At 37.1% G+C, this 72,089-nt stretch overlaps 1 protein-coding gene across 1 annotated transcript; it reads right to left on the minus strand.

Annotated features, from left to right (window-relative positions):
* Positions 1 to 6,059: 6,059 nt before the first annotated feature.
* On the minus strand, positions 6,060 to 58,132 carry NCK2 (NCK adaptor protein 2). Its single transcript, XM_033513220.1, has 4 exons — positions 58,061 to 58,132; positions 37,007 to 37,248; positions 16,689 to 17,410; positions 6,060 to 7,433 (listed from the first exon to the last, which is right to left on the minus strand). The coding sequence occupies exons 2-4, from the start codon at positions 37,230 to 37,232 to the stop codon at positions 7,239 to 7,241; spliced, it is 1,143 nt and encodes a 380-aa protein (XP_033369111.1). The 5' UTR covers positions 37,233 to 37,248; positions 58,061 to 58,132; the 3' UTR covers positions 6,060 to 7,238.
* Positions 58,133 to 72,089: the final 13,957 nt, after the last annotated feature.

Here is a 72,089-nt window from a genome sequence, read left to right on the forward strand (position 1 = left end):
TGACAATTATGCCAGACCACATGCAACTGCTCTAGGAAAAACACAAGAAAGATTTTTCATCCAAGTCATCATAAAAGTAAAATCATTGCAGTTAACAGTAAAAGAATAAAAATTCAAGCTAGATGACTGTGTGGTGCCCTACCCTCAAAGACTGAGAACCGTTATATGCACAGCTTGATTTCAGATATATTCCTGAAGGTGGCTGGGTTTGTTCTTCATGAAATTCTAAGACTATTGCAGAATTAACATCCTGCTAATGCTGAGGAAAGCAATCTCCTCCTTCCATAAGTAACCAAAGTAGTTCCTGGCGTTGCATTACATAATGAGCTCCTCCATTATTACAGCCTTAGAATTATTTGCAAGTTTTTACAGAGTATTTGATTTAAACCAGAAGGGTAACCTGTTCCTTCTTTTTTTTGTTTCTTTTCTAAAGAATGGCCAGACTTCATTCTGTTAGAACAAAGTGCTTCCCAGAACTACCATGTAGTAGGAAAGCACCTTTGGCTCTTATTTCCCCAACACCAGATAATGCAATTCATCATGAAGAGTATTATTTCCCAAGAAGCCAACACTGGATGGAAAGACCATTGTTCCAAATGATCCCCAAAGTTCCAGAACAGCATCCAAGGACTAGAAGACCTTCCAGAACTAACAAGACTGTAAAGACATGTATTTCTAAGGAAGAGAAACTGGAGAGGAAAAAAAAAAAAAAAAGACAAATCTGATGTTAATTTAGGGAAACAAACCTCCAAGACCACTGTTGAACAACATGGGATGTTGCCATGGAAGAGTACATGACTGGTAATCTAATGCTTATCACATGGCAAAGGGCTGAGTTGAGAATGATAACTTTTAAAACATGCTCAGGCTTCTAATTTTTACAGAAAAAGTAATAATAAAGAGCATCAGAAGGCTGACAATATAGCTATGGTTATATACCAGAAGTGCCAGCTAAAATGAAGATATAATTTCTCTTAAACCATTCTGAACTTTATAGCAGAATGATTACAGAGACAAGCCAGAGAAGTGGCACATCTGATCTCTGTTAGCACGAGAAACAACCCTGAGACTTATTAACACCAAACAGCAATAATGTCAGCATTCACTGCTGAATTAGTAAGGGCAAAGGACAAACATAACTAGGTTTAATGATTTCTCTGTGGCACACACCCATTCCTGGTGGGTTTTTCAAGACCTTGTTCTTCTCTTCACACTGCACTCTGTGCTTAGCCCAAGCTAGTCAAACAAGAGCCCTGACACTATGGAAATCTCTTCTAATATAATCACAGTCACCCTGTCTTTGGAGGAGACAGGCTGTAGCAGCACAAAGTCAGGCCAATGCCAGTGCAATACCAAGGAACATGAAGTAGCACCCCACTTTTTACTGGGACATAAACCTGCAAGGATTTTCATTAGGAAAGCTGTCATAAACATGAGTAGACTTAATTTTCCTGGGGCCTCAATATTCACATTCTCTCCTGCAGTGCCAATTCCTGTGAATTTACTTACGTATAAACACACTGTACACCAAAAAAGGGTTAAGTTTAACTTCTACAAATAGCTATGCATATTCAAATGAAAATAAACATCCTAATTCTCCAAAGAGAAACCATCAAGACACTTGGTTAATGATACCAGAGCCTGTTCTCTCTAACTGTCTCCTGGTATCCTTATCCACAATTCTTTATTGGCTGTATTATCATCATCATCATCTCTGGACTTTGTATTCCAAACATACCAGCTGCCCACAACTAAAGGGCTCCTTTGCATTACCAATTATAATTGCACTGAATGCACTACTGGTTCTGTGACATAAAAAGGAATTAAAAAAAAAAATCATCAAGCTTATTTCAACTTGAGAGAGTTGAACCCAGGTGAAAAACTAAGTCAGTAACCCACAGAACCCACTAATTAATTACCATTTAGATGTATGTATCCAATCTAATGGAGATCAAAATTAAAAAGAAAAAAAAAAGTAGCCCATTATTCACCACAGTTTCAATTACAGGTGGGAGAATAATTCCACTTAACACATTCCCTGTGGCCTGGCCCACACTCAAGAGATGTTTTTTGGGAAGAAGCTTAGAAGCAAAAATCTTGCTTGAACAATGGAGCAGGACACCTCATTTGAAGTCTTCCCTGAAAAATCAAAACAAAAAGCCCCACCAACAACAAAGAAGTCCCCAAAATCCCAGTTCTCCCTTTGTTAAGATGACTATTTTCTATAGTAAGACATTGAGGATCAAGAACTTTATCCATCCATTCTTTCAATAAAATGGACTAAACCAGCATTAATTTGTTAACCTTTGTATTACTTCATGCACTTGTGCCATATGATGTCAAGCTAAATTCCAAACTAAATCCATTTAAGTAAATAGAAAAGAACATTTCTTACCTTTTAGTCTCTCTTCACTGTGGACTCCCACTGCTGAAGATAATCTGTCAAGTTAGACAGACTTCTTTTTTCTTTCTTTTTGTTTAACCTCCCACTCTTAAACCATTTAATATTACCACATGGGAAAGCAAATGCAAGGAAAAACTTGTCTAATGTGTCAATGGCTACATGTCACTTCTATTAGTCAGCTTCTATATCAGCCTGGGTAGATAGTTCAAGTAACTACAGGGGAAACAGCCTATTTTCTAACAAGAAAAGACACACTAAGAATATGCCAGAAAAAAAATTACATTTTAAAATACAAAAAGAGTGCAGGGTTCCAGCAGCATGCAAGAGACCAGAAAATACTAGAGTTTTAAGTACATATATATATATATATATATAAAGATATTTTTCACATTAAGTCAGTTTAGGTCAAAAAACATTGTGTTGATTTCTCCAAAAAATTATAACTATATCCAACAACATGAACGCCCACCTAAAAAAGAGAAAAAGACAGCAAGCTATTGCTTTTGCAAGACACTGGCACAAGAATGTGTATTAGTCATTCTTATCACATACCAAAGCTGGTGCACATTTGGGATACAATTACAGTATACTTTCTAGAAGAGCATTGCACAACTGATTTACTTGTTAGTCAAAATAGTGAATGAATGGCAGCATTTCCTTGCATCCTTCCATTCATGTGGTATAGGCAATCTGTAATGCTCTTCAGGACTGTGCATGCTGTACACTCTTGCTGGCTTGCACTTTTCCACTTCATAAAAAAGGCACTGAATTTTGGATGTACTGAAAAGAAAGGAACAGGAAGGTTCACAGTTCCTAAAGCATTTTAAGAGATCAGTGTTACTTTAGCAATACAATTTTCACAGCTTATTATATTTTAACAAGTTTCCATTTAAAAATGAGTCATCGCATCCCACTGGAGTAAGAAAACAGAACCTATCAGATTCAGATGGTAGAGACCGTCCAAGTTTCATTTACCTCTAAAACACTGAATTAAACTATCTTAAGACCAAGAAAAAATGGAAGTAAAAATTATTTAGTAGCTTTTGCCAAGTAAATTGTCAGACCTAGTTCAAAGGACCTGTAATCCATTTTCCTAGTTTTTTATTTATAATTAAGGCAAAAATCTGAGTCATTTTATAGGTGAAATTGTATGATGGCATTCTGAAAGTACTTCAACTTTGTTTTAGAATAGAAGTTATTGTTCTAAGCGTGGAAGATCTCTATTTCCCCATAGTGAAACCATTAAACCAGACACCAAACTTGCCAGTACAAAAAAGCTGCAATAAAGGCTGGGAGGAACAGCTGTAAACTTTTAGGATTTAATATACATTTATGAGACATAAAGATCTGAATAGAGAACACTAAGCAGAACCATTCAAGTGTGGGACTTCAGAGTTTGTTCATGCAGTCAGTGACATTAAGTACCCAACTGCATGTCTTTATTGCCTCCTCTCTACTCAAAAGCAAAGAGTAAGCAAATCCTTTGCTTTTATAACACAGTATATCCATATGTGTTTACCTGGCATGTTCTCAGTGCACTCCTAGATTAATCCTTTACTAATTTGTCCCCACCTCATACGTGATAATAAAACAGGGTGATATAACAAACAGTCAAGATAACGTCAAGTGGGAGCTTGTCACCAAGCTCCCAGAGCTAAAATTTCTGCCACTGTGTGGAAAGTACAGCAACTGTTATGGATTCACAAGTCATTCACATTCCTCCACGGACACCAGCAAGACAAGAAAACATTAACAGCTGTATAGGAGTAGTACTTAAAAGTACAACTTATGCACCTGTATGAATCAGGTAGGATGGCAAAACCCAGACTAAACACCGTAACGAAAAATCACAACTTCTACTCCATCAGAAATTATTTGAGCCTTTAATGAATACTGTAAGCAATGAAATTCAGGTCACCATGACTCTGCTCATATTTAAATAAAAAATCCCACGCCCACTGCAAGCTTTAACAAAGAGGCTGTAAGTAGTCAAAAAATAAAGATGAGATTTTGTCAAATAATTGAAAGATGTGTATAAAAATAGGAAAATAAATCCATGTCTATTGCCCCTCTATGAAGCATTTAGTACTGAAGATTATTAATGCTTAAGCCAAGTCCAACAAACGAGACCAAAAGAGCAGGAAAAGGTGGAAAAATTAGTATGAACATACCTCAGTAATGATGGGAACAACTGAAGAGCTATTAATGAGCCTGTTGAACGGAAAGTATGCTGATAAAATACAGCATGGGAAAAACCAAAGTGAGACTTACTTGAGAAAAAAGAAATTACTTGAGCTAGTAATTTACAGGTCATAAACTAACTAACTGCTTCCAAAACAAAGTACTTTACAATTCACACCTCAAGACACAGAAGCTGTTTACAGAGGATGAGGTAACAGAAACAAGCAAAGAAAATTTGATAAATCCATTAAAATATAAAGCATGTCGTAAAACCTTCATTCAGATGTCTATCTGATTTAGTTCTAAGATACTAAGACTAGAAAGGACTTAGGAACTAAGAGAGCTTTCAAAAATGGACTCCAGAAAAAAGTGAAAAAAGATTGCAAGAGGCATATGAAGGCTTCTGAAACAGGAAACATAGGGAATATTTCAGGAAAAAAAGGAACACAGGGCATGAAACAGTAATTAGAGTAATCAGTTTACTAAAATGGTAAACCATTCCCATAAATAATTTTTGCAAATACTATCAGGAGACAATAGGACTGAAAAGCAATTCACTCAAACCTGAAAATGCTCATACAACATATAGCTGACTTTCTTAATGTTATTGCCATAGCCAGTACATGCTTAGATTCACCTAAAGAAAAAACTGGGTATTAGAAGGTAAATCCCTACATTCTCTGCAGAATTCACTCCCACTGTGGAGTCCTTCTGTAGGTAAGTTGTAAACAACTGGTACTTCTCACCAACTTCCTAAAGAAAACTTCTGTCTTCTTAGAAGACAGTCGTGGGTAGGTGCTCTTCAGGATAATGCATGATCATTTTGGATTGCTCCGAATCACTGCTTTCTTTTGTTAAGCTTTACCAAGCACAAGTATCACTGCCCAATTTTCAGTTAATGCACATACAGAAAAATACATATTTAAGTTCCAATGCAAGCTGTCAATTCAGAAAACCTTACAGAAATAAGATTTCAAGAGTGGTGGAAAAATAGTACATGCATAGAATTTCAGAAATTGTACTAGCCTCTTGGATCTGAGCAAGACTGCAGTTCATTTGCAAAGGTGCCAGTGCAGTCTCCTGGCAGTGGCATTATTTACCCCAAAGCAAATCAGACAGTGCTGGTATCTCCTTAACCTGCTCTAGAGTTATACACAGAGGTAGTTGCACTACTACTGGCTGAAACACAGAATAGGTAAGAAATGTGTTTTAATAGCAAAGAGGTACCAGGAAATAGGTCCATCTTGCAGTTTTCATTAAAGCTATGAATAAGCATCATAACTTAATTATCACAGAAACAAGAAACACAGAGCTCATTAGACACTGCCTCATATCAAAACTGTCCTCTGCCATCGCAGATGATTTCTTTTTAGGCCACACAAATTCCAAGACAAACAAATTCATTATTCACTCTATTTCACCTTGCTAAAGTAACACCAGGACTACCACCCAAGGATAAATCCAGTACTCCATCATGACGTAATACCTTTTTTATTACAATATCCAAAAAACTGAGTATGCAAGATTTTGAGATCTCATGATCCCTTCTTCAATCTCAGGAATGTGCCATCTAAAGACTGTATATTTAAACCATAAAGGAGTTTAAATGTAAAGAAAAGAGAAAAATGCATTTTCTTCATAAACATTCTGTGTGTCTCTTCCTACCAACCACGCCATCCTCTGTAAAACCCGAAGATTTCTTTCTGTAAAGCAAATATATATATAGTGTTGGTAGCCCATCCCACCCTGTCCCAAGATCAGTTTTTATTAATCTTCTGTATTAGTGTCAACAATCAGCTACAGATACATACTATTTTGAGAATTAAATACATAATTGTTTAATTCAAACAAGCAGAAGGGCAAGAGGAAAAAGCATTATGTGGATGGCACATTTGGTTGTAGATTACCAAAACATTCAGCCTTTACAATTCAATTATTCTTTCTCTAGTAATCAACTTTCAAATAAAATTTCTCTTTGTTGCAATTACAGACCAAAATACACTAGTTTTCTTTTACTACAATCTTACCATAGTAGTTTAAGAAGTACTATTACAAAATGCTTTTAATTAGTGTACTCTTTACAAAGAGTCAGAGAGGCAATGTAATAGCAGAGTACAGTGTAAAGAGTGCTTCTAGGAACTAGGAGGTTTTGTATTATCCTACTCGGTAAGCAATATAGCTACAGAACTCACAGCCACAACTGTTACGTCTACTCTCTCTCACTTAAGCAGCTGCAGCTTCAGTGCATTCAAACTGTGCCCGACGTCTCTGAACGGAGAGTTCTGCCTGCATGAGCAGTCTGAACAGATTAACACTGCTTTGAATTGAAAACGCCCCTCCTTGATCTGAGCTAACTATGTAAACGTACACAGGAGAGGGGCGTTTTGAACTCTGCCGGGAAGGTGAGTGCTAGCCACGGCCACCCAAGGGAAACTCTCAACCTGAAGAGTGGTGGTCAGAGGTTAACAGAACTGGAACACAAAAAAGAGGCAAACAAAAAAAAGAGGACCAACAGCAACTGACAGAGCAAACACTTTAGAAAGAGCCTATTCCTTAAGCCTGCTTCAGATATTGCTCTGCTCTATAAAAGTGAATTTAGGACCTAAGGCTTGTAAGTTATAAGAGGCCCAGGTGGCCAAGTCCATCTTCAACGTCACTGAAGTGCTTTCACAAGATATAGCTTTTCCCCGTGTTCACTGGTGAAGATGGGAGCCTTTTTGTAGTGTTCCACCAACTCATCCATAGTATTAAATCGTCGCTGCCCAATACAATAGACATTGTCCACGAGCTGCACCTTGAAATGTTTGTTCTTCCCCGATGCCTTTAGAGATACTGAGAAGTCACTGGGCTGTAGAGAAGAATTCAAAAAGAAAAAAAAAATTACATAAAAGTGAACAAAACGATGGTATAATTTTGCAGTTCAAGGAACAAACTGTGTCATAGAGTTGACAGTAATTTACATTAGTCTTTGTTCCACAGCTCGGTGCTTTAGCTTCTTAAGAAACCAAATAGCCTATTATTCAATAAATAATTGCCACTGTTATTAACGTGCACAGTTAAGTCAGTTAAGTGAACGCTCCCCAGATGCACAGTCTGAAGTTGCCAATTACATGACTAAATTGCAAATATTATCTTAGTTATTCAATCTAGAAGCACAAGAATGTCAAGGAGAAGGGAAGAATTTTTATCACACATGTCTTCCTCACTAGAGTGCCCTGGAGAAAACAATTACTGCAATGTAGCTTGGGTGAGATGAAGAAAATTCCCCATTTTGCTTTTTTTAAAACCGTGACCACTAGAGGGCCATTCTTGCTTTGCATTGCAAAAGACAAAAACATGCACCTTTTATCTTCATTACTACATGCATGGGGAATAATTTCTCCCATTGAGTACACTTCCTTTGTAAAAAAAGATAAAGCTATAGAAGAAAAACAGAGTACAAATCTCACCATCACACCACTACCCACAAAAGACAGAATTTATGCACTAATTAAGTTACTCAGGACATAACAATTTCTAACGATATATCTCTTCATCCTGGCAATCAGTTGCTTTAACAAGGAGAGTGCTGTCATCCAAACAGGCAGAACGAGACCAATCCACTTTCTTCACCACATGCACCATAGGAGGGTAGAACGGACACAGTGTCCCTTGCTTCCAGCTGAGCTCTGTCTCCAGCCACCTACAGCTGCCAGCCGGCCACAGAGATGGTGTAAAAGCCTGGGCAATAAGGATTTAATGTGCTGCTATGCCTCAAATATCAACGACCATTCAAGTAGGCAAATTAGAAAAGGATGTGGCTGGAAAGGGAGGATGTGCAGAGGTAGGGCAGCACCTTTCTTAGGCCAATTTTCCTGTTCTGATCCATGGAGATCACACAACACAAAACAGTACAGACATGGGAATGGGGTCAAGGAGCTGACAAGTCCAGTAGAGGGGGATCAAGACCACCAAAAGACCCTCAAAGCTCCCCCCATTTCCATAAAGGTCCAGAAGAGTACACATGCTGATTAATTTACATGAAGAGTAAGAAACCTACTCCCAGGGAGGGGAAACTTACCTATAACCGGGTAGCCCCACAAAGTGTTGGTGATGCGCCCCCCCAGGCCCTGGATACCCTGTTGGCTGGATTGATTCTGGATCCAGGACTGGATCTCCTGCTCTCTTCAGTCTGATCTACCTTTCACTTTCTCTTTCTTCCCTCTTTTCTTTTATTGTTCCCCTTATTGTTAGAGAGTAGGGGCAAAACATGGATTTTTATGCCAAATGTGTAGTTTGCTAATAAAACTTCATGAGCTTTGATGAATCTTGGGTGCTCCCTTCCATGTAGGAGTGGGATATGACAGATGGGAGCATGGGTTTGCCCTCTGAGAGGTGTATGGAAGTGCCATCAGCCAGCAGGAAACTGAATAGTAAAAAGCACACACTGAAGTTTGTAACAAGCACTTAATGGAGTTAAGTAATGCTTATGCTACTCTGGAGCTACTGCTGCAGTGTCTCAGCCCACTGAAGGCATGGCTTTAAGCACAAACTGCTGAAGGCATATGCCAGGCTTTTGACACAACCTTACTGTGTCCCTTGGTCCTCTCCCCACCACACTGCTGCTTTGGCTGGGCCAGCACTGCAAACCTGTGCTTGCCCAGGCTAAACAAAACCCACCTGGGTCACAGCCATGGCACAGCAGAGGACTAAGTGGATGGGTCAGGAGCCCTCACATGTTACTCCTGCCACCAGACTTCAGGTCACAAAACTACACCGAGTCCTCTATACTGCATTTTGCAAGGGACCAAACACACACTGAGTATATACCCAAATAAGCTGGAGGACAGCATTTTCTCAGACATGCTGTCTTTATTCCTGCAATAAAATGAGTCTCTGCCCACACAACCCTCACATCCTGCCTATCCCAAATATCTCATCTCTTGCATCTCCTCCTCACCTGTTTTAGAACTAATGCTTTCTCTGTCTTCCCTCTGACTCCATGTACCCTGCCACAGCACACAAAGCTCCTGCCACGCCTGCTGATCTGGCTCTGTCCAGTTCCTCAGACTCGAGGCTCAGCTTTGGGCAGCAGCTCTTCTCCCTTTGTACTGCTAAAGGCAGCAGCAATCTCCCCACACCCTTGGCCTAACCCTCTTCTACCTCAAGCCACTACATTCCAGATCGACAAGCATCACTTCTTTAAAAATATATTTTATGTAACACCCGTAGGATAATTACTTGTTCCATGTATAATCCAGGGTCACTGGGCCTTGACCGGGTCAGTGCAGGTTCCATCAGGAAGGCTTCCTCTGGCATTGAGCAGCCACTGGCTCAAAATACACAGAACACTCTCTATGACTGCCAAGAGGGGACTGGGAAGGGTGGAAGAAGGTGATGGAAAGAAATGTGCATAACAGCATATTTTTGGGATTTCCAGTTCCCCGCCCAAGATATATTTTGGCCAGTAAGGTTGTGTCAAAAGCTCTGCCATCCCTCCCTAAATTCAAGTATGAAAACTGCTATTTTAAGGTAACTATCTCTGGTATTAAGCCCCTGCCTCAGCAGCATCATAAAGAAGGCTGCACAGATCTCACACTGATACTGGCTTATTTTCAGCATCAACCCCACTGGGTTAAAGCTAACCTGGCTGTACAGACACTTTGCTGTGATTAAAGCCCTGAATGCATTGTGGACAAACCCTCCAGCAGCCATACCCACACAGGCCTGGGACCTGCTTCTAGTGGAATCTCCAAAGTTCCAAGCAGCAGCCATTAAACAGTAACAAAGCACAGGCCTGCACAAAGCTCTCCAGAAGCTCTGGGACCCTTTGTGCTCATGGAAGAGAAATTTAGGGCATGGGCTCTGATCGCTGTGCCCTGAACACAGGCAGGTCTGTGCGGTCTCACCAAGGACAGACTGAGGCAGCAAGTACAGATTAGCCAGTTAGGATACAAAAAACAATATCAAATCTTGCTGACTAAGTTCTGCTCCTTCCATGGGTGATGCATACACCAAACAAAAACCAGTAACCAAAAGGCCCTCAATTAAAACAGAAGAACTTACAAATGGGAAGTTCATAATTTGAACTAAACATTAGTTTTTGTTTGTCTTAGGAACAGGAAACAATGTTGTTATGGCAAAAGTTTAAAAATAAGTGAAATAATCACTTTGCTCTCAAAGAAGTTATATTTTCTGACAAAGCAGTTGTTTTTAAGCATGTCAAAATTATGAGTTTTCAAAGCTCCTTGTATCTGTTAAGAATCACTATTTCTAGGCCATAAAAGGATGTGCTAATGACAGCTGGACCTCTGACATACTGTCCTATGACCCAGGCACTGGCCAGATTTCTATCTTTGTGAGGTGACCCACACAATACATCAAATACTCTTCCTGCCAGTTTAATTATAACCTTAATGAATGAACAATTCTCATGAACTATTGTCTGTTCTCCACGGCCCTGGAGCCTGCTAGTTAGATTGATACATAAGTAGAAGACATTATCATATTTTCTGCAGAATATGTTATGAAGTTTATTCTTTTCATTATCTGATTTAATTAAAAAAAATATAAAAAGCGGAAAGGCTGATCTAACTCTTTCAAGAGTCATCATCCGGTGCAAAGACATGCAAGAGCTCAAACAGCTGTTGCAAAAATCCTGAAACCCTTTGTTGGCCTCAGAGTAGTAATTTCTATAGGACTCAAGAATGAACAGCAAAAGCAATTTGACTTATTTTTGTTATTATTTTGCTTCATTCCTGCCCTAACAAATGCAAATTCATTAAAAATACCATTTTAAAAAAAATCTAAATAAACTATTGCTCTTAACACTACCATTTCAAAGTATGCTGGTTCAATGCAATTTGAATTGGTTCCCTGCTGTCCTCCTTGGATTTGCTCCAAGTCTGTTTATTTTATTTACTGTTAAAGCTATTTTGTTCTAACTGCTGGCCAATTTTTCTCTCTTCTCCCTCTTAAATTAATTGCTACATTTGGATGTTTACACACTAACTTCTCCAGGAATAAAAGACTCACATACCAAATAAAGGCATATCAGAAGAAAACTTTAATTCCTTAAGTCTATAGAAGAGTTGATGATTCTGCAACAGAGTTACAAAGCACAGCTTTGTGGCAGGGAAACTATGAATATTTCTGCACCATCATAATTAGAAAGACCAAAGCCTGAAAAGCCTAACCTGAAGTTAAATCAATTCCTAAACCAGAAAATTGAAGATTAACTCTAATTAGATCTAATCTATACCTACAGTCCAGGTGTAGCAGTACTTTGACTTATTTTCAATTCTTTTATTTTAACACCTGCTTATATCTAGAGATGATCATAAACTAGCTGGTACCTACAGCATGTGGAAAACAAAAGGTAGGAAGTTGTTTCTTTTTCTTTGGTGAGGAACTGAATGATCTTTTAAAAAAACACAATTGAAAACTACCACAAAAACAAGTGATAAAGCAATATAAGGAAAAACAAGTGAAGCAGGAAAAACAGAGTTCCCACCTCACGCTCAATTTGAGAATGAAATTATAATTTTATCATTTATAAATGGCAAGGTTGTGAAAAAGCTCCCTCTGAAAGTCTTTTACTGATCTTATAACTTAAAAATTTTCCCTTTCAATCCAATTCCATTTCCCAATGCCCTTTCCCCAAGAAACATATTCCCATGCACTCATTCTTCAAACTATTCAAACCCTTTCAACTCCCATCAGTGAGCCTGTCATGGGGCTCCCTAACTCCTTCCACTTCCTTACTCCAAGTTTTCCCTCACTTCTCTTAACCACCCAGCCAAAATCTCAAAGTCATAGCTCAAAGATCTAAGATCAGGCTGGAAAGAACCATCTGGGAGAATTATTCCTTTTTCTACTCCTTCTGTTTCATTTGGATATAACGAAATACCATTCTCCTCCCTATGTAATGTTCATGTTCCAAAATAAATATTACGCAGGTCAGAAATGTGAATTGGTTTTATCAATCTTCAGCTATAGCTCTAATAAGGTTTCTGTTCTTACATTTAAAACAAGCCACTAGGATATTTCCTTATGCCTGTTTTCAAAGAAAAACTTTCTCCTCATGTCTGCTGTACTTATCGATCACTGCATGTCACAGAACATGACCAATGTTCACTTTTTAAACAGTTGCCACATTTCACTGCTTCTATCCAACAGTTGCAGGATTAAAACCCCAGGAAAACATGGGACACCTTGAATGCTACAGAATTAGCGCCTCAAAAAACATCCAAACCTCTCAACCTCTGCCTCCTCCTTCTATTGTCATTATTGCAAGACAAAAAACAGAGAAGCTAAGTATGATCTCAAAAAACTGACAAATCCAGTTGCACCTACAATCCTATCATTTTAATATACCTAAAATCATCAGTATCATCTTAAAACTATATCCTGCAACTTGTTTAGGACGGGTTATTTTAATTGGAACGCTGTGACGCTACCAGCAGAAGGTAGCCATTGCTTCCTAAAGAATAACTGCTCCTGAAATCATCCAAAAATTTGCAAAGCTCACTCATAGTCTGAGAAAAATAACACCTTCTCTGCTTCATGAGAAGACCTCATAGGACTACAAAGCACTGGTGTTTGCCTGATCACCAGTTTCACACCCACCTGCAAAGGACTGCAAGGGGCCCACAAGTTCTGACAGAGCTCCCTTTGAAGTTTAAGGGTGTCTGCAGCAAAGGCTCTGCTCAGAAGCTGGAGGTGACACACTACTGCTTCCTGTTAGCTACAGTACTAGCGAGCATTCCTGTCTTCTGGTGCGAATCTGAACAAAACAACCTTCTCTCACCCAAATTTGCTTCTGTGCTCAGTGAAATCTGAGATCTTCAAAGCATGAAAATCACCCACCCAACCAAGACCACCAGTATCAGCCAAGACCTGTTTGTCTTGGGTTAGGAACTACACAAAGAGAGCAAAAATCTGACCACTGAAGAGCCTGCAATCCAAAAAGTGGCTCTACAGAGACTGCATAGGTTAAATCTGCACTTTTTTGTTCATTGTTATGTTACTTAAATGAGACAAATGTCAGGTTTCATTAACCTAGCAGCCTGCAACAGAAAGAACAACTAGTTAGCAGTATTTCTAACTAGGCACATGCCCAGTTCTTTCAGATCTCCTAAACTAAGGTGACATTACCAAGGTATAACACAGTTGGCAAAAAATTTATCAGTAGGTAACTGTGCCTGTTACATAAACTATGGGCTTAAATGGTTCAAACAAGTTTATGGTTCTAATAATAGTAATTCGTAATTAATGAAGATAATCAGGCTCCTAGCTACCTTACAGAGTTCACCTCAGGTTATTCTGCTCTCTGGTAGCATCCTGTAGATCTAAGTGTTACTGAGAAGAATATTTTTGGCTCAAGGAATTGAGCTGTGAGACAAACATCTGGTAAGTTAAACCTAGAGAAATATTGTAAAATCTTGCAACTACTAACACTTGAAATGCAAAAACATGACAGTCTCATCAAGTGAATACAGAGTAATACAAACTTTCATCTATCCAAGGAGAGCTTTTCATAGCTCAGTGACAAGAGCAAAATTGAAATCTATGGAAAACTTTTATGCAGACCAATTTTTGTAACTATGGTGATGGAAAGCTACAGGAAACTCTAAAACAGGTCAAAAATTAGGCACAAGATTAGCAGCATGATTCACAGTTTTATCTATGGGCCTTTCTAGAAAGGAATAACCCCTGCATCTGCAGCTTTAATAGGTGAGTTAGCAACTCAGTGTCATGGGAAGTGCTGGTCTGGTGGCCAGATGAACAAATAAGAGAGCTGACAACTTGGCTCTGCTCAGCCTGTTCTCTAATCAAAACCATCTGCTCAGATTGTGAAGACACTCCTGGTGACTTTTAGCCACAGCATGAACAACCTCTGTAGTCACATGTGTGAAATACAGCAACTATGAAATTTATGAGTTATTGCTAAACTCTTTCTTTATTCCATACAAAGTAAGTTTGAAATAGATTTTTACGATCCTTTTCTCAATGTTATGAAATATACCCATTCACTTATTATATCACTTGTGGCACTCCAGGGAAAAAACTAGCAATGCCCCAGTGTATTATAATTCACATACATGAACACACTATATGATGGAATGATACATAAAGATTAGGGTAGATGAAAGTTTGAGATGCAGTAAATTATTTCTTTAAACCTAATAAAAAGTAAAACTCTCATGCAGTACTAATACCAGAGAGGCATTTACTTGCATGACTACAGTTTCTCATTGCTAAATACGGGGTTTGCAAGACCAGATAAAGAGTACAAAAAGAAGGAAAAAAGGTAAGTTCCTCAATTCAGTGCTTTTTCTTTTTCCTGCAGGTGTGCAAAAACTTGCTGTGATATGAACTGAATAAATTTTCTGTTATCCCACTAAGTATTAGATGCCAGAAATAGTTGGAAGACCACATTTTGAATGAGTCTTTTTGTACTCCAAAGAAATTATTTCTTCAGTAACAATGCAGGCAAAAAGTTTGAAACTGCTTTGAATACAGGGATTTAATGTTATGATGTCACATTAAATTAAAAGGTTACTGTGTTCTTTCAAGGTAGTTCATTTACTCCAGAGATAGAGGCAGATTCTTAAGAGCAAAAAAACCCCAAGCCATAGCACATAAAGTGTTCACTGTGACATATCATGCACTAAGAAATGGGTAAGCTTTTTCATATTTTAAGTAATGTATTAATTTTCAAACTCTCCTTCTGGCACTTTCCCATGAGATGAAACAAAGTTGATAGCTACAGTGTCAGGATAAATCACAATGCAGCCTCTAGATCTGAAAGTGAGCTTCTACCTGCTGGACAGACATTCAAAGAATCCACCACATCCAGTATGCCCCTATCAGACACGATGTTGATAGAAAAAGAATGTTGGGGAAAAAAGGGAACTACTGTAATTTTATGACTACCATAATCCTCCAGTGGCTTTCTACATTTTAGTAGACTGTGTGTCCCATATCACTCTTTTCTTCTGTTGACTAAACAAACTTGATTCTTCTCAGCCTCTGTAAATCAGTTATGACTTCTAAATCCCAATTTTTTCTTCCTATCTTTTTCTAATTTATTTTTATTTAATCTTTTTTTTTTTTTTCCTGTTCTCCTGTGGTTTATTTGCATCTGCCTTTGTTTAGTGATTACAGTTAAGGTGAAATAGGAATTCAATGACACAGAGCTTCAAATAAAGGGTAGTTTGATAGCTATCCATGTTTTTTGCAGAGCAAATTCATCAAGGAGAGGTACCTGAAATTTAATCAGACAATACTATTTTCAGATAAAAATATCTGGGACTGTTATGAAATTGTACTCTGTCAATTTTGTCAGTGTTATTATGTATGATACAAGGTTAAAATTTGTCAGCTTTTCAAAATCACAGTCAAAGGATAATTAAATTTTAGTGTTTTAACTGCAAATTCTCTGGCCTCAGCAGACATGAAAGTCCTTTCAGCTGAATTTTAAATCTTAACTTTCAGAATTATATGAACCATAATCAGCATTACTCAGATCCCTCTGATGTCATCAAGGCTCATTTTACAAGGCATATGAGCTTCTGACTTGACCCTCTCTGGTGTATGTAACAATCTTAACAACTAGATACAATAATAACTTTATTTTATTATAACCTAAATGATCTAAGTAGATAAAAAATACATTAAAATGGGATTGTAACTAATAAAGAAACTATGTAATTATTCAATTAAAAGCAGAACAGAAATGACCAATGCAAAGATTCTATTTGAAAATAGCTTTTAGTGACCAAATTTTCAACCAACTAGAATTATTTTCTCTTTTAGTGCTTTAAATTAGAGGATTGCATGAGAAACACCTAGAAAGCCAATTGGAAATCTGAAATATTTACTTGAATGTCCACTAATTTAAAAAACCCCTGGATAATACAGACCACAGCTGCTAAATTTCAGTGTAAATGTCACTGCATTTCACTGACAGACCAATTCTCACAAGCAGGGAGGGTACTGGTTGGTAATGCTGAAGCCCTGCTCGCTTCTTTAAGGGTGAAAAGACAGGGAATGTGTTAAGTGCCGTGCTTGCTAACCCATGCATGGGGGGTTACAAAGCAGCAGGCTGAGCACCACTTACCGAAGATTCACTATCTCTAACAAGGAAATCTCCTTCCACTCCCCTTTCGTTCAGGGCACATTCTGCTTGGTGCCGGGTAACGTTCCCGTAATACCACTCTCTTCCAGCAAATCGTCCGGTAGAAGATGGTCCCGTGTAGCTTATCTGAGGCGGATAGGAAGTGTTCACGGAAGGACCATCACTAATGATTACTACATAGTTTTTAGGAACAAGACCGATTTGACCTCTGGAATTTTTACATTTCCACCATTCTGGGTCATTTTCTGGCTTTTCAATGACTTCCATCGTTTCCCCTTTTTCAAAATTGAGCTCTTCTTCTGTGACCGAGCTGAATGGGTACAGTGTCTGAACGATGTGGAGTACTTTGGTGCCCTGGCCGTTACTCATGGAAGCGCCTTTCCTTAGGCTGAGGAAGCTGGGTGAATCTGCAGTTGCCTCCTCAACCTCCTCTACCACATAGTTCGAAGGGAACCAGCCGATCTGCCCATTGTAGCTACCTCTCCACCAGCCATCGCTGCACTTCTCCATGACAATCACTCGGGACCCTTTAACGAGGGACAGTTCATCCTCCCTCTCGGCAACGTAGGCAAATTTCACGTAGGCGGGAATGTTGAGATCATAAATCCGGTCGGCGCTGCTGCCGTTGGAAGGGTATTCTGCGTCTGTGCTGGGAGTGGGGGAGGCGTCTCTTGCGCTCGTCTTTCTCTTCGTTTTCCCCAAGCCTGTTAAAGACAGAAACGTAAAGTGGTCACTTGGAATGCTTGTCCCCAGACTGCAGAAGCTGGATGTAGTGACATGCTGTACCCTCACTTCAACAACACTGCTAAATGGAGATCTCTTCTGTAACACTACATAGTCAGTAAATAGCAACACCTTTAAGAGATCCTCGTTAACATCCAGCTGATGCACCATTAGGTAAAGAGCAATTTGTGTTATAATGACTTCTATTCTCTTCTCAGAAGTAGCAGAGTTTAAACACACTTAAACACAGTGATTTCTTCACTAGAACAGCTAATCACTGAAACCCATTCTGAGCTTGCTGCTATATATCTTTAAATTCCAGCCAAATGACCATGCCTTTTAATTTTACAGATGACTTCAATTAGGCTCAAACAAAAAGTGAAAGAAAACTTACAAAAATTAACGAGCACAGAAATAAAAGCTAAAGTTTCTCTGCAGATTGTATTGCTCCCTTTGCTCTGGCAGTACCCAGGCAGGCACAGCTGCAATCCCTTCCAACTGCAACCCTCCTTCCGAAATGCACACCTCTTTCTACTACATTTTATCATGTACTGTAACAACAAAAACCTGATGATGAGGAAGACCATTTGCATGTTCCCGTATAATCTGTAAATTCTGATGTCCTGTCATGGTTTTAATTATAGTGTAAATACAATGTACAGGAGAAACAACAGTAACATTGAACACATTGCCTTTTATTTTTTTTATTTTTTTTAAATTAGAGAAACCATACTAATGTCTGTTTAAATACAGAAAACCTGCAAAACACATTTGGAGTACTTTTCAAGCTTTTGCAGCAAGCCTCACTTAAGCTTATATATAAACAAAATAATAAATTAAGTGAACAAGCAGCCTCTCTTGTGAAATTCACTTATAAAATTTCTGAAAAACAAACAACCAAGCAACACCCAAAATATCATGCAAGAGACAGAAAGCAAAACCATCACAGAAATAGGAGCATTTGTACTTTTCTCCATACTCCTAGAGCCTGGGTGGCAGGTGAGAGATTTAGTTGAGACACAAGAGCACACATGCTGATTATGGAATATTTAATGGAAGGAAAATAATAAAAGTACTTTTTCTTTGAATAATCTGAAATAAGAAGATACATGCTATTGTGTTTTTAACAATTCAGGCCTATTCAATCCAGCCACTCCACTGCCAAAAAGTGAGTTTTAATATATTTAGATATGTATGTACTTGCATGCACAATGGACATCTTCAGATGCCTTCAGTATCTTCAAAGCTGTTTGACCACCACAAGACTTCATGCTTATGTCACAGTTGTCTGTACAGCACAGACTAATAATGCACACATAATCACGCAGGGATCGCTGTCTAGAAGGGTTAAATACACCAACTAATACATGATCTTATGGTCTCAGAAGATGAGAGAAAATTCTGATGATCCTAAGTTGTCTCCTGACCTTCCCCAGTAGGGCCTGATTTCCTGCTGGAGCCTGCTACATCCTAATGTAACTCTAACTACATCACTTCAGCCAAGAGTAAGTGGCTGCACTTTCAAGCAAAATGAGGGAGGCAGCTTATTGTGCTAGGGGAGACAATCACAGGAAAAGAGTGTACAAGCAAGTACTAATCAGAAGCTGGTCAGGCTCTGATCTCTGCCAAGCCTGGAAATTTTCATCAGTTTAGTGATAATTTTTAACCAAAAAGACAAGGATGTTTCAGAACTAATGAGCATTAAATTACAGTGATATAAACAAACACAACTTAAGGGTCGCTCTGTTAAGAAAAGGGGGAAATTACTTGTTATAAATTCATTGAAAACAAGCAACTGTATTTCAATAGATTCACTCCACATAAAGCCTTCCACTGAGACTGAAGCTTCCAGATTAAAAACTTAGGCTTTTATCAGCTCACTAACGAAGATACACAGTTCACTTCTTGGAATCACAGCAAAAGAACTAATGAAAAAAGTGATAGATGGTAAAGTAGTTGGCACAAGTAGCTGAAATGCAGAGTACAGAGATAACTGTGAGAAATGGAGATGTAGTGTGACAAGAAAATGCCATAAACTTAAGTATCTAGAGAAAAAAAACTGCTGACAAACAGGCAAACCCCCAAAATTTCTCAAAAATCCCCTATGAAATCTCATTAAAGTATCTAAACATTTAGGAAAAACTTATTATTCAAGCACTTTCTTTCATTTTGGATTTCAAAAATCCCCTCTTTTTTCACAGACATTCCAACTGTGCATCTGACATTTCAAATGTTGCTTCCTATCATGCCCATTAAACATAATAAATTTGGGAAACATATAAACATTACAAATTCAGGAAAATAAAAAAAAAATATAGTAAAGTTTCTAACTTCTATCAGTAAAGACTACTGGAGTTCTTCAGTTTAAGCTTAACATTTCATGTCAACAAACTTTTAAGGCTGACAGCATGGTAATGATTAACCTTTTGCAATGGCAGCAATGTGCACCAAAGACTTTCCAGTTGGTTTGACCAAAGGAACAAACTATGCAGAGACCCATCTGCAGTCAAGCACAGCGAAGGGCATGCACATTATCTAAGAATCATTTTTTATGTGAGGTTGCAACATTCATAACTGTGTCCATGACTGAAAAGGAAACAAGTTGTTCCAGGAGCAGAATGAAGGAAATCTGTTCCTGTTTTTCTCTGTTCCTGCTGAGCTATTCCTCCTCTTCCTCCCACATCTCCTGCAGGATCCACAGTAAGTCCCCAGGTCCTTCTCATGTCTCTAGCCCCTCAATGCCATCTCCAAAATGCCTTCAAAGCATACTCCATCTCCCCTGGTGCTGCCCTCTTCCCTGCCTTTGTTGGGCTGGCCAGTGAAGCACAGTGCCTGGTGCCCCACTGCCTTTCAGTCCTGCCTGGACTGAGCAAAGAACTGGGGTTGCTCTGGCTTCTCATCCAGTGAGGGACACCAGCAATGACTCTCCCAGGCACAGGCTTGGAGAAAACTAGTTAGTGTATCTCTGCCAGTCTGTCAAGTTTGCCTAAAATTGGCTGAGTTATCAAGGATGGACAGATGGACGGACTATGACAGCTGACTGTGACAGCATGACTAGTGAAAGCTTCATTTCCTTAGGAAAGACTAAAAATACAGTTTAGTGGGATGGCTTGTCGCAGCTAAGCAAGAATAAAATTAGAATAATTATAAACTTTGTATATGCATGTGTAACAAAAACCACAACTCCATTAAAAAAAAGAAAAATATAATCTGCATGAGTCATCTCTAGAAGAGTAAACACTACAGTTCTACTAACAGAAATGTTCACTTACTACTATTTGTAAGGGGATCACTATTCTTATGTCCAAATGGAATGAAACCCACATGAAGGATTTAATGGAAAACAAAACATTCAAGCACTATGGGAGTCACATGTAGAAAAGTTGAATATCCTTGCAATTGCAGTCACAGTTTTGGCATGTTTCATTGTCTTTGTTCTAATGAAAATCTATCTACTAATAGAAAAAAATCTATCTACCTATCTACTACAACTGTGCTTTTCTTATTTTGACTCATTGGTTACAGTTCATCTGTAACCTGTGGAAGCCATAATCCTTTGTAAAACAAATAGTTGTCATAAGGAGTAATCTAAAGCAAGAGGTTAACTTTCAAGTGAGAAGAAAATTGTGGAAGGAAAAGCAACATTGCAAAGCAGCAGAAAGCCTGTTACTGCAATTCATAGGAAGTAACACTATTCACAATCGACAAGTAACCCACAGTAAATTACTTCATTTTCATTCTTACAAATACATTGTCAAGTGATGAGAGTTCGTATAATTCTTAGGATACATTAATGAGACAACAACAACAACAACAAAAAATAATAATAAAAAAATCAACTGGCTAGCAGCATTTCCAGAGAAGTGACCCACTGCAAATCCTCCTTCTCTCTGCAGCAAAAGAAATCCTCTGGCCCCAGTTAGTGCTAGGAAACTCAGAAACGTGCCTGTCGCGTCATTATGTGCTGTCTTCCTTTCCTAGCTCAGCTGTGGCTCTAAAGAATAGCTTGTTTTCTGAGCAGCAGGCTGAAGACCAGTTTCCTGTGAATTTGCTTCCTGTCACTTAAGTTTGCATTGTGCAAGCACCCCTTTATTACCAGCTTGTCCCTGAGACAGCCCTTCCACTGTACCTATAAGGTCCTCAAGTTTGCATCTCCAATTCCCTCTCCCCACAGCATTTCCAGCCTTCCCACCTCACATCCAAAGGAAATGCCTCAAAGCTCAAAGTGGTGGAATTTCCCTCTGGTCGACCTCCTCTGGCCTGATGCTGGGACAGTGTCTCCTGCCATGCTGGCCACACTCCTGGGCCAAAGCTTGGCTGCCTGTCAGCACAGAAGCCCCCACTGCCCAGCCATCTCCTACTAAAATCAAAAGGATTTCTCTCTCTCTCTGCTGCTTTCACTGATGGCACTGAAACAAGGCTGCAGAGCTACAACCTCTATGAAAATTGGTTCACAGGATAAACAAGTTTAACTATATTTAAAACATGATCTTAAAACGTATCTTATCAAACACATACAGAACACTTGCATATAAAGGGGTTTTTTTGCCGCTAGTATAAGTTTGTATTCCATTTGCTAATGATGGTTTAACATTCCATACTACCTTTACTAGAAAAAGGCTATTTACAAAACAGACAACTGATTTTACGAAGTTTTAGTTGACAAGTCTTTCCATGTTCCTGCAAGCTGGTATCCTTATCTGAAACTGATGAGTGACCACATTTTGTATTTTAACTGCATTTGATCATCCCCAGAGATGAAAGAATATCTCCACAGGCTTATCCAGACTCACAGTTATTAAGTTCTGCTTAAGAATAACATGAACCAAACATTAAAGGTATTTGCAGTCAAATTCTCTAGCATTCCCTTCCCAACACTGCTACTTAAATTTGTAAAATCTCGTAGCTTAACTTTAGACTAAATACAGTTGCATTTCTTTTTTAAAGGAATTTTAAGTAGATTTGATACCTTTTCTCAAGTTGATTTGATATTCCTGTCTTTTGTATTTCTCCCTCTTCCATAAAAAAAAAAAATATTCAGTACCAAATAAGTTTCTGAGAAATTGTTGGCAAGTCATCAGTGTCATCTGAATTGTCCCAACCCACCTCTTCTCTCATTTTAATACATAATTTTAATATACAAATGATGAGCAAAGATATTTTTTGCAGCTTACCTGCACATCAGAATCACAGGACAAAAAAATCCAAAAGCCCTTTCAGAAAAACGTTGCAATACAAGAAAACTATTGCTTTGAGAAATCCTAAGAGCAATACTAAATGTCCAAAACATCTGAATTCATCAATTCAGAACTCAGTGAAAAAAACCAAATACTACTGAATACAACAGATACAACTCCTTCAGAATCCTCCAGTAGCTTCTTATTCAAATATCAAGAACAATTAAGGAAGGACACTCTCCTCCAAAAGTGACCTATAAACTATAAAATACACTGCAAAACCAACAACTGTGTCTCAATACAACCAAGTTTTGAAAACTACTTCCTCTTTCAGGGACTAGAGTTCTATTAAATGGTGTTCTTCAAATATCCTGTATCAATGCTGGAGAAGCCAGTTTTAAGTCTAAATAGGCAGCTGGAAATATAAAAATGGATGCTGCTGAGTAAAGCTGTTAGTTCTCTCCATGGCAATTAGAAAGCCAACTATTTGCACATTTTCATTTACTGCCATATTTACATATCTTAATAGATTTTTTATCACAAAAAGTCAGAACTAATTTTCCTATAATGTATTCAAACCTTTATGTCTAAAATTAGGTTTTGATCAGTTATATATTACTACAAAGCTGTAAATTGGCAAAAAAGTAAGTTAAGAGTCATCAAAGAGCTACCTTGAATTAATAGTTCATCAAATACCAACAGGTACTCTCTTTCATAGTCTATTTACAAGTACAACAAGCTTTTTTCTCAATTAAAAAAACTAGAATACCAAAACACAGAAACTGATCCTAGAGCTGAAAGGACACATGTGCACCCATAACTCACACACACACAGTTAAAATCATGGGTTTTAAACTTCACATGAATATTTTGTGTTTGTGTGTGTGTGTGTGTATATATATATATATATACACACAAAAATGTATATATGGGAAAAATAATTAAGAAAATGGGAAACATTAACTACCCAGAAACTCAACTTTTTAAAATATTACTGACCATTATCCTCTGAATAAAACAAACAAACAAAAGAAACAAAAAACACCCAAAAAACCCAAAAAAACCCCAAACCAAACAAGCAAAATACCCCAAAAACAACAACAAAAAACCCAAACAAACAAGCAAAAGATACCGCCACAACAAAAAATACCCCAAAACAACAAAGCAATCACTTATTAAATTTTTCATACTAATTTTAATGCATTTTAATTTAGGCACCCTCTCTCTAGAGTAAAATGCTTTTAACAGTACCACTTGCTTTATGGCTACAAAAAACCCAAAGAAAGCCATAACGTCACAAAAACTGCACAAAGAACATGAGTACAGTACAATTTTAATGGAAATATTTTCATTTTAACAATTTTTTTTTATAGCAATGGGTTTAGTTCTTTAAGAATAACCCAATTACAATTCAAACTGAAAAAAAGCACTCCAGAGTGCTGAGAAATTTAACCTTGTTATAGTATTTTAAGACGACTTCCATTAAAGAGTTGAAGGATTCAAGATAAACAAGTTTGAGGCTGATAAATCTGAGGAAGACAAACAAATGTAGAAGAACTCCCAATACAAATGCCCAGAGGAAAAAAAAAAAATATATATTGCTGCTAGTTTCAGAGTTATATAGAAGTTAAGAAATAAATTTCAGCTGAAATTGAGATATTTTAGTTCCCGTAAACATTAAATCAAATTTTACAACTCTCCTTGTTTTAAAAATATTCAAAGACAAGGCAGCCAGAAATTTTCATTCAATTTAGTAATCAAGTGTTTTCTATTAGATGGAACAGGATCAAGCAAATTTCTCAAAATTAGTTTTTATTTACAAGTCATATTTTGACATTTTAGTCAATTTTAAGATACTTAAAATGATTTTTCTTGTGTATTCTAACAAAAAGTTATTAATCTTTGAATATTATGACAATGAATTATATTGTATATTAATGTATACATTTCATAAAAGTGCAAAGTGTTTAGTGTTTGTTTTTAAATAAACTAAAAAATTTATTATGAAAGAAGTAATTAACTGTTCAGGAAAACTCTTCAGAAAAAAAATCCACCATTATGCAATGTAAATTAAGTAATTCATTCACTCAGTACAAAGCTAAACACAACTTCTTGTCAACTGGAATATTCAGACATTCATGTAGTTTTTTTTTATTTATTATTACTTTTATAATTTCAAATTAACTTGTCTTTGCTTCTTTATTACAAAGGAATTCAGCAATCAAAGTTTCTTCTGTTACACAGAAAGAAAAAAATCAAACATTTCTGCACATTTTCGGACTGCAACCTCCCACTCCTTCTCCCCTTCCACCTACACGTACAGTTTCCAAGAAAATGTTCAAAGGCTAAGATCCATATGGGATAGTCAGTGTTTTAGAAGCAACATATCCATCAACAGCACTCTTTAAAGGACACTGCTATAAATTCCAGAAATCTTCAGCTGCACTTGTGATACAGAAATGAAGCTTTACAGCTCAATTAATGACTTTTCGTATCTCCTCTAAGAAGCTCAATATCAAAAAAAAAGCCACACTAGAACAAATCAGAAAATGGAAACTCTTCTCTAAATGTCAAAGTGAAACTGTGACATTTCAACAACCAGGCTGCTTTATCACTGCTTTTCAAATACAGGAAAAATCAGTGTCCAAGTTTTCCATGCATCAAACACTATTTGGTCTGGAAGCTTCTGTAAAGAAATCAACTTAACAAATACATTAAAACCAACTACTGCATTAATGCTTGTAATTTACACTGTGCTACACATGCCTATTTGTAATTAGGAAAGGTACACTCAAATTCCAGTATCAGGTACTCAGTTTTCTTTACCTGGATCATTTTAGAGCAAAAGGTTAAAATTATAAAGATTCAATTATAGGGACATATGTGGACAGAGACAAATGCACTGCCTGGATACTTCCATAAACTGCCTCATGTACGTTCTCACCCCAGTGGTAAAATGATATAGAAGACTCACTAGCCAAATTTAAATGTTCTTGGGATTTTAAATCCTCAATACAACAGGAAAACACCTGTCTTGTTCTCAGAAGACATATAAAATGAATGGGGTTTCTCAAGACCTACCATTCCAAATTCTCTCTACATACTTAAATTGAAGCTTGCTTGCTTTAAATATGTGGTCTCTGGTTTCAAACACAAATAAAAACATTTTCACCTAATTTGTAATCTTATAAATTATGCTATCTTGCTTTTGAAAGATGTCCTGATAAGAGAATATAACCCGATAAGAGAATATACCTTAAATCTAAGGCAGCCCTGTATTCTAAGAACATATCTATAGTGTGGGGAGAAGGCACAGGAGCCATGTAGGACTTTTCATTGCTTTCTGTTCCCTTGATGTAGAGAGGAAAGCTACACTGGTTTGCCTCTCCTTCACAAGCACTAACAGAGGACATTGGCAAAAAACTCACTAATATGTGTGAGATGCTCTAAATTGTCTACCTCAATGCATACTCCTGTCCCTCAAGAAGTACATCATAGTTTGTGTACCCTCTTCCCTTCCAGCACTTGGTGGAAAGATGATTTATATTTAGATACCTCACATTTGTATGAAGTAAAAGGAGTGCACAGGACAGCTCAGGATACAAATTTGACTTCCTAACACTAACCCACGCAATTAAAAAGAAATTAGAGAAAATAAAATACAGCAAGTCCAAAATAGACTACCCTCAATGCAAGATGACAACCCTCCAATTTAAAGACCCTTCCAAATAAATGAGATGAAATTATTCTATTTTAAACACACGTAAGTATAGTTCTAACTTTGTCATTTCACTTCTTGTATGCTCAAATTTACTCTCAATTCTGTATCTGAAAAGCAAAGATGCAATAGATATTACAGATAGAGATTGAAATTTGGATCACCAAACCCAAACCTGAAGAGCGAAACTACAAAGCAGCAGTTATACAGCCCCTCAACTCTAAGAAATGCTTTGGAAGACAATGATCCAAATACTGACTAAAGGGCAGTACCTCAGCATCAGAAAGCTCAAGACAGTCCCTCCTGAAGTACAACAGATCTACCCTTTGAGCTTACTGTGTTTTACTCCAGCTGACCCATACCAATTCCAAGCATGATGAAACACCTTAGTAATTCTACCATAACGTCAGAATGCCCATGTTATACCATACTAATGTTTTCCAACATTAAATAAATGTTACAAGAAAATACAAGATGTTGACTACATTTTCTCTTTAGAAACCTCAAAAATCCTTAGAAGACTGTCATTGATACTGCAGTTTTTTGCAGTTTGCAAACTCCTTTTAAGAAGGGGAAAGCAAACTAAATACCATCTTTTCTGTACCAACTTCCTCTCTGAATTTCAATGCACATAGCTTCATTAATCAAGAGCTCTCAGGTTATTTGTAATTACATACACAAAGACAGGCCTCTCTGTCTCTGAAGGGGAAGTAACAGGATGAAATGGCTCACTTAACAAAACAGCCCATCTCCTCTGAGGTTTAGTCCTCACAGCCAAAACATAAAACCCAGGAACTCACACACAAACCAGAATTTCTTCTGCAGATTTACACTCAATAACTATAGAGTAATAGTAAAGTAATACAATTATCTCCTGTTCTGAAGAACAATTTCCTGAATGAACAATTAAAAAAATATCTTATAGGTTGGTTAGTAAACTGGTAGAGCCCTATACAAAATAATGATGTTTCCGCCACATCAAAATACATTTTTCCTTTTTTCTTTCACTTTCCATTTCCTTTAATTTTTAAAACCCCAAAGACTACAAACAGGAGTGATGGCAATGATTGCATACAATTTAGATTCAATCCTAAGTCTTAAATCAATTTCTAGTGCAAAATACAGCTACAAATAGTCATCTAATAGAAAGATCACCCTTAAATGTCCACCTGTCCAAGCTGACCAGCAATTAAGAGAGGTGTCCATCCAAATGAACTTGCTGAGCCCACAAAACAAACTTGTCAGTAAACAATCACATTCACCACTCTCAAAAAAAGCCATCTGTGCTGGAACCTTTCCCCTTAAAACAACAGAGGTGGGCATTCTCTCCAACACTGCAGCTTTGTCCTTTACATCTACATACACTCCATGCATTATGGACAGACTCCACAAAACAAAACACTTTTGAGACTCAGAAAATGGAATGAAACCTTTCCTTACACATTCTAAGACAAAGCCCAGTTTCTTTTGATGCGAACGCTAGTTTACAAATTCTGTTTGCATGGAGTGAGAATGTGTCACAGAATAGCCACCTGTTGTTCAGGTCTTCAGAAAACCTGAGAAACAGAAAGCAACAGAACCCAAGTGGAAACACGTAGAAAAAAAGAAACAAATTATTACTTAAAAATTTTTAATATCTAAAAATATTAAATCTCAAGATAGCCCAAGGCCACAGAAAAAAAAAAAAAAAAGGGACAGATCCATCCTGTAATAAGTGAAATAATTACTTAAGGCTGCATATTGAAGGAAATAGCCACATCTGAAGGAAAAGAATTCTAAGGTGGGAGAAAGAACAGCCACTGCCACCTATGTATTGAAAAACTTCTTGTCCTTGGAGTCACTGTAATTGGAAAATGGTGTCCCTCAGAGTACATACAGAGGCTACTGATTTTTCCCTTAGTTTGGTTTTTAAAACGGTGACCCAGCTCCACACACCAAACAAGGTACACAATCCCTTTAACACCTCAGCTACTGTCACCTGTTTCTTCTCTCTGCTACCACCTTCATGTGCTAGGACATGAAGCCAAAGGGGAGGACAGTATGCACAGCACACGAACACATGTACCCATATAAACACGTGCTTATGGAGAAAGCCCAGCCCAGGCAGATAGGTGCAATGCAATGACCCACACTGCAGCCCCAGTTCTGCTGCCCCAGCCATCTTCAGTTCTCCCAGGAACCTCCAGTACTAGACAGTGTGTGGAAAAAAAAGTACTCTATTTTCACTGGTTCAGAAGAAGAGACGTAATTAGAAGAATGCTTAAAATATTTTATTCCATGTAAAAAAATGAAACATCAAAAGAGTTGAGGGTTCAGATACAAACTTTTAATGCTAAGAAAGTAAAAGTTTGCCTCCATAGCTGGAACAGGGCGTAGGAAGAGCTACTGGCAATGGAGCGACTCTCTTTAATACTGAGATGTGAAACTACCTTGGGAGCTAATTTTTGGGTTTGCTTTAAGGCCAAACATTACAGGCTGAAACCTAACTGGCTCAGAGAGGGGCAAAACCAAGGGTCCTCTAAGGTGACAATTGAGGGAAATAATACCAAAGACATCAGTACACACAGCCACACTGTGTTAAGGTACTCCTTTTATCTTTCACATATAATTATGAATAAAATAAAGGCTTGTTCTTTGATCTGTAAATATCAATGTATCTCCAAGCACACACAGACATTCTGCATGGGAAAGGGAAAAAAAGTACACCTATTAGATAAATCTTCTAATACAATGAACAAATTCATTTACTCAGTATAGATTAAAAATAGGAAGATTTCTTTGTGCCTTCAGCCTTGCAACATTTTACTGCATCCGTCACAGTGGAAAAAATCTGCTGAAAGTTAGCACACATCATGGCTTCCATTATATATTTCTTCTAAATTCTTAAAGCAGCACATCCTTTAAATTATCTACCCCAATAAAGCTAAAACTTCAACAGAATACAATATACACAATTTTAAACTGAAAAAAGCAAACTTCTGAACTATTTCAAGCTAGCACTGCAACAAGCTTCAAGGTTCAGCATTCATTGTTGCTTTTGGCTTTTCATTTTGGAGCAGATAAAGGGCCTGGTGCATACATCCAGCAGAGAAACTCTTATCAAGCAATAAAAGAAGCATTATTCTGCACCATTTTTTAGAAAATCAGATTTTAATTCTACCAAGCAAAGACTTGGACTCCTTTAATATTACTTTCAGTGGACATAGTTGATAAGCACATTAAAATTATTTAAATGTTTGCAGGTGTACAACAGTTCCAAAACCACAAATTCATGAGTTTGTTTTGCATTCTAGATAAATATTTTAGTGTTTTATAGTAACACTAATTAGTCAAAATGAATATATTTTTTACAATTATGTATCTAATTGATAGTGAGAATGCAGATCCCTGTCACCAGTACGTTCTTCTGTCATTTTCCATATGCAAAAATACTGCTATTGAGTATGTCTCCATCATCTTCAAAGATCATTAATGAAGTGAAAATGGCTTCTTTAACTAAGTCTAGGTTTTAATGATGATTGTGAGGCAGGTATATTTCCAGAAAGCAGCAAAGCATTTCAGTTACATATTCTACAAATCATCTGCCACCACTCCAGTGGCATCAGCACTGCCAACACCTAACTCCACACGTTCTAGATGGAAATGGAAGAAATCTCTTCCCTGTGTTTGAAATCATTGTGAACATCTTCCATTTCTCCTTTCTCAGCAATCTATGTAACCACAATCATCTATTATTACTGTGAACACGGAGGAAATGCAGTTGTTCCAGCTTATTTTTCCCCCGAAACTAAAGACACCACACCTAAAAGGAGTTCCATCACTTCTCTCACTACCACAAAACCATGTTCTCCTCAGTCTCATCACTGGCCAAGTCACCACCGTTGCCACACTACCTCACAAACAAACATGCTTACTTTAAGCAATGCAACTACCAAGCAGGATGAAGCACAGCAGAGAAAAAGAGCTTCTGCAGAACAAATTCAACCATGAAATGAGCTATTCTAGGATTCTAGGAAATTGAGCAAGAATTTGTGCTGTATATAAACACTTCCACTACTTCCTCTCCTTAAATTTGAACTTAAAATTCCTGTGTGCCAACTCCTTTAAAGAGATGACTTACCCTTATCCAATCCCCCAAGAGGCACGACAGACATGCCACTACTGTTATGCCCACATTTTCTGACAAGCTTGAAAGCTTCAAAGCAACAATAAGTGACACAGAAAAAATACTTTTATTTTCACTGACTTCCTATACAAGGGTTGATTTTATCACTAATTTCAGCTAGAGATGTTTGGCTAAACAAAAACTTCATATAATTCCTTCTTAGGATTTTTTATATGTGATAAATTATTTGAAAAATAGCTATATACTTCAAGAAGTTAGTTATTTTTTAAAATCAACTTTATTAAATGCTGGCCATTGAGTGGAAATACTAGCATTTCTTACAGGTCTGTGAAAAGGAGGGTCAAAAACACTGGAAGCTTGAAGTTCTAAAGAGATTAAAAAATAGCTTCTGTTTGTCTTGCTGCTTTTATTAACATAAGCTGTTAAGGTTTAAGAGGCTGTGCTATACAGCAATATACAGTGATACCATTTTTATTTCCACCATTCTTTCATTCTGTAACAAATTTTATACCCTTATGATGTCCAGAGAAGACTACAATTGGAAATAACTAATTATAAACTAACAGAAATATTACCAAAATGGTACTTGGTTCTATTACGAATTTAATGTGTTTTCTGTGATCTTGCAAATGTGGCTCAGGTCACTGGTAAACAAGAAAATTCATCAAAGAAAGAGTACTGAAGGCTCAGTTCAGTGCTCTGACTGTGCCAAAAATTCTGTGCATACTTCTTATGATTACACTTTTAAAAATTAGTGTGGAAGAACAGGAAAATATTCAGCTAAAACCCATGTTAGAGTCATGTAACTAACTAAGTAAAATACTTTAGTCTTTTAAAAGACTAAAGACTTTAGTAATCAAATTTCAATACTTGAAAGAAGATTTAGAAGCAACCTGATGAATGCCAAAATACCACCTTATACCACTAAATCTGCCACACATATCACATCACAACTACCAAATTCGGATCACTAAGATATTTTTAAAAAGAAAACTTCCTCAAAAGCAAGCCAAACAAGTAAAAAAAGAAAATAAAGGCCAATAACACACACACATACTAGAACTTAGGTTGATAATTTAACTGGAGAATGAGATTTCATAACCATGTTATACAGAACTATGATGGTAATTGTTTAAATCTCAATTGAAATATTTATATGTGAAAAGGAAGTACACCAAACCTCTTAACCAACAGTAAAGAGGAACAGTTTTCTATTGCTAAATAAACCATTGCATTAAAGAATGACCAATTCCTCATTTCTGCTTCTTACTAGGCAGTGACTCTGCAAAGAAAAAAGGGCTAACTTCCCTGTCAATTTCCAAATGAGCACTGAAAATGTGATACTAAGTAGCTCTCAAATAGGAAAATATGAAGTTATAAATTTGAAAAAAACCCAGCATTTTCATAAAAATAACTGGGGAGAGGAGAGAGATATATACTGTTGATTCCTGGAACCATCAGTCTATATGGAGTTCAGGGACTGCTGCAGATCTACTGACTGACCCAAGCAGACACGCACCACAGGGTTGACAAACACAGGAAATACTCCTGGAAGCCCATAACTCTTCTGAAATAACCTGCTAGGAACACTGATGCAAGCAAGAACTGGTTTCACTACATTACATCTCACTTGGCAATTCTTACTTTCCAAATCTGGCATATTGAGTGAATTAAAACTAAAAAGTTACTGAAAAGTTGTGCAGACCTCCAGCAGCTTAATAAAGTAGCCATATAAAAAGTCTCTCATGCAACTCAGACTGTTTCTCTTGCTCCTAGAGATTTTCAAACACTTCTCCTGTATTCTTGGTGTCCAATCTCCTTTTCAACATACATTTTATTAATTGCAGGGCAGGGCATCTGTTCAAAAACCCACACCAAGAGCAGAGTAGAAATGTCTTCAAGGTTTCTTACATAGCTGTTCACTGAAGGGAAGAAGACCTGTAAGAAAAGCCTACATGCAGTGCTGGTTGTGAGGCAAAGGCAGTAACATTCAGAAAATCATGGATTCCCATGAAAATGGCACCCTGCTGCTGGATCACATGCCTCAGTCACTCATGGCATGCTGCTGCCTGGGGAGTTATGCTGCTGCCAGGAAAATGACTTGCAAAGGGATGGAAAAAATGTAGAAGTTTTATTTTGAGTACACAAACAACTGACTTCTCAATTATTTTGGCTTCCTTCAGATAAGGTTTCTGTTGGGCATGACAGAGATGAGCCAGCAGGCATAGATCATCTTTGCTGCAGAAGGGGAAACCCGTGGAGTTGCACTCAGAGGCAGCTCTGGGGGTGGTGCTGGCAAACACCCACTCCAACCAAATGGAAATGGGAATTCCTTTCCGCCCCCCAGCACATGGGAAGAATTATATTACAGAAAATTACAGTTTAAAAGATGCATGCTGGAGGTCTCTTGCTTAGTAAGACTTATTCAAAATGTATGGAGAATACCCTCTCCATAAAAGAAATACTGTAAAAGGAAAGTATTTTAAACTTCATTATAATGAATGAAGATGAAATTTTAATCACAGGTATGGAAGCTGGCTTTTGCCTTAAAAATAGTGATAATTATCAGATTTCATTCAATATGAGCAAACAAAAGATAGCAATTTGAAAATGGCCAAATTACCATTAACTTTTTACCTGCAGTACCACTCAGTTAAGACAAAAAAGGGAATGAGAAGATGAATCATTCAAAATACTCAATAGGTGGCCTGTACACTATATTTCCATAATTAAAACTAGGCCATTGTAGCTGAGTATTCATTAGACCTCACTCAAGAAAGAGATTTAAGACACAAGTAGTATATATTAAACAGAAAAATTAAAAAAACAGACATCCATCAATTACAAGAATTACAAGACTCAAAGTTTCTTCAAGTAATTTAAGGAACACTAAAAGTTATGGAAAATTCCCTGATGTTAGGACTAAAAGAAGATAGAAGAGGATAGAGCAAGCCCTTGAAAAGGCAAAGACAAAGTGAATGGTGTAGAAAAGGCTATTGTTTTGTAAAAAGACATAGGATGATTCTAAAGTATCTCTTCAGAAATTATTTGGGGTCATTTGAGATTTTGGGTGAGCTGTTTTTCAGTCTACAAGGAGCTGATTTAATGAACATATGCTAAGCAAGCGTTAATCAGCATTTAATAAGCACCCAACACATTTAGGAGAGCTGCCTCTCAACGCACTTTATTTGATTTTTTTTTTCCAAAAAAATGCTGAAATAAAATGGAAATTCAAGAAGCCTTTAAGACATTGCTAAAAATGAGCTGATATTTTAAAACATCAAGCTGCCTATTCTAGGTACCCATATGTCCATTAACCTTCCATCAACCCCGAGCGAAAAACAGTAAAGCTGACAGGACTCTATTAATAAAATATTCAAGGGCTGAGATATAATTAATGACAGTCAACAGTTCTGGGAAAATTAGTTTTTAGCATCAAACAGGCATGACTTAATTTTCTGATGAGATTATAAGTTTTCCTGATAAAAGCCCACTTCCAAAAGATAGCAAACTTTCATGGTGTACTTTGGTTTTTGTGTACAAGGCACCAACATAACCGGTGGCATAAAGTTTCATTGGAACACAGATTGCCAAAGATGAACAACTATTAGTTGATGCACCTTCAACAGCAAGCGAGGGGAACTATTAATTAAATAGTTACAGCTCCTATGGGGTCTGCCGCAATTTGAACTATGGCTGACACTTTTCATATTTATTGAATATAAAAACATAAATCAAGCACCAGTAATTACTGCCAATAAGCACAAGAGTGGCAGATAGCTACAGGTAATCACATAGACAAACCATGACATCATTTTCATGATAATAATTCTTTCAGATGAATTATTTTTTAACACAAGAAATTCAATCTATTAAGAAAGAGGCAGGGAAAAGTGCATTTCCATGGGAACAACCATTTACTTGAGCGACACAAGTATGAAAGGGGGGTGTGGGTATGTCACTGGAAACAGCTATGAGTCTGCTGTTTCCCTCCTGAGATTTCACAAGATTCATGATTTATTATTGACAGACTATTAAGTGACACTTTGTTGGGCTTTTTTTTAAGTTCAGTACCTGATATTTTGGCAGTAGCTTCAAGATCAAATTTGGAAACAGATTTGGTTTAAGGACTAAATACTCATGACCACCATTCCCAACTGTGCTGGGTTAGGGTGCATTTTAATGAGAATTTTCTTGTGATCCTTAGAGAGGGAGGCGTGATGATACATTAGACATATTTGTATAAAAAGAACTTAAGAACTTGCTTCACTGGTGAAGCAAAACTTTCAAAAGCTGTTTCACTAGATGAAGCATCAGTCTTGCAATTTGCAAGCCTTTGTTTAAAAAGGAGTGGATTTTTGATGGCCTCTCAAAACAATGGATCCTCTAAGAAGGACACATGCTCTGCTTGCTCTGAATGGGAAATTACTGTACAGTAAGACAGGAAAGGCTTAAAGACTATAGTTCAGGACTCTGATTCAGGAAAGGTTAAAAACAGTTGTATGGATACGTGGTGCACAGCACATACATGTTTCATTATGGTAAGGAGTTCACAGCAACTGAACTATTAAAAAAGAATACTCTTAAGCACCAGCTCATTTGGGTGGATGTTAAGAAACTTCTGAATCCATTTGAGGTAGATATGCCTTAGGCTGTTTCTCACTGTCACAGAATGTATGAGCTTAGAAGAGCATGAGAGGTACTTAACACTCTGGATGCTCACCAGGTAAGTGTGGTCACAGCACACAAAAAGCCAGACTCCATCATTAGGCACTTTCTGCCTCAGCTGAACAAACACCCAGAGAAAACCATTAGAAAGGGAACAGGGAATGGATAACTTGTCATAACAGTGCTTCAGAACTTAGAAACCCATGCAGGTGTGAGCAAAGGGCTGAGGCTTGGAAGATGTGACACCTAAGGATGGCTCAGCCATGAAAAAAGCCAGGTGTTTTTTCTCACACCTTTTCATCATTCACCACCAGAATGAAGGGAAGCACCCTGAACCATGAAGCTTTGTTAAGAAAAAAAAAAAACCCAAAAACAAACAAACAAACAAACCACCACCAAAAACACAGCACCCAAAAAAATAAGCACACATACATAGGCTAGGACACATTCCTTCACTTAAATAGATTTCAGTTGGACATAAATAAAAATGTGTTTACATCAAGCAAGTACTGCCTACATTTTACATGAACACTTGAAATATTATTACAAAAGGACTGCAATCCTTTCCCAAAGTAACTTTCAATCAAAATGCATACATTATATTTATGTTTTAAACAACCTAAATCTATATAAAAGGATCTTAATGGCACAACTGGGACCTTGATTTTAACCACACAAATATTTGAAAAGGCATAATCGCATTTCCTGGCACTGTAATCAGTATATTCCAAGACTATCTGTAGAAAGGACTCGGGTACTAAACATTCCCATGTTAAATTTTATGATAACCTTGTTTGCCTGCCACCCGTCCTCCAGTCCCCAGTTTCCACGTACTTTATGTCAGCTCAGCAGTGGAACACATGGTAATAAAGGAGTGACTAAGAAACCTGTTAGAAACAACATTGGCCATTGGCACCAGCTAATTCCACATAAGATATAGCCATGTTATTTTTAAGTGAACCTTTTAACTTTCTAATAAATCCAATCCTTAATCCTAATTTTTCTATTGAAGAGTCATTTTGTACAGCAGTCTGAAAAAGAATCAATTTTCTCTATGAAAGACTTCATAAAACAGGCAAAAAACCCCACAAAACACTTAATGTGCCTGTTTCTGTTTTATTCATAACATCCTAAAATATCACTAGTAGGTTTTCCTGGCATAAAACAACAATTTATCACTATGTTTTAAGCTTTTCTAGCTGTATGCAAAGCCATTCTTAATCAGTCTTTAAAAATCAAACAGAAAAAGATCCCAGTATTTCACCTGAATTTCAAATAGACTTTAAAATACACAAAAAATTTTTCAAAGCTAGATTATTTTATATGTATGAGATACTGTTGTGAAGACTTTATGTACAAATATAAAATAGAATACATATTTAAGAACTTGAAATTTGACAAAGTATCTCAGACCACAGAAACTTAACCCCTGGATCTGTACATAGCCACAGTGTAAAATCCCATTCATGAAGTGATTTAGCTTTGGCTGGGATACCTATACGGAATAATCCAGTTTACATCCTTCATCTTTAAAGTGATAGGACTTGGCATGAAAGGAGAGGATTCAGCAGTTGATATGTGTATGAAATCCACAGCTCTTCAGCCACTGAAAATACACAACCTTTGACAAACTGGAACAAAAGTATCATCTTTTTCTTCTGGATGTGATGCAAGAAAACACATTACAGATTTTTACACATGATTCTCCACCCACACCCACTCTCTGTCTCTCCCTCCCTCAATCATCTATCCATCATGTCACCTCACACTAAGAATAAAGACAATCCAAACACGTTAAAAAACAAGCATGCTAAAGATATTTATATCCATATTACATTCCCAGCTCATCAAGTCTACTAAATTTATTCCAAAATACAAAAGGACTTACCCAATGTGTCTTTTAGATTTTTAACCAGAGAACCTTTCTTCAAGCTGTTTTTTCGCTCCACATAATTTGATGGCACATATCCCGTTTTGTTGGCCGCGTTTCTTACCCTCCACCATGTTTTAGAATCATCTAATAGCCAAAGACGCTCATTTTTCTTGATGTCAAGTTCTTGGTCCTGCTGTGCAGTGTAATCCCACTTTGCAATAACAATAACTTCTTCTGTCATCTTTCATGGAGTCCTTCTGCAACACAATATTAAAACATTATCCTCAGTAAATTATATAATTCTTACAATTCAGAAAATTCTAACTCACTTTATCCTTTGAATTCTTCTAAAATAAGCAAGAAAAAGGTTAAGGCAAAATGCGGATGTCATATAGGGAAAGCCCTCTTTAAAAAATAAGGGCAGTCATAATGATTTTGCTTGGGTTTTCAGCCACAAAAATAAAGCAACATCTTGACAGTAAATACTAGTCATAATGTGTTACATTCACTATCTCAATGTATAAAAAATATTATATGGATATATATTAACAGAAGCTTATTTATAAAATCTGTTTAATTTTTTGATATAACATTATAAAAGTATCCCACATGTGGCATTCCAAGTTTTGATCTGAGAAAAAATGTAAAATAGCAGCATTCCAAACATGTATCTTCCTTCTGTACTAGTTCCGCATCATCATACTAATATCACATATATAAGTTTTCTGCATTTAAACAAAGTTGTCCATCTTTATTTAGTAGAAAGTTAAGAAATAATTCAAGTAGTAATGCAACCCAGCAGTGAAATTTGCCATCAATAACAGGGTACTGTCTTTAGCAAGCCTTTGTTCACCGTTTCGTGCAGGCAGCACAAAACTGCCTTTAAGAGTCTTCACTCCCGCTTTGTTCCCAGGAAGATCCCAGCTCAGCACAGTCCTGCACCAGGCATTAGTCAGCAGGGTAGAAAAGAGGACCCACTGGCTTTCATTTTTTCCCTACCTGAAATACATCCAGAGTTCCATTAAGACTGAATGAGATGTCTTTCTCTCACTTACGTGTAAGAACAATGATCTTTTTCAAAGCTATTTGTCAGCTGCACAAAGACAGCCGCATGCCTCCACGTTTTCCTACGCATCCCAGCAATTACCAGGAACAATGTGAAGCAGCACAATAGTGTGCAAGGAAAAGTCCAATGCTAGTACCAATGACATTCAAATATGTTATAATGCCAACTGAGACACGTTGATTTTACCTTCTAAATTCTGAGCAGTCACCTAAAATATGCTAGTTACTGCCATGGGGGGTGGGGGAGAGGGAAGTGGAGGAGGACAGAAGGAGTAGGAGGTGAAAACATATCTGAAAATCAATGTATCAGATTTTGGTTTTTTTTATATAAAAGGTGTAGATTTCATTTAAACTACATATTAGTAGAAAAAGTGTAAAAATACTTCAAACTATTAAAGCCCAAAAAATTCTGTAATATTTGACTTTGTTGCCTAGGTCTTGGAAGTCCACAACCCTATCTTCTCCGACACCTAGTAGTTTATGTGACAGAAAGGTAATCAGAAACCAAACTTCATACAGAAATTCTGTTCAGCACGTCAGTTTTATCACCTATATTCCAAAAGGGTTCCTTCTGCAGTCTGTAAATACACACAAAACCACAACACACTTCCCCCTTTAGCTACAGTACAAACTGTGAAAACTGCATGCCAGACAACTCAGCTTATCTATTCTAGGAAAAAGAAGTGCTTTCATTATTTAATCTATAATCATAAAACATAATAGTGGACCCTACTATAAATTAATGGTCTCCTCTTATCATGAATTTTGTTTCTAGGAGAACATAATATAGGCCTGAGCTATGGTTGCTAAACTATTTGACACCAAAGCTCTGGCAAGCACCAGCAAAATCACCCCTCATGACCAAGGCAGGATATGATTTTTGAAAATCTGAAGCTGAGTTGAACAGGTTTAAGTACTCATTTTCCAATCAAAAACCAGAAAGAACCTAACAACAATTAAAACATTATTCAAATTTGCGTTTGCATGGCTGAGGTCCCCAAGACGAATTTAAAAAGGAGCCACGATGCCTCAAATAACTGAGAAGCACAGCTTTAACAGGCTGTGACTTATGCAGCGGAACTGACAGCTTTACAAGAAATAAATCAGTAACCATTCAACCATTTTTTCCCCCCTAAAATAATAATCCCATCTGACAATGACAGAGAAGAGTCTGAACTTTGGACCTCAGTCTCCAATAAACTGCCCTGCTTTCTGACCGACATAAAATGGACAGAGAGCCTACAGGTCGATAAGCTGATGTAGCCACAGGGGACTGCAATCAAACAAGTTCTGAAAGCTGGTGCTGTCAATATAATCTATCTCTCCAATTTAGGTTGGTTTATTTTATCTCAGCAATTGTAAAATGGTCAATTCTTACTATTCCTGGGGACATGGAGAACGTGAAGAAATAGGACATCATCAATGCAGCTGGTTGATTTTGCCACTACATAGGCTCCCCATCTGAAAAAGGCTGTTTTCACAATATAGGCATGTTAAAATGACCAGTATTACAGCATATTAATAATTTTAAAAAACCCACATTAGGAATAGTATTTGAGTAATGACTGGTGGAAAGCTATAAAACTCTTCCTATACCTCAGAAGAAAAAAAGGATTTGAACTGACCTCTGTTGTAAGAGTCATCAAGTCTTTCTCCACAGTGTTGGGCAAGGACAGAAGCACAGGAAGAAACTATTTACCAGGACTGACATCATCAGCTGTAGTCCTCTCAAACTCACCAGAACAGGGTGCTCAAACCTACTTGATTTCGTAAATTCCCATTAGTGCAGACATGCAAAACTGTCACTATGCCTGAGAAATGATGTCATTTCATAAGCGGACCCCTTGCATGATGCAATTTTGGCAGAAATATTCAGATATAGAGAAGCCAAGCTTCCTGAGCACCATATTCACACACAACCCCTTTCAGTAAAGTAGTCCAGGTTTTACTAAATGTTTAGTGGCACAAGCTTTCCTTCCCAAGTGGAGACAGGATTTAGTGTCAAAATGCATAATGTAATTGCAGCTAAACATTTGTCCATTTAAAGTTGTGTACAATTCAGTTGTGTTGGGATATTTTTTTCGGTTTTAGGTTTATTCTTTTGGGGGGAGCAAATTTTGTTTTGTGTTTTGGGGTTGTTTGACTGTTTTGTTTTGTTTTTTTTTTTAATGTGGGGAAATACATTAAAGTTCTTAAAATTATTTTCTTATGATTACATCATTAGACTATCTCCATCAAGGACAATATGGCTCTTCCTGTGGCATCTGCAGAGTTAAGATTTCCTAGTATGTAAATCAAGCCACATTTGTTTCCCAGAAGGAGGGTTGTAGAAGTAATAGTTTTGAAATGCTTCTCCAACACAGCCATGTGTCAAATAAAAGATTATAAGCAGACAACATAACGAGATTTGGGGGAAAACAAAAAGAAAACACAATAACACAACCTCCCAAAGCATCTGAGAGTACTTGAAAAACTTGACATGGACTGAAAGCATGAGATTTCTTTAATATACTGCTTACATACTGCAAAATAAAAGATACCACAGTTCCCAAAGATTTTAATGGCAACGTAAGTTTCCTTCACATCAGGAAAATGAGAATCCATTACTGCTAAAAGTGTACAACTTTCTGGAAAGTTCCTTCTCAAAAAGCTCAAAAGTTCTAGCACTGAAATACTGAGTTCTCTTCTCCTACCTGACAGAATAACATTCCACACATTAAAAAGCACCAGTGAAAAGCTTTGAAACACTTCTGCAAGGAGCTGTAACCATCTTTCCTCCATACAGTCCATTCAATGAAACAGTCTATCCTCCATACAATATTGTTTCACATGACCCTGGCTTTCACCTTACCATATCAAATTGTCATTTGTTTTACTTCCATGGCAATCCAACCCCCAAACTTAAAAACCAAAAACAACCAGAAATGAAGACACCACATTAAATGAGAGTAAATAGAACTCCACAATGCAGACCTTCAAATGGTAATTCTTATAATACCGATACACAACTCCTTTTAATCCAGCAATGCCTTCACTGCTATCAGTCTTAAAAAAACTAATTTATTTTACCGACATTGTATTTTTGCTGAAATGTTAAAACTAATATAGTTTAGACTGAGCTCATGTATTTTCAACCAGTTTATTACTTCCCTTCAGCTTAGGTTCTGACAGGAAAGGAAGTCCTGTCTTCAGTGGAAGCTGCCCTACTGCAGAAACACACATGAAAATTTTTCTACACAAAATTGTCCTTGAGACAGAGGGCAAAAACTGAAATATTGCCCAGCCAAGAAGGCAATGAACAAAAACTCAGCCAAAGTCAAGATAGTTACAGCTGTACTGAAAGTCTGCTCAGACAAGTGAGGAACATCAACTAACCATATGGCAGAAAAAATGCAGACATTGGTGGAATATCTAGTACTGTATGACTTTAGGAGATCCAAGTCTAGAAAGAGAAAGGTTATGTTCAAAACTATCAACAATCCAACAATTTAGCAGTGACAGGAAAAAACATTAAACAAAGAAACACTTATGCCATTTTTAAGACGTGCTTAAAACTGAACTATGTAAGCAATATTTGAGATGATGGAAACTTAAACATAGAGGAACTTAAGAGAATTGGCTCCAACAAGCTTGTAAATCTACTAGTGATTCTCCATGTGAAAGATTTATTCAGTTGTTGTCATCTGAAATAGCCAAGTAAAGAACTGTTACGCAGATCCCATTCTCTTTTTATCAGGCTGGGATTTCAATACTCACCCTCTCTCCCTCCCCATATTATAATATTTCTCTAATATTATACTAATATATAATATATATATATTATATATTAGTATAATATTAGAGAAATATATTATATTATATTATATATATATATATATATATATATATGTATATATGTATATATATATATATTATATATATATATATATAACTAATATATTTCTCCCATAAATGACAAATAGCAAAGGACTCTTCATCAGCATGGCACCTGAACTGTATCTTCTCCTGTAGACTGACAAAAGTTAAGACTATGACTAATGCCCTGGTCCAGTGGGTAGAAAAGCAGCATCTTTTCTTGCCCTCCAGAGCAAGGTTCACAGTTATGGGCAGGGTTAGTTAGGACAATGCAAAGATGCAGTAAGAAAGGAAGCAGTTGCTTTCCTTGTTCACAATTTGTTTTGTAAAAATGAACATGACTGAAAAATGACTGACAGTAATGCTTGAAATTTAATCCCTCACCAAGGGAACAAGCAAAAATTCTAATAATAGGCAGTGCCAATTGATATAATAGGCTGTTCTGGAATTGGATGTCTTCCTAAGACACACAAAGAAAGGGACAGAATTGATACAGAGGCTTTTACATGACACTGATGTACATAAAATACCTAACTGCTATACAATATTAAGTAAAATGTAATTACTATATGATATTTAGTTAATTACATGGGAAGAACAGAAAACTAACTAATGATGTATCATGGTTTTGTCTAAGATTTGAAGGCTGAATAACCTCTCCTCCTGCCCCCAAACTCTGAAAAATCAGAATGTTTTGAACCATGCAGCATTTGTTGCTGACAGGCTGGCTATCTGATGCCCACCCAGTTAATCTTTCATAAACTATGGCAAATAGGTAATATTTGGTCCTCTAAGGTAATATAGTTGCAGAAAATAAATTAAAAAAAAAAAAAATCTGTGTTCATACAGACCTGTTTCATAGTACCTGGATGTGCTTACTGTATTCTGCAATTAATAACTTCTATTAGATCACTTCATCTGAAGTACACTCTAAATCTGAAGCTTTCTTGTTTATGATGATGCCATCTCTGGTTAGCTTGCCTACAGTTTCAGGAAATTTGATGTTTTGTTTTTACCTACAGTTTTTTCCTTTATCGCATGTGTGGGTGTGTGGTTAGTTTTCTTACACCAGCCTAGATGAATAGTTTTGACATATAGAAAGATTTCAAAAAAAAACATCTTTACATTTGAAATTGTTTCATTCAGTTCTTGAGGACAAGTAAAACACTAACACAAAGACAGAACTCAGAAGGCACTAAAAAGAACCAGTAATGTGAATTCAAATAAACATTTGTGAAAAAAGAATACATCTTTTGGATATACTTTCAGCTATTTCCAGTGGAACATGTTTGAAGAAACAGGAAAATATAATGTCCTTCATTCAAAGGCCAAAGTTAACCCAAACCAAGAAAGACATATTTCTAATGACTGTGATAAGGAAATCTCAAAATACAGAGGTTTAAAAAGAGTAAAGAAACTGACCCAATTTATAACCAGTTGATTTATTACAATCTTTGTTATAACCAGTAAAACCCTTTACATACTTTGTTACTTGGCTATTTGCTGGTGCTTGGACAAATAGAGATGGATCACATAAAGGCCACTTTGTCTAACTGCTTTTGCAGTTTAACACTTCTATACTTCATATAATGTGTGTCAACCCACCCCAAGAGACACATTTTATCAGGAAGAGGCCACTGCATCAAAAATTACTGTAAGACTACTCTCTCTCTCTCTTTTAAAGGAAGTTAACTAAATAGCCATAGTGAACAAGGATTCATCACCCATCTGTGGTTCTGGGGTGTCAAACTGATATCTGAGCAAAAAAGACCCCCACACCCAGGCAACCTAAAATAACTGACTATTTTAGCACAACCTTGACAATTAATTTGGGGTATTTCACTATTAGGTCTCATTAGGATGCATTGATTACAGAACTAAAAGTGATAGCTAAGTAAGTGCAAGTCATTATTATCTAATTTACTTTGATGTGCAAACTGAAGGCACAGTCACAATCAATAGATGCTGCTGTCTGTATTTTAGGGGGTTGGTTTTCCAAAGCTGAAAGCAAAGATGAGTGGAAGGCTGTAAAAAATAAATGTAAACACGATGTAAATAAATGAATCCACTGCAAAGGATGAATGTTTTATTACAATCTGCTCTCACAATTCAGCATTTACAAAAGAAGAACTGATTAAAACAATGACCTGTTAAAAAAGTGAGGTAAAAAGCTCTTGGGGTTTTCTGTCCCCTCTCTCTGGTCCTTTTAATGGAAAGGGAAAGTTTAGCAATATGCTCAAGTCCAGAAATGCAAACTGAAAGTACTGAAAGAAGTAAATTTCAGCTCATCAAGAACAAAGAAAAGGTACTAGAACTGCATTGGAATAACTTAAACATTAGTAAAAGAATAAGTACAGAATTAGACAGAATATTAAGTTGATTGCACATGACGCAGGGAAAAAGTTTAGTACATATTTCTACATATGGGATTATTTTACAGAGGCAACTGTTTCCTTCTTTGTCATTAACTAGCAAATACAAAAATAATTAGAAAAATTAAAACACTTTTAATGCTCAAATGCATCTTAAGATATCAGAAATATCCACAAAGCTATTACAGTTTTAGCTATTCACTGGTTTTTTTTCCCCCCCACACTTCTTTTCAGAGGCTGGGTTAGGTCTACCCATCTGCTCAAGCTGGACAGATTTAACTATCAGCTGAGGAACAGCCCCAGCCACAACGTAGCAATGACTCAATGGTAGGCTCAGTAGGTGTTGCGAGCTTTTCTGGCAGCACCAGGACATTTACTCTACAGTGCAAAAAGTGTTTGGTTTCCTTTCAAGTCGGGGGGAAAGAATTTAAAACAAACAAACAAACAAACAAACAACCAGAAGGGCATAATTATAGATGAAAGAGTGAGGATGATCCAGGCCAGTGCAACACATCATGGCACCAGAGGTGCTACAGCCCAGGTGCACCCAGGCAGGACAGCCCTGCCACAGTCCCCTTCTACAGGATGAGGATTTTAGATGATACTTCTTGTTAACATAACCAGGTGGTAAATCTCCAAAAAAAGTGAATTATCATTCATAATTACCCAATAATTTAGAGGTGTACTAACTAACTTCACCTCGCTACCTAGACACCTCAGACGCTGTCCCCTTGGTGTGGCCTGCCACTGTTTATGGGCACAGTGGTGTGAGGGCTGGGGTTTGCTGCTGCAGACAAATGCCTTTGACAGCTGCTAGGCAAGGCTGGCCTCTCCCAGCCCTCAACATATCTGATATCCCAATCTCTAATACAGCTGCAGCTATGTGCTAGTGCCTTGTATCTCACATTGCAGAACAACTGCAAACAGGAAACCTCAAGACTAGTTTAGTGGTAACGAATTTCTGTATAGCTCCAATAGTGCACAGAATTTAAGCCTGTTTTTTTGTCTTGTAAGTGGCTTAGAAGTCTTTTAAAAAGACAGACAAAGAAATAGGAAAATACATGTCAGAAACACCCAGAAAGACATCCTTCCTGCTAAGGAGTCAGTACAGCATTTTACCATTCAACAAAAATGAAATCTTTGTGTGTTTATCTAAGAATGTCAAAAAGTATGTTTGTAAAAAAAAATTCTCATCCAAAGTTTTCATTATGTCTATCACATTAATGAGCCTGCTCAGGTGAAATAAGAAAGCAGGGACTGCTTCAAATGACCTCTTAAAATGTAAACTCAACATTTAAGGAAAAGGAATAGTTTTAAACAAAAAGGCTGTATCTCCTCAGCAAGACCCATTTATGTTTTGCTTGCACTCCAGGTTCTTAGTGATGTCAGTATCTGATGTCTGTAGGTTTTTCCAGCTCTCCAAGTTCCACTCCAGCAGGAAGGTGCAGCAGAAGTGTCTGTTGTACAAGACTGACAGGGACATCCTCAAAAGAAGAGGCTGCCAAGCACAATGAATGCAGTGAGGGCAATTTTCCACCTCACTTTTTTTTTCCTTTCTTGAAAGCCAAAGTCACCTCACACTCACAATTGCCCATTATTCAGACTAATACAGCTTCATAATTTGAGGCATACAATGTCAAAAGTTGCAAGAAGAAACACAACGAAAGACTTTGGAAAATATCAAATAGGAATAAAATTGTTAATGGTTAATGAAAAAGTGGCTTCATCAAATGCAATCCCTACCTGAACAACTGAGTGGCCTCCTCTGATGGAGTGATTACAACTGTGGATAAGGGAAAGGCTACAGATGTTGTCTGTCTGGACTTCAGTAAGGCCTTTGACACAGTTCCCCACAACATCCTTCTCTCTACATTGGAGAGATATGGATTTGAGGTATAGATTACTCAGTGGATGAGGAACTGGCTGGATGGTCACATCCAGAGGGTATTTGGACATTGATCAATGGCTCAGTGTCTGACTGGAGATCAGTGTCAAGTGGAGTCCATACTGGCACCAGCACTGTTCAATGTCTTCATCAGTGACACAGATGGGAGAACTGAGCCCATCCTTAGCAAGTCTGCACATACACCAAATATACTATACATATACACCAATATACTACACACACCAAACTAAGGTTGGCAAAACTGAAGGATAGAATGCCATCCAGAGGGACATGGACAAGGTCAAGAACTGGGCTGCTGGGCACTGGAGGAGGTTCAAAAGGAGACAGACTTTGTAGCAGGTTGTGTTGGGATAGGACAAGGGATAATGGTTTTAAGCTAAAAGACAGAAGATTTAGACTAGCTATAGGGAAGAAATATTTTTTAAAAATGAGAGTGGTGGAACATGTTGCCCAGAGATGTGGAAGATACTCCATCCCTGGAAATATTCAAGGTCAGATTAGATAGGAAACTGAGCAACCTGATCTACTTGACAATGTCCTTCCCCACTACAGAAGGAGTTGAACTAGATGATCCTTTAGAAGTCCCTTCCAATCCAAAATATTCTATGATCCTACACAAAGCAGTGGATACTTTAGACTGCTAACTCTCTGGTGGTAACAAAGAGAAAGCCATCCAGGCTGTTACAAGGCAGGCTGCTGCAACATCACAAGAACACAAATCTGAGTTCTGGCCTATTAATCATGCAATTCCACTCTAATTTTATGTGCTATTCATTCTTGTTTCATGTTGTGACTTTCACACAAGCTAATCCTTCCAATTCAATATTTTTTAAGATTTTCGTTAGTAATACTGCTATACCACAAAATTTCCTCATCTGGTGCAGTTCAAGATACAAATGCTTAATCAATGTGGCAGACTTTAAAACACATAATATAAGTACGATCTTTTCTATTTACGTGATAAGCACTCTGCTGTTTCAGGAAGCTGAGCTTTTTAAAATTCTTTTGATATTTTACTTGAAAAGGATATTTCTATAGCCTTCTTTGGAACAGTATCCCTGTTACAAAGTAGGCAGTGTTCATTTTCAGCTTCTGACAGATGATTTAAATTTAAAGTTCTATTTCAAAGGACAAAAAGCTGGTATTCTACAGGAACAAGCTTGTATTATAGCAGCTCATGTTACAGTTACACAGTACTAGCTACAAGCCTTACAACTTACCTATGCTTAGAGATAGATAGTGATAGTAACAGAAATTACAGAGAAAACACTTCATCACATCTTTAACTAAGCTTAGTATAGTCAACAACAGGCAAAGTGAAGAGCTTGTCAGAAAAACCTAGCTCAAATCTTTCCATAGATATGGGATGACAACCTTAAGGGATTAAGAAAACCAAACAAATATGTTTCAGTTTGTTTGGGGCATGTGTCATTTTTAATAAATGTGTACCTGTATGTCATTCAAAAAACAGGACAAAGATTAATAGACAATACTGGCATCATTCTAGAGACCGAGCAAAAAAACCCAAAAAACAACACTAAGAGAGAGGATTTTTGTAAAGAGATGATTTTTACTGCTTCATCTCAGAGAGTATGTTTGGAAGAAGGTATTTCCCCGTATCTTGAAGACTATATATCTTTTCATGCCCTTTTATCATATACTTACCAGAAAACACAAGGAATGTGAATTGTCATCTTTGCTGATTTTTATTTGTTGAAAGATGAGAAAAAAAAAGAATAATGCCTGAGTATAAAGCAACTCCAACAACAGACAATTGGCTAATATCCCTCTTCCTAGCAAGCCCTTCCTCCAGACTTTACCCTCCCTGTGCCATCTGCCCTCAACCTCTCTTTCCTGCACCTGCTGTGCAATCCCCAGCAGCAGGCAGGGCTCAGGCAAGTACAGGCAGCAGCTGCAAGTTCTTTTTCAGCCTCCATCAGCAGCCTAATGCAGATGCAGCAACTATGAATGACCCAACCTGTGGTGACTTTTTCCACCATTAGTGCAAAAAGTCTTGCTTTATTTTGAAGACAATCATGAGCAATGGTACATTGTAGACAGCAGTGAGAAAACCCAGACTGTACAGAGAGTACATATTCAGACATTTTGACTGCAAACAAGATGAGACAAACAGGAAAGTGGCAGCTTTTTTGGCCCATTTTTTCTTGGCTGCAGAGCAAACACATCAGAATCTCAAACTGCCTCACACTTAAGATACAGCAAGAGGGACAGAAAAGAGCATTGACTTACCTTTTCCTCAATCCTTTTAAAAGCAGTGCCAGAAAAATGATGCAGCTAATAAACTCTGCAGTACTAAAGAAAACTTTTGGAAAAGAGACCTCATCTCACCTCTAAAACAGCAGCAATGATTAATGACCACATCTCTGCATTGGTTTATGGGTGTTTCGGTGTTTCTACAAAGTCAGACACACAGATAAGCTTAATGTTTGTTGCTGTTGCTCTGGATGGCTCTCTCCACTCCTCCCAGCAGACAGCATTTAAGTTTACCTCACCATTCAGAAACACATGAAACCAAAAACAAACAAGATAAAAGGGAAGGGAAAGCCCAGGAAGAATAAAGCATACTTTAGGTGTCTACATTAAGATAAAATTACAAATCATTTCACACCTTACAACCTCTCCATAGTTCTTTACAAATCAGAGTAGGAGGGACCCAAGAACACAAGGTCCGAAAAAAAAAACAAGACGCTCTCCTGAGAGGTCATTTAGGTAAACTTAGCTGTATGACAAACTGGTGATATTGGTGACAGACTCTGTGAAAGAACAAATTAAGTGTACCCCTGTCCATGGACTTTCATCCTTACTATCAATAAGCCTTCCTTCTCAAAATGAAACCAGCCAGCCACTCAGGACATGGTGAACACCATGAGATTTTATAAATGAGACATCCTTGAATTTCTTTCAAGAATCCAAATAATAAAGCATTTGAAAGATTTGCTTCCACTGCTGCTTCTTTTCACACGGCTCAAACATTCAATGGTCTGCAGGAGTTATACTTCACTGAAAGTATTACTACATTTATGCATTGTATAAACAAAGAACAGTCCGCAGACATAAGAAGTTTAACCTTGATCTCACACAGAAGGACAAAGCTCAGAATCACTGTGGATTGCTACGTTTTACTGCTAATCCCTTGAAACAGCGCTACCTACTTTTCAAGGGATTTCACTTTAAACTGTCTATAAAATGCTGAAAATAAAACTGAACCGCTGACCTTCTGTTCCCCAATGGAAAAATCATATATTCACTTTTTAACTAGAAAGAGGAAGAGATGTTTGTTCAGTTCAAAAACCCATTTATTGCCAAAGTTTTTAAGGGAAAAAAAAAAAACCCAAGAATATATTGTCCATTCCTAGACAACATTCACTCTATAGTCTCAAACAATTTATCATTTGCTTTTCCAAAAATCACCCCAAAAGTCTACCTCATAATGCTAGGGAAATGAGAAAAAAAAATTTATTGTTATAATAATTTTAAACTTTCTAGTTCACAGAGTACTTAGTAACTTAAGGGTCAGTAATTTAAAGGTCCTGTTCAGACTCTGCTCCCATAAACTTTGCAGTTTACTGTCAATTTGAATGCTGAATAAATTTTTTAATTTCCAGATTTTCTTACCAAGTCACCTGGACCAAAATTTTTATCTAATACAAAAGGATGCATGTAGCAATGGGGGGGAAGGGCCAGAGAAGATACTTCTCAATTTAAATCTCAAGGCAAAGTTCCAAAGCTGAAATGGGGTTAATGAACACCTATTTCTCATATCTAGGAGAGTTTCTCAGGCCAAAAGCTACTTTCTAGAAGCAGGGTCTTTGAATAGTACAGGTATAAATAATCACTGGACATAAGATACCATTCTTGATTCTGCGCTTAAGCATGTAACCAAAGTGGTAGCCTGAAAGATGCAGTGTTAGATTTCATTAAGAGACAGCTAATAGTATTAAATTTATATTCCTGTATAAATCTGTACATCTTCCTGAAAAAGACTGGAACATGAGATAGTTACTCAGAAAGCTATGCTTTTAATTTCCTGATAGGATACGTACCCAGTGAAAGCACAATTTAAATAAAGAAAGAGTCTTGGATCTTTTATGAGATGCGAGTGAATGCTGCAGCTTCACAAGTCTCTTGTCAGTCACACTGACTGCTGTGCTAACCAACAAAGTATAAGCCTGGGCAAGAAATGGTAATCCTAACCTCCCCTTAAAATCATTTATTCTTCCATCTAACAGCACTTCAGAGTCAATATAGGAATCCTCTCTTACTGCTCCCAAAACACAAATGCAGAGGAAACTCCACCCCTCAAACTTTCCCAAACAAAACAGGTTTAAAAATTAAAAGTTAAACAGACAAGTAAAGAATGCTTTAAATTTAAAACCGAAACCACATTTTTGATCTGGATTGTTGGTAGTGTTCATTTATTTCAATCAAATTATTTCCTACATATTGTCATTCAGTTTAAATGAGGACCTCTTCCAAAAAATTGCACTTGTGAGTGCTCTGCTACACAATTACAGCAGCTAGCTATTGCCAATTCCTCAGTTGACGGAAAGGGACACAAAGCCAAGAGAGAAACACCTTTCACAGAAGAGGGAAGAGGATGAAAGAGGATTTTCTAAAACCCTGCTTCTAAAACCCCAGGAGTGCTCCAGAGAACACATGCTTCTGTAAGTACGTTAGGAAGATGCTCCTTATTCTGAGCTCTTATGTTGCAGTTCAGGTGCCAGCTGCTCTAAGACAGCTTACACAGACAATCTCAAAAGTTGTTCCACTGCTATTATCCCAACACAATTTTCCACTGCACCAGATCTGCTGCTCAAAAGGATAAGCTTCTCAAAGTAAATTTTCACTGTAGGAATATCTGACTTATTCCATAGAAACAGTTACCCAAAACCAAAAAATAAGCCATAGAAAAGTCTAGATTTCCAAGAGCAAAACATGCATTCAAGAGAGACCAACATTGCCTCATGATGCCAGTTTCTCCTTCTCCTTGATTCCTACTCTTACCTTCAGTGCTTGAACAAACTGGAATACTTCCAAACAACTTTAACTCTCCTATTATTTTTATCTTCTGTCAAATTTCTTCAAAGCTTGCTTTCCCTGAACAAAACCTCCCTGCAATAACTTGGTTCAAAATTAAACATTTGGTTTTGGCTGCTACATCACATTCCCTTTCATCCAGAAGTGTTATATACTCTTGCACTGATGAGACATTCTACCCTCACATTCAGACACATTTTCTTTCTTATTCCTGCCAGATAACAATAAAATGCATCAACAAAAATGAAAGGGAAATAATAGCAGCCAAATAATTTCCAAGCATGGAGAGAGATCGTGAGGATTAACATCTGTACAAGAACAAAGATTTAATAAAGGGAAGAACAGGTTCAAAACCACAGGTCTGAAATGTGGAACTTTAACCACAGAGTTCTTGTTCCTTCTAGATTAATATGAATTAAAAAAATTATACTGCTACTGATTTGCAATAAAAATGACTGTGCCATTGCTGTCACACACCAGTTCAACTGGAAGCCATAAAAAATACTAAGATATACAAGACGCTGTCAAGTACTAAACATTACTTGTAGTCAATATCCAAGAGCAGCGCACCACAACCCTGTTAAAAGTAATGTTACAACAGAAGTAGACAATTTCTTCATTATCTAACTCAGACGTTACTCAAAAAAGACAAAGTGTTACCAAATCTGGACCGAGCCTCAATAAAAGGCTTTCTGAAGCAACTGATACACAAATATAGGGAGTTGTAGAGCAGTGTATTAAAGGAACAGCAAGTTACAAACCCATGACTAAACAGATGTAAGAGCCAGTATATAAAAATTAACAAATCATCTCAAGGTAACAGATAATAGAATATAAAGAAAATAGAGAAAAAAGAGAATCGGGACAATAAGAATGATATATGTATCCCCTCCTTCCCTGAACCCCAGGGAGAACTTAGAGAGACATCCCTTTTCCTTTCCTCTACCACAGAATCCCTGACTGTTTCAAGTTACTAATACCAAGCATTTTTATTTTATTTATTCTTTAGCTTCTTGCAAATTAAATTCTGAGGAACAGGTCTGGATTGTTATTTGATGCCTTGCTCCTGCTCCTCTAGTGTGTAATAAATACATTTAGGTTCAAAAAACTCCACCCTGAAACCAAGCTATAGTCTCTAAAGCTAAGTAGCACTGTGTCATTTCATCAAACTGCCCTCAGTTTTATTTCTCTTATTTTCAAGAATTTTGCAGGATTAGTTAGGGTACTGACTCAGCATGTGGAAATGCCCAGCTACCACCTACAGGCCAGAATCTTTAGGTGACCAGTGACCTACTTTGTGCTGTCATTTTTCTCCCCTTCTCCTAACCCACAGGCAGGAAGCAGGTCACAACAATCAGCAGGCTTCTGATCTCTCTGCCACCACTTTTTTTTCCTGAAAATTACAAAGCAGCAGCTGCTCTTTACACAATGGACATAAACCCAGCACAGAAATGGGACACCCCAAAGCTGGCCACATAACACTGTGTGAGCAGTCACGTGGAAGAAGACTTGCAGCCCAAGACTTCCTGAAGTTTCAGTAATTTACAGCAGTCAGAAAGTATGTTACAGCAACCATGCATCTAAAGAGTGCCTGAAGTGAAAGTCAGCAACTGAGAATGCTAACTTCCGTCATCCCTTTGACAATAAATTCAAATTCTAAAGAGCACAATTGTCAAAGCCTTGCTTATAAGCTAGTTTCAAAATCAATTTTATAAATATACATACACACACAAGTTTTGTAGTTCTAGTCCAAGCATTCAAGTGAACTCAGGAATGTCAACACCATTTCATTTTGAGATAAATGTTTCACATTACCATGCATCCAGATCTTTACCATCATAAATCAACCCTCTCTCCAGCAGTAAAGGAACAGACCTTTCCAGATCCCATGCAAATCCAGGGCTGGCAGAAAATACCATTCAGTAATCTTGAGGGAGAACTAAGCAAGGAAAACTAATACTCCGAGTGTTTAATCATGAAAAACAAATTCAGAGATCAAATATAAAGAGAAGTCTAACCCTCACTCAACAGCATTTTTGGGGCTGGTATGTGATAACCTGAGAACTAATGGTATGAGACAACTGAGCTTATCAAGGAATGTGCTAAGAGCTGTGGATTTTAGTGGAAGATAGAGAATTCAAAATCAGTCTCTTGGGAAAATCTGGATCTCCCAACTACCTGCTGCTTCAGGGAAATAATCTCTCTGACATCATCTGCTGCAGCTGCTTCCATGAAGCAGATTTCTAGCTCACATATAAGAACATGTCTGTTAAGATGATAGTACTGAATGGTAAAAAAAAAAATCAGGCCACTGGTAAATTTTAAGTATTAGTAGGAAGCGGTGGAACAAGCAGTCACAAAGAAAAGGTGTGCTATAAAATTTCAAGGACTAAACCAGCGTCAAAAAAAAAAAACAACAGTCTGAGTGGCAACAACAGTACCTGGAAGGATTACACATAGAATTGCTGAATCAAAAATCAGGAGAAGGATGATTTAAAGGAAAGGTGGGGGGATAAAAGAGAGAATGGAGCAGGTAGAAAATAGGCTACACCAAGGCTATATTGCAGGGAACAACTAAGAACAGCTGACACAAACAACAGCCTACAAAATAAGGAGGGATGAGAGCTGCAGGCCATCCCTGCAACACCCTTCACACCTTGAAACAAAAGGACATGAAGAGACATGCTCTCAAACTTAAAATCAGGGAAAGAAAAATAAACTGTAAAAGGTTTGCATCTATATGCATGGTATTCTATGCTTTGTGTTGCTACTGGCTTAAAAATTAAACAACAGGACAAGCTCATTTTCTCAGTCCTCTCTGCTTAGTACAATTGCAGCTTTGTTACTACAGTGCAAACAGTAATTGCAACCCAAGATTAATTAACCAAGTTATTAGAAACAGAATTCCACAAGAAATATACCACACTAACTTTTAAACATTCTTTGCTTCTGTGAAATTCACCTATTTCAACATCTAGATAACACACCCAGCCATTTGGCTCAGAAAAACTGACATGCTGGATGACAAGACAAAGTCTACACTGGCTATCATACACCAAAACTACTTCCATCATGAAAAAATGTGGTCATTGTTATATTTTTACTGAAATTAATTTTCCTGCATTGATGAAAGCTATAAAATGTTCTCTGATAAGGAAACCATATAGACTGCAGTTAAAGCACACTGCACAGGAAATTTGTGGGCTGTAACAGGTACCGCTGATACCTACAAATATGAGTTGCACCTGAAACTATCAAAACTGGAAAAAATTGGACAACTTATTCTTAACTTTCATATTATTAGTAAATTAAAACATGCCAATAGTTCAAGCAAAGAACTACAATTACTACAAAGAGAAATAGAAAAAAAGCAGTAAAGAAAAATCTAAAAAAAGAAATACTAAAAAAATGTAATTCAGGGAAGACTATTTTATTCAGGGTGTTACCTGTGGTGATGGAAGTGTAAGAGTGGGCTGAAAGTCCTCTTCCCCACTGTCTTCAATAATAGGTTAGAAAGTATTATGCCACTAGCATAACGTAACAGGCAGTGTTCTATAAATTCATTTCTTATACCAAATGTCTGTAAATATACTTAAGTAACACTGAAGTTGCATTCAAAGTCTTACAATCACTTCAGGCACCTGAGATAATTGGCGTAATTACAAAAATATTTTTTTAAGGGAAAGGAATCCAGACATCCATTCAGCACATACCTTTCATTCTCTTCATAACTGTCAGAATCAAAGTTTCCCACAACTAACTCATATGAAACACTGAGAATATGCATCGTTTTCTCTGGGTTAAAAAATATCCAAAATCAACAACTACAAACATGCTGAATCACAGAAAAATACCAAGAAATATTCTGATTCAGCATCACTAACAGTTGCACCAAGCTGAAATGTCTACAGTTCTTTTTGCTCTTGAATAGAGGAGGAGGATCCGTCTGTCAGATGCTCTATGCAAGTCTCCAGTCTCAAATTGTGATGAGCACATCACTATCATGGTTGCTCTGAGAATCTTTACAGACAAGGATTTCTGTTCTATGCTGTGGTACTATAGCCTTTGACAAATCTGCTTTGTATGAAGACAATGATAAATTTGCTTATATGGGTTTGCTTCTGATCCCATCAAAATCTCCCTCCCATGTACAGAGGTAAGCCTAAAGGACCAATCATTCCATACAAGCGTATCAAGTCTCAAAAAATCACACAACATTTCCCAGAAGATTTTAATCTAAAATACAAAATGCTCAATGTACATATCATATTGCAACAACTTTTCAAAATACTTTATTGTGAAAATATGAAATCTTGGTTTTGATTCAATTATTGCAAGTGAATGAGGGACAAGTTCAAAAGTGCAGAATACCACTACATAAAATATAAGGTTAGAGGAGATGGAGAAGAAAGCAAACAACTGAAAAAAGCCAGCATGCCCAGCTACATAAAAGAAGACCTGGCAGACCTTGATAACCACAAAAAAAACCTGTAAGGATACATGATTGCCTGCAGTTCCTGAAGTTTAAGGACTTTGAGTGTAATTTCTGAAAATTTACTTTGTTGCCAATTTCATTTCCTTTTCAAAGGGCAAAAGGTTTACTATGTTCTAGTTCAACAAAGCATTACAAATGTAGGCTTTACTGAACCTACACCTACGCGTTCATTTCCTTTTGGGAACAGCATTAGAATGCTCCAGGTTTTGCAGATTCATGTATTTACCAAGCTAAATACAGATCATCAGAAACAAGCACAGAAAGTATGGAAAAAGGCATAAAATATTAATACGGTTAGATTCAATTTTGTTACTGAAATTGAATGTGGTCTACTTGTACACAGCAAATATCCCGGGTACTCAGTCTTCAATAAAAAAAGGAAAAAAACAACAAACCAGTCAAAAGGAGAGACACTCCTTACACTCCCCACCACTGACATGTCCAGGTAGTTCTTTCTCACCTCCTTTCAGTTAGCTGTTATCTATTTTCTGCTTCTTAGTGAAATACATAAAACCATCACCTGATGTAAAGAACACCACTCTGGACATGTTTGGTTACCCTCCACATTTAATTGTTTAAAGAGTGAAAAACATTACTCAATATGCCATATATCACAGATACCTATTTCTTTTAAGTGAGTAGTGGACTATTTTTAAAATTACTTTCACTGAACATTTAACTTAAAACTATTATAATAAAGGACAAGAAAGAGATTCCACAGATAAAACTCTAATGTGCCTTATATTACAAATTTGAAATAAATACATAATTCAGCCCATAGTCAATATAATACCAACTTAATTTTGAAAAGAAATTATTTCAGAAAATTAAATTTAGAATGATTAAGTCAACAGCTTGATTAATCATTTGCTTAGGACTGTGCATTTATTTTGTTTTCACATTAACAGCTCTTTCAATAATATTTTGATTTTGCTACCTATACATCATAGAAAAAGTATTAAAGAAAACTTACTGCAATTTCTACTCCATAAAACTAGTACAAAAGCTTTCCCACTATTAGTCTTTAAACACATAAGTGTTCAAGGTTACACTGATCTACTAGAAGAGCCAGGGTTATTAATTTTTTTCAGTACATTTAAAGACATGTCAGATAACTTGAAAATATAGTGCAGGAGCCCACTACCTCAGTATTAGTTCAGAATTTCCTTTTCAGTTTAAAGGAAAATCAATAGTTTGCAAAAACACATGGAGACGTTATAGTTAAGACTGGATTGCGTTTTTAATTGTAACTGGTTCAACTTCACTTTATTGAATAAATAAATCTAATTTCAACATCTCATAACACTTAACTGGACAAGTATTTAACAGAACTCACGCAAATATCAAGGCACACAATGATTTGAAGGTACCAAAAAATCAGTAACTGGACTTCATAACTTCCCACTGAAGAAGATAACGTTACTTTTATTTTATAAACAGAATTTGAGTAAAAAGTAACAAATCCACCTGGTAAAGTACTGAATAAAGCCAAGATTCCATGCTGCAGCTACTACAATGCTGAATGTTTATTCAGTGTTCTACCATTTTGCTTTTATTTTTTGGTACAGTTGTAATGAGGTGTCATTTATTAAAGGTTTCTGTTAATAAATTCCTACTAAGCCACAGAGATTGGCTACAGCTACTAGAAACTGAAAACGCATATTAAAAGAAAGAAGTTAGCCAAACTACCACAAAGACTTCTACAGCAACATCAACTTCATTAGATTATTTCAGGTCTTCAGAGTCAGCCTAAGAATATATTCTTTATACACTGAATGCAATTCTCTTCTGCTTGCAGAGAAAACACAAAAACGTTCTTTCCACCCAATACTTTCAATACTCAACACTTTCAAAGTTGTTACTTAGTTTTTAGAATTCAACCAAAGAATAATATGAAGCCTGCCCCACCACTGTTTATGGATGACTGCTTCTCCATACTTCCCTCACCATCATGTTGTGCTTTCAGGCAGCACCATCAGGGGAAAACATCCCAATTCGATGCAGTGGGTAGCATGAGACAGGAGCCATAAAACAGTGGAAGCAATATCTAGTTCATAATTAATAATTAATAGTCTGAGCCTATCACTTTTTCTTGTTTTTTTTTTTTTTTTTCCCTGAAAGTCAGAGCTAGAACTGATTTTCCCAAGAACACTGACAGAAAAAGACATGCTATTTTATCATTCATCCAGCAGTTAAAAAAAAGAAATTCAAAAAATCACAATGATACTGCTATTACATAAAAGCCAAAACCAAGCAATATATCCAGTTCACTTGTTATCTTAAGTTACAAAAATAATCACTGCACTTGAACCACTCACCTTTGACACACTGTTAAAAGGGTCCAGGCAGTGAAAGGCAGGACTCTCCAACAAAGTTATATACACCACCACCTGAAACAACAAACATATATTTTAGTTCAAACACTAAACTTAGAACACTTCCAAATAGGTAATTTAGCTTTCAGGCTGTCAAAACCTCCTAAGAAATGATGAAGAGGAGACAAAATGACTTGAACTTGATCCACCTGTTTAGCATAAACTGACTCCCATCTTCATATTTAACTTCTCTCAATGAATACAAAGTGATTTTAACCCCAAACAATCTGAACCACATACAAGTTAATCCTTCATAATATAGAGAAAAATCAATCAAATGGAATTAAAAATTCAGCCTAGTTTTAGAAAGAATATATTTTATAAAGCACCATTATTTACTGTTTCCTTCATTCTTGTATTAGTCAGTTTAACTTGACTGTACTTTCTAAGGAAAAGAAAATGCCTCTATGCATGGAAAAGAGGTACAGCAACAAAAGCATAGCCAGGAGTCTTGAGGGGCAGCAAAGTATTTCCATTCAGAAGACACTCACACACATACATATGTGTAATTCAGATGGATTACTACCACATGTGACTTAGAGCCTTCTGGCACAAGAGCTGGTGACCCAGTGAGAGAGCTCTGACAGCAGTGGCGAAGCTTGTCAAGGGATCAGAGAACAACACTCAGGGAAATTCTGTCTGGATATAAAGAAGGTACAAGGGTGGCTAAGCACAGCCACATACCCTCTGTGAAGTGATGGGCCTTCTTCCTGGGAGAGTCTCAAATTCTACTTACACACGGCCCTAGGTGCAGCCTCAGCCCTGATAACAATGTGAATGGCTTGTCCAGAGGTCCCTCCTGGCCTCCATTGTTCTGTTAAGTATTTCTAGCCACAGAAGTAACCGTTCAGAACACAGGTCAGAGTATTTAAACACTTGTTTCTGTTTTTTTATGACCTTCTAACTGCACAGGATGTCTGACAAATTCAGGCAGTGTAAACCCATACAAAATCCAACCCAAAAAGGAAAAAAAAAATTCTCAGCAACTTCTTGTGCTGCAGCAAGGACAATGTGTTAAAACTCCTACACAACCCCAGACCACTCACGCACAAATGTTTCTGTTCAAAATCTTTTCTGAGCAGATTCCAAACAGTTGTGATTCTACAAAAGCATCCTAGGAAGAAATTAACTTCAAAGGAGCGAGTCACCCAGTGACCCCACGATAACAAAGTGAGGGGAGAATAAAAAGTATTGACAAAGGTAAATACCTTACACAAATGTTTCAAAGTGAGATTTACTCTCCCATTCATTAATAGGTGGAGTAACTAAAGTCACATTTTGACAAACATTTAAACCTAAACATATTGTTAGGGGGTAAAGAACACGAGACTCCCTGACCCTCAGCTCCTGGAAGCTCACCCTCTTTGCTCCCCAGCAGCTGCAAGGGGAGATAAACTGTTGCCAACCCTCCTGAAAAACACACAAGATTAAAAAAATAAATGAATAATGGAGGGTAGAAAATTATGATGAAATGTTATTCCACCAGAAGAACCTCCTGATCCAGTTCACCACCTGAATGAAGATTTGCCTGTGACAGCAGAAAGCAGACAGGACTGGAGGATGACCAATCCCTTCTCCTCTGCCAGGAGGTGGCTGGAATAGCTGCTGCCCCACCTGGGTTTCCAGTGTCCTGCACTCAGACCACGGGCAATACCACTTTGCTTTATCAATTTTTCTAACCAATTACAGACCTTAACTGTGTTCCCACTGAAAACTGCTCTACTGGAATTGTAGGACAGACATCAAGTAAATGGGAGAGATACTTTAATAAATGAAGCGACATTAAAACCCTGAGGCAGAGCAGATCTGTTTTCCTGCTGACTGACTGTATTGTAGTATGTGTTTTTCTCCTGACAGTAATACAAGGACATTTTTAATATTAAGAGGCAAAAATGGGAAAATAAAAATCTCCTCATATTTTTGGTACAAGATCTTCTGAACAGTACTATCTCCCCTTGTCCTACCTCACAAATCATCTACTGCTCATTACCATCTATCACTGAAGTGCTGTACCAAGTCTCTGATTTTGTTATGGTATTTTTGTTCTGTTCCTTCAAGAAAAACACAATACCCTCTCTCAATTATTGCTTTCACCTTCATAAAAGCACACTTGCAAATAGAACGTGTGTTTGAAAGTGAAATGAAAACAGCACCGTTCACCATCAATACCTGAAAAATTAGCCCTGTATTTATAAGTCAAACAGAGAAGAAGTACAGTTGGGAAAAGAAAAGAGTCCAAATTTCATCTTAACACATAAGAAAAGAATGAGTCATGTGTTTATCTCAACATAACAATGCTAACTTCCTTCTGTAGAGCAAGAATGGTTTTATTTTGGCAGCTCAATTAAAACACATTGAAAATAGTTTGGAATGTTAATGGTGATAGTGCAAATAGTCAGAGGAAGAAGATGCACAAAAAACCATCATTCCTAACAACACTTAGACTGAAATAAAACTCTGTTAATCTAACAGACACACAAACACAAGCTGCAGACTGGTCTCTATCCTCCTTGCGTTCAATCCTGTTACATTGTGACCCCATTTTTTATTTTTCTCATGATAAAAATCTTCACTTGGCTTTGGAAGAGCCAGAGGAAGTTTTCTACGAGTCACACTAACAGTCACTTCCCCAGAGGAGTAGCCAATTTCCATCACACACCCACACAGTCCAAAGCTTTGCCCAAAACACTGTGATTTGCCAAGTGACACAAACTTAGGATGGAAACCCAAACCTCAAATATTTCACTTATATTTAAAACGTTCCTTAAAATGTTCCTTTAAAATGTGTTCCTTGAAACAATCTTCAGTTACAGAAGTTTAGGACCTTTCTTCTCAAGGGTCAAACAATTACAACAGTGGTTAGGGTTTGGGCCTACCTGCCCCCAGGCAAAGTTTGCACCACACATAGAGTTTTCTAGTTCTCCTGCTATCTCCTACCAGCTAGGACTAGAAAGAAACATCTGATAGCACCAACATTCTGGGGAATTAATTGTTAAATTTTGAGAGTACAGAATTATTTCCAACCACCTTCAAAAGCCTTGCAACACACAGGACTTAGTGTTCACGCAAAAGTCAATATGGCGCAACACTGGAAAACTTGGGAAATCAAGTCAACTTTTTTCGGAAATCAGCAAAGCCAAAAATGGAGGCACAGAGGTGGGCAGTCTTCTCCCATGGTATCCCAGTGCCCATCACTTTTTTAGCAGGATGTCCATCTGCCACACCTCACTCAATGCATCCACTACTGGAGTAATGTCAGCCCTGCCGCACATAAAATGCCACAGCTCCTTACCACTCATGAGTCTCTTCATACCCTACACTTCCCTTGAGGTCCAGAGCAGAGGAAGAGAAGACTATGACAAGGAGAAGGAATGGCAGAGTATAGGAATTGGATGAACATGGGATTACAAACAAGCAAAACAAAAAGACAAATTTATCCAATCTTCAACAGTAACTTTAGACACTCATTTGCCTGCTAAATCAAGGTCTTCCAAACACAAGGACTATAAAAGTTCCACAGTAAAAAGCCCCTGTCAATAGTCAGAAATAAAAGTTTGAACTTGATGCTTGCAAACAAACACCAGAAGGTAAGTATCAGTAACATCTAATACAATAAAACCTTACTACAAAGGTTACTACCTCACAGAATAAATTAGTGGTCTTGTAATGATTACATTACAAGTAACATCCACAGTTATTAACCACCTCTTCTTTCACTAATAGCTCTAATGTGCCCTGTTTTCTTTATCTCCATGGCAAAAATCCAGATTCAGCCTCACAGCAATGATTTCGATGACAATTCTCTCAGGCTCTCTTCCCAACACCCAACCACCTCCTATTTAAATTCTGACATGAAATAGCTAAAATAATCTCTTTGATACTTAATATGCTAATATACAAAAATGATCTGACCATAAACCTGTGCTGCACAGAGTGGAAATTTTAACTCCAATTGACGTATTACTGGTGACCTTCTGGAGAACAAATGAAAAGCATCACATTAATACAAATTCTCCTGTGGAGAAGATCAAGCTGGCAATCTGCCAGTTCATTACACCATCTAGTTTCACTCCAGCATTAAATATTGCCTTCCTTTGTAATTGACTGAAATACACTGGAGCAATTGCAGGTAACCACTTTGGGCTATTAAAGTATTCCATTAAGACTTCTCCATTAGGCAGATATTTCAAAAGAAGTTACATTAAAATAGGCTATGTTCAAAATATTTTAACTATGCAGACAATTGGGCAAGCACAATCCAGTTCCATGGAGCAGCAGACAGATCAGCCTAAGCACTCAAAAGCCCAATGCCTGAATTTGCTTAAAGGGAAAAGAAACCCGACAAATTTTTTAATACTCTAGCATATGCTGCGTATTTTACATCTCCTAGTCATATATATTGTCTAAAACTCACTTAATATTACCTTCTTCTACTAAGAAAATAATTACGTTAAAATAGTAATACAGTTCCATAGTCAGTATGAAACACGGGGAGAAAAGAAAAAGTGGATTTACATCATATTTAAGGTTTCAAAAAGGCAGCAAATTGCAATACTGCATTACAACGTGTATAACATTTTAAAAACAAACAAAAGAGTTAAAATCCTTTCATACTATATAGTCAATACAACTAAGCTTTTCTTAAGACTATGGCTCCCTAACAGCAAGGAAGCAAGTGACATGAGGCACAAGAATAGGCTCACTGCCTTGGATGCAGAAAAGACTGAGATATACTTAAATCACTGGGAAAGATTTGAGCTTGTATGCCAGCTATAAAAACAGGACTAGCCCTTGAAGCAAAGAGAAATTTCTGCATTTAAATGGGCTTTCTTAAGTAGTCCAGGTTTTGAGCCATCGCCAGAGGCTGTACAGGTTGCCCTAAGAATTCATGTCTCTACTGAACAGCACACAGGCAGGAGGAGTTTGTGCTTCTCTGTGCTCCTGTCTGGATGCAAGAGCTGTCGTGCACCTCTGGCCATACTGTCTGTATCAAAGAGGAAGCAGTTAGACATGTATTATTGGTCCTTCAAAAACTTTATTTTTAAAATAGGCATATACTTGGGGGGGAATAGGAAGAGAAAGGCAGCTAGAGAAAACATGCATAGCTCACACTTTAATCACACACAAAGAATCTATGCTGACTTGTATTCTCATTTAACCCCTGCAGTCAAATGCGTATTCTCTGTACTGGAATACATACCGTATGTTTTCAAGAAAAAGAATATTTTTTACATATATTTGCACAACCACCTGATGATCTACTCATGACACACAAGTAGCTGACTGTTCAAAAAATATCACTATTTAAAATAAATATTGCCTTTCAAAATTTAACTGCCATTGCAAGCTTCCTATTTATTGCATGTATATCCTCCAATCACCTGCATGACTAGCATCTTTTTAAACTGGAAAGAAATAACGAGGGTTACATCTGTTAGTGTATGTATCTGCTGAGATTTCTACAACGTGTATTGTACAAATTTACATTATTTTAAGAGAAATCACATGCTTTTTATATTCTCTAGCTCTCCCCCAGAAGTCTGAGCTATTAAAAAAACCAAATACTGATAACAAATTACTATCTAAACTCATTGTAATATGCAATTTTTACAATTCCTGGATTAAGCAGGATTTTCTGTCTTGATGCTTGCTGATATTGATCTAATTTATATTTGATTATGCTGAGCTGCAAACTTCTTTGGCAGCCCCTGCACAAGAAAATGGAAAAAAAAAAATAACCGTAAAGCACAATGGAAAAATCATGAATGGGTGGCCAGAAAGCTTCCCCAAGAGGAAGGCTATGAACTCTTTGAGAAGACAAAGATTGCAGTCTCAGAACCAAATAATCCCCATGACCAAAACCCCATACATTTGTTGTTCAGACCAAAAATAAAGCACCAAAACAAGTGCAGGTTGTGACCAGTCACTCTGCAAGCTGAAGGAAGCTCACAACAAAGATGCTGTGCCACCATCATAGCTCCAGGTTTTTTTAACATTCCTATTCAAGAACTATCAGTGAAAAGTGAATTATGTAAATTCCATTTTATATCAATCCCCTATTTTTCCTTTTTTATCTGCAATAAGAAAACAGAGCTTACAACCTTTCTTATTTTCTTTCTTTAAGGGTTTACAAGCTGGATTTGTAAGGGTATGGATACATACCCTAAAGATCACATAGGAGAAGCAACAAAGTTCTTAATTCATGCTTAGGACTGCTCTAATCACTTCAAGAACCCTTACAAATGTATGTGGAAAGACCTGCATTGCCAATTATAATGGCAAACAGATAAGCAGAAACTGAACTATACATACCAAGGCTGTTCTTAAACTTTGTCTCACAGTGTCTCTAAGTAAAGGAAAGAATTACACTTCAGCCCAGATAACACTTCACCAAGTGAGCTTCTCAGGCCATGGTTTGAGCAAAAGAATTATTCTGGTTTCCTTAATAGGATGCTTTATTATTCAAATTACGAATGCCATTATTAGAAACACCTTAGAATCTATAATTAGTAAATTTCATAAACTAGTGCTTTGTACTTTGTACATACATTTTAAAAATTGGTTCTACTTGAGCTTCAGCCCTTTTCTAATCAATAATTCAATGCTTTGTAAAAACTGTACAACAACAGACTTTTCCATTAAATATAGAATCAACTCAGAATCTTTGAGGATGACCTCAGTGGTTAGCAATTTACTAAGCAAGCAGTTCCTTCACAAATCTGATTTTCCTATTGCATCTTCATGTAAAACATTTTAAAGGCGAAGATGTATACAACCCACTGAATTTTACCAGTTCTTCCAAACCTCTCTACTAGAGTCAGAGCTTGTGGATTTCAGGACTGTGAAAGATGACTACAAACAGCATGTTAATATATTCTTTACCGTAATCTAGTAATCTGCACATGTAGATTACTGAAAATTAACACCTCCACTGGAAAAAGGTTCACAGATGTCTTTTGGAGAACTGAAAACCACATTCCAAAAATTAGCTACCACGGAAGAGTGTAACATTAACTTGGTATCAGAGAAACACTAGGTAGAGACAACTGGTTACCACTCATGGGTAAAATGATTAACATTTAAAATAAGCAAATAAATCTCACAGTTATAGTTTTGATTTGCTTTGGGGTGAGATGTAACAGAAAACGGACTGTACCACGGGCTACAGAAAGTCAAGTAAGGCAGACTTAGCCTTCTGGCAACTCAAAGTTAAAGGCTGACTGAAATCCTTATTAGAGTTTGTATTCTGGTAAACTATTCACTCTTTCTTAGTCTGAAGAAAATTTTTCCTATGTGTACATTCAACACAGCACTGTCTGAATTTAAAATAATATTGCCACTACTGTCTTGGTGCTAAAATATATGGCAATGGTGATTTTTAGAGGCACAGTTCAAGGTCAGTGGTTGTGTCTGAAGCCACCATGAAGATACAGAAAATGAGAGAAAATGCACAGAGCTTACTGTGACTGATGTCTTTGAGGAAAACACCGTCAGAAACTTCTTGATAACTCAAACTGCAAGGTGGCAAGTGGATAATTTACACTGAACAAGGCCTGGTTTAGGCACTCCCCAGCAAAAGCTGTCACTGACAGCTGCAGCTGTCGTTCCCCACACCTGAGCCCATTTGCTGAGGGTGTCTGGGTTTTACCCTTCCTCCAGATGCTCAGACACCAGGAATAAGGATGCTCTAGGCATTATGAAGTAATGTCCAAATGAAGTATCTGATACTGAAGATTTTACAAGCTTTTCCCTATTCTGTTAAGGCAAAGTGCATCTGAAGTACTGTCAGCATGAATGAGCCACTTGACTTGGACAGGACAGCAGAAAGCAGTCCAGGCATCCTGGCCCTTAGGTGAAGAAATCTATAATCACTTCAGCTGAGGGAGCAAGTTGAAGAAACCTCTCTAAAACAACACCATCAAGAAGAGCAGAGATCTACTGTTTACTGAAACTCAGTATTTCATTTACAATGCCAAAAAGCACAGGGCTGAAGAACTCATATAAACACACATAAACTAGAATGCAATAGTAAAATTGAGGTCGGAGACCACTCAACACAGAATCCCTTACTGACACTAGAATAGGCATAAATAATATTTGGTGTTAGTACTCAGTAATGCTCTGATGAAAATTATCTTCTTTGGGAGGAATAAGATATTTTTGTCAAAGTCTATTTGTATATCAAAGGCAAAAAACTGATATTTCAGATTCAAAGTTTTTCCGAGTCTCCCCTGATGACGTAACTGATGAAAAACAACAAGTTGCAATAACCTGCATAAAGCTCAAGTACAAAACCACCAAATGAAAGGTTCACATCTAAGAGCCAAAGGGAACTGGAAGGCAAACACATGGAACTCTGAAGCTGTTTTGCCACTTACAGGACTTGGTAGGTGATACAGTGACCATCCACTTTGAACATGTTAGAACAGCAGTCCCCAAAACCTATGCCTTCACTATATGGGACAAAGATCCTTAGATTCATGTTTCCTTTTGGAAATAATGGCTGAGTTGCTAGGATCTCCACTTCCCAAGAACACAGCTCCCCAAAAAAACAGTTTTTTCTTCCAAGTTAACCATCAGAAAAGCAGCTAAAGCAGTTTCTGCCTGAACCACACAGAAACTTTGCTTTAGATTGGCAAGAAAATAAATGTTAACGCAGCTTTGGTTCCACCTCAGCACACAGCAGCTCTAGCTCCAGGCTGTGCTGTTACTGGTGTTTGGAAGAAAACTAGGTATTCCAGGATCTCATCATACCCAAATAAAATTTGGCAACAGCCTACCTTGTGAGGTTTTTAGCACTGATTTTTGCCCTTTCATGTCTTATACACATTTGATGGTGTCTTATTCTACTCATTTTAATCACAGCAATTCAGTGGCAGACTACAAATGAAAATGCAATAGAAACATTGCAGGCCCTGTAACACTAGTCAAAACAAAGATTTCCTATGGCAGCTGTCAAATTAATGACATCTCCAAAGCTATCTAAATACAGTATCTGGGCAGAAATCCAATAATGTCAATTCTGTCTGAATACCCCAAAAGAGAGTCCTACTGGGGTTAGAAGTGGAAATAATGTTAAGCACAGATTAGCTACATAAGCAACTCCACTCTTGAAACCAGAACAAGGGAACAAAAACCTAAAGGCATGACATTTATCTGGATGCAAGGGAGAGGGGAATAGGAACTGTTAAGACATCTGGCAAAAGGTCAAAGCCAATTACCTTGTCCAAATTTGCCCCCCAAGATAATAGCTTCCAGGTCCAGCTCTTTGAACAAAGACATATTGACTCAAGTAATTACAAAGATTTCTCCTTACCTCTTCATCCTCAATTACCATTTTGGTTTTTCCAAAACCTATTTTTCCCAACAAAACATTAACAACAGTAGTATAACATGCCAAATTCCCAGAGGCACAAAAAAAATTACCTGAAGTCTACATAAAAGAAAATAATCTCTCTCATTTTGACAAATGGTATTCATTGACAAATGGTATTTTAATTTAAGAGTATGATTTCTTGCTGCTTTCCTTAAGCCATTTTAACTGCTGATTTCCCTTTTTCTTTGGAAGCGTGTGTGTTATTGCCTAATTATGTGGCAAATTCAGTTCACTAAGCCTGCAACAGGATTCTGTTTAATTGTTGTTTTAAAATAGATAAGGATCAAGAAGAAAGTGAAACAGCATTTTAATTTAAAAAAAAAAAATAAGGATTTATTTTCTTTCTGTGGAGGCATATTAAAATAAAAGTTTATCTGCTTTTTAAATGTAGCTATTCAAGAGACTGCTATGAAACTAAAGAAAAAAACTGCATGTGCCAAATAACTGGAGCAATATATGATGGTTAGTAAATACATTCTACCTAGAAAGCCTTATCTCTATTAAGAGTAGATGAATAAACCTTTAAATATAAGCAAATGATGATCAAAAATAGCAGACTAGTTTAGACAAAGTTTCTAATACTGATCTGTCCAGAACTTTTTCAGTTGTGAGAATATAACTCATTTTATATATATTGCAAGTGTTCTGGTATCAAGACAGCATAAAATTCAGGAAATAGTAAAGCATTCATTATTAATGTGACTATGTTTAGGACTTGCATATTCTGAGCCTGTGCTTCTTACACCAAAATTCACACAATTAGACGTGGGTATTTTTTTGTTTCTGATTTTTTTTTTCCTGAATACAGTCATTAGCGATGCTCAGAAAACTCAGAAAACAGGATTTTTCCTTGGTCAAAATCTGGTACATTCTAGAATATAGAGCTAATTCAAAAACAAATTCAAAGAAACACCTAATATACAAATGCAGGGTTGCACTCCAGAACTCAAGATAGCCTTAACTCAAAAGCAGTGCCAATGACAACCAGTTATTGTTTTCTTAGGGCACTTAGTCTCAAAATCCTTTCTCAGAGGTATGTCACAGACATCTCTTTGCAAGGCAGCAATTTTGCACATTACTGGTTTGAACCAAATTCAAACCAGTAACCAATGTTTTCTGCTGTTAAAGCGTAACAGAGAATATCAGACACAGTAATTTTAACTAAACTTCTAAACTAACGATAACTTTATTGTATTTACATAGCATATATCATTAATATACTGAAAATATACAGTTAATATATATGAAAATACACAGTTAATTGAAAATATCTCCCAACTGAATCATACAGTCAATGAGCCTGTCAGAAGTATTTTGACAAAGCCTAGAGTGAAATTCTCCAGCTACAATTTTCCTCAACTTCCCTTTTTTTCATTTTTTAGGTTTAAGGATATATTCAATCAATCTATTTGTTTCCAGTTTTGTATGAGATTTAATTTTTGCATTTGCTCTCTACAATAGACTGAGCATAGTACCATGAATCCTCCTTCATGTCACACAGGCACTGCAAATCCAATCAAATCCAATTACTACTCCATTAGGTCTCATTTAAATCCCATACGGTATGACAATAAACTGAATGAAATGAGAATCAGCACATTTTTCAACCATCTTTATAGTATGACATAGATGGCAATCACAGCTCAATAAAATTTCATTTACAAGAAAGAAAATTCAGAGTTCCCTTTCTCTGACAGGCGTTTCAGAAAGACTTGGGCAATGCTTCCTTCCCGCCATCCCTTGAAGAAGCCAGTTGCTATTTCATAGTTCTCAAACAACTGTTCCTTCTGCTTGTGGCACAGAAGTTTGTCCTGGTCCCAGTGTTCAAAAAGTATGTATGCCAGAACAACAACCACTAGGTGAATTCAGTATTTACTTCAGTGGTGTTCCAGCTCCCATTTTCTTGTTTGTTAGGGGTTATTTTATTTTGCCTGTCTGTTGTTTTTTAAAGATTTCCTGGGTAAGGAACCTTTTGACACAGGGTTACTTCATGTTGGAAAACAGGGAGGGGAGATCATAACAAAACCTCACCAATCTGAAGGGTACTGAAAAGATGAATTTTTTAAAAATAAGCTCTTACCCTATCTGGATTTTAGAAACTATCATTATTAAATATTTCAAAGTAAATTTAGACAACTTTCAGAAGTTCTGAACACTTCACTACTTCAGAGCACTTTATCTATGATATAGAATAATAATCATGTGTCCCTCTCTTCATACAGTATTTCCCAAGCTCATTCAACTACTCAAACCAAAACATTTATAGATGTCCAGGTCTGTCCTCTCTTTTGGGAATGAAAACCAAAAGAAATCAAAAAACCCCTCACTTGCAGCAGGCAGTCACAACAGTAAAAGCTCTCTCTGAAGGGTACACAAGAGCCTTGCTGAATAGCTCTTTCTCAACAGCTAACCTGACTAAATCATCTTCCTCATGCAGGCTAGGAATCAAAATGTCATTATGCCATGACATCAACATGTTCTGTTGATAAAAAATAAAAGCCAAGAAAACACATACTGTCGACTTTCAAGTACACATGCCAAACTTTGTTTCTAGTACAAAAAGGCTCAAAGTTTCAAGAAGAGACTTTTAAATATTTCAGTCATTTCCTTAAACAATTCTAGTTATAGTTTTATTAAATTTTGTCCTTTACATGCCTACTGACAACCCAAGAAACAGATAAATTCCAGACTGTGAGAGAGAGGATGCTGACTGGGGAAGGGAAGGTAATCAAGTAATTTCAAGGTTTGTACTACAATTCCACAACTAGAATGGGAAGATCTGGGCTTCAGCTTTCTCAGTGAAGGGGAGATTAAAAGACAATAACACGAGGTTGGGGTTTATGGTTCCTTTCTGTGACAAAAGGTAACAAAAGACAAAGGCATTTTTCCATGCATATTACTTAATCACATGGGCTTTTCTGGAGTATTTTCATGGCATTTTCTGAACACACTTTAAAATGGCTTTACTGACATGCAGGAACAGAAGCTTTGCTAAGAGAATTATGAAGACGTTAGCTTCATGATCCATACATCTTTGCCTAAAAATGAAGCTAAGAGTATCATCTCTGATTTTTTAAAGCTAATGAAGATCTGATAACACTAAGTACGTACTTGTATACTTAAATAATTTTGAAAATGCTGGTTAACTTTAGAGGAGGCAAAACAATTTCCTCTCCTTTTTGCACAATTTTATTTGTATTGGTTTTCTTTGTAATTTACCATTCTTTTCAGTAGACTATGATGGCAAATATGGATTTTGTAAGAAGAACAGATTCTTTAGGGAAGTTAAACATCTCAAACTGCAAAAGAGCACAAGCATCCCACATGCTTCAGAGCACAAAGTCTATGACATGAATTCTAAGAGCAACGGTCTCAAAAACTCACTGTTAATTGCTAAAGCTACACACAATTTTTCTCAAAAAAATTTGTTATGGAAACCTTTCATTTAAATCAGCAATATCACAAATGCCACAGGTGCTTTCTTCCTGACAAGTAAAAAGTAGCAGTTCGCAGTAAGTATTAAGTATTTTCAGAACTTGAACCTACCTACAGACTGTGAACATATCAAGTGCTCAAATTATAGCTATTGAATTTTTAGAAGCACTAGGTACTTTAAGAAACAACAAGCTTCATGTTCTTAGTGCATTTGACATATGGTGGCAAATGAAAAAAAATTAAAAAAAATAAAACAAACCAGCCCAGGAACAGGCATGCTGTGTGAACAGGATTCAAAATTTTGGTGATGCTTCAGGCAGGAATCAGAAATAAACCTACCATGACAAAATAATATCAAAGATAAAAAGCATGATGCATTGTCTAGTACTGATTCTGACACCATAAATGGGGTACACCATTCATTTGCCAAAAAAAATATTTTTACCTTGAATTTTACCAGCTTGTAGTAACTTTACATGTGCAAACTTCCTTCAATCAGAATTCTTACGTTTCCTGCTGATGACAGGCATTAAGGCACTCAAGAAGAGTCAATCAATATTCACCAAAAAATACCTGAAACAAAGCAGCTCAGGGCAATTTATTTTTATTAAAGATATATTACTATCTTTCTTCATTAGATAAAAAGGAAACAGAAGACAGAAAAAAGTACAGCCCTACAGACAACATACCAACCACAAGTTCTAGCATGGGCTTCTACACCTATGTAAAAAAATTTTGAAATAGGGAGAGCCACACTTATAAACTGCAAGGCTAAATGTTACACACTTTGCTTAGCTTGTGTTTCAGAAGCCAGTTTTAGCTTTGCTCCTAAAAAAAGCCAGCTGGCTTCACCACAGAAACATGACTCCCCTTTTCTGCAAAATACAACCTGATGGGAGTTTCAAAATGAGCACTTTGAGTCTGAGAACCAAACTCCAAGCTATCACAGGGCAAAAACACCTCCTGTTTGAATAAAGCTTGAAAGAAGAATCACCTCAAAGGAGGGTGGTACTGTTTCTTTGTCTGGCCTTTCAGGGTCCCCACAGCCAAAAAACCTTCTCTTTCCTACCAGTGCTCTCCCTGGAGCAGAGAGGCAGGAAGACTGCTACTTGAAGACAACTTACACTGGTGAGCAGAAGAGTAGATAATCCCAACTTAAGC

This window comes from Parus major, chromosome 1 (genome assembly GCF_001522545.3).
Source record: "Parus major isolate Abel chromosome 1, Parus_major1.1, whole genome shotgun sequence".
In the NCBI taxonomy this organism is placed as follows: Eukaryota; Metazoa; Chordata; class Aves; order Passeriformes; family Paridae; genus Parus; species Parus major.

Excerpts from the sequence above, each read along its gene's own strand:
- NCK2 (XM_033513220.1), bottom strand. The coding sequence starts at position 37,232 with ATGACAGAAGAAGTTATTGTTATTGCAAAGTGGGATTACACTGCACAG. Across the intron at positions 17,411-37,006 it reads AAATCTAAAAGACACATTGG|GCTTGGGGAAAACGAAGAGA; the intron begins GTAAGTCCTTTT and ends TGTCTTTAACAG. Across the intron at positions 7,434-16,688 it reads TTAGAGATAGTGAATCTTCG|CCCAGTGACTTCTCAGTATC; the intron begins GTAAGTGGTGCT and ends TCTTCTCTACAG.